Here is a 72,089-nt window from a genome sequence, read left to right as displayed (position 1 = left end):
ACAAGCATATATTCCTGGGCTCCATCCAATCTGGCGCTTCCTAATTCTCCAGTAAACGTTTTTGTTAGATTCCACTTTTCAATACCGATAACGTTATTCTAGATTCTACAACTTTCTTGTAAATACTTATCTACGTCGTATATTATATATATGCAGCATGAAAAGGGATAAAAATAAGGGTTTGGGATAAAAATAAAATTAGAGCCGTTGTGAGGTACTTAACGGTATATAGATGGTTAATATACATATTTGAAAATTAGAAAAAAACTATTATGAAACTAGAATTGGACGAGAGGTAATATTAATGCGTAGATTTGGAAAATTGTGTTTAAGTAAACGAATTTTGCCAATTGTTTGTTGTTACATACACCATGCCTACACAATGGATCCATCTATGATCAACGTCCTCCTGTCATTCGAAGGGGCATTTCCACTTTCCCATAAATTTCTTTCCTCTTTCCACATTAGTACTGTGCCTTTTAGTCGCGAAGAATTTGATTTTCATCGTCTTCTGCAGCTGCAAATTGGCGTTCCAAGTAACTCCAAACAAAAAAAACGATATCTTTAGTTATATCGTCCTATAATACTGAACCTGAATGATTAAATCTTAATGATCAAATTCTTCATGCGTTAGGAAAATTGATATAATTTGTATCCATCTGGAGGAAATTTAGCTGTTCATCTTTCCTTTTTAAAAAAATAGTGGCAATTTAAAATTTAAAATTGGCTGAGACACTGGACATCATTAAAGACGTGCAGGTAAATCTATGTCTTCACAAATTTTCGTGAAAGCTATTTGCTCTCATCTAGGCGTTCATACTGTGGCGATTCCATGGATATCTCCACCGAATGATTACCATACTCTTGGTTCGCTCGTCATTCGGCGCGTCATCTCACGGAGAAAGAATGTCAGCTGCCTTTTGCTTCATCACTTTTCCAGAGAATCGCTGTTATATCAATTGGAACATCCACTACTTTTCGCGATGTCTATCCATTCATCTTGGAAGAGTTCGCAGTTTCACTTTGCGGTGTGCGCACGGATTTCCCCAATGACGGCTTACGTATATATCATTTTCTTTCAGTGTGGAGTGTTGATACAAAATGAAAATATTAACAAAAAAGTACAAAAATATTTTGATTAGGATACAGGTCAGGAGGGAGAAATGGATAAATAAAATAAATATTAGAAAACAGAATAACTGTCGATGGAAACTAGATATAGCAAGCGAGATGACGGAGTCTTAGTATTTTCGGTACCATGCATTCATCATTGTATCGGTACCATGCATCATTAGGATGAGTGACAGGGGGTGAATACACACCAGACCAATTTTGACCCGAATACGACCATACCGCGTTTGGAGGTCATTTTGATCTCTTATTATTTGTGGAAAAAAGTAAATCTTAAATCTATCTGATCTACACTTAATACCTATAATTTTATTGATATGATCTCGCTTAATGATGTACAATAGGGGTAATAATACATTCTCAACATCAATGCTAAAGGGACGTTCTTCCAATATATGTAAGAGATTTAATCTGTAATTTGGAAGTCTTAGGATACCTTTCAAGAATACTACCTTAGATATAAGAAACTATTATTAACTAACAAAAAACACAGGCTTAGAAAAATACCCATAACATGCATACGTTCTCTTAGAATATTTCTATTTCTTGCTAGGTGATGCTAAAACTCGACTTAGTTAATTTAGAAGACATTCCTTGCCTAAAATATTTCATTCTCTCCCATCCGTGCATTCACCTCATTCATCTCTGTCATATTTGTGAATGCAGGGTTTTATGTATCTTTTACTGTACTCTGGTCGATAGTTTATCTATGAATTTTGAACATTTTTTACTTAGTTTTCGGAACAGGTGAATATCACGGAGAAATTAGTTCAACATTTCTGAGTGGCTGATACTTCCGTCGCTAACTGGGAAATGTTTTTTCTCCCTATATGAAAAAATAAGTAATTTCTTCTAATTCCTTTCAATGGTGACTTGACTCAACTTGATGGTTGAATGGGTACATAAATAAACATTCCGTGGAAGTATCTAAAGACAAGGACTTTTCTTCCCTGCCGTGATTATTACAAATATATGGATTCGCGGCGGGCAATATTATCATTCCAAGTGTCATGAAGAATTAAAATCAACAAGATCGGAAAATGCTGTTCGTCGGCAACTTTTTTTTAAAATGGCTGCTAAAAGAGCAATTGCTCGTTTCGTAAACATTTCCCAACACAAACGTTCTCAGGACATAAAGTGAAAGATTTGAAACACAATTGTAAGCAACTGCACCAGATCGGAAATGGGTTCGCATTCTCCTTCGGATGCTGTCGACAGGAATGAAAAAAACTGAACAATTTTTTTTTCATCTAGGGGAAATAATTTCCCTCATCATAGGAATCGATTCGCGCGAGTGAAAAAGTGGTCAGTTCCCTTCGTTTGTAGTTCACTCTTCTCGGTCACATATTTCTGTTTTTCCCGCTCTTTGGTGGGCGGGGGTGGGGGGGTGGACAAAACACGCCCGAGAGAACTACATCACTCAGAGAGAAAACTGACGTCGTACGTGATTCAAGTTCGGAATTCAATGTCCAATTCCTTTCGTTTCGCGTGCTGCAACCTCACATTGGAAATCATCGGGGGTGGGAGATAAGGGAGGGATTGGGGACAGGGGGGGGAATAAAATCTAGAGGAGAGAGGAATTACAGCGGCAGTGTTGAGGGAGAGGAGGGGTGGGGTGGATGAGGTTTATGGGAAGAGGGGGGCGGGTGACGCATAAATCGAGTTAAATCAAACTTGGGTCGATGTACGGGTTAGTTGAAATCCGCCTTTAAAAAAATCTTGAGAATCGGCCAAGGTTTTGATCCAGAATCTGCGAGTATCGAATCTGGTGCGACGTCTACTAAATTTACTACTACTGGGTGATCGTCAACCAAACCCTCTTGACTGATTCACATTCAGCCATTATCCCTCATCGCCTTCCCTTGTCCCTCGACTCGGCTTCGGTCGCCCGTTCCCTTAATAGGTAGGCAATGTATAAAAGTACTCTAAACTTTCGATTATCATTTAGCACTCGATTATCCGTGATATCGAATAATCGATGAAGTACGGATATTAGAGCATCACATGGAACATTGTTGTGGTGTTAAATGATATACTTGTGATTAATTCGAGTTTTTTTAAATATGGAAAGTATGTCATTTTTTTTTCAAATTCCAAGAACGTTGGCGAGATGCCGTGACGGTAACTTTCAACGGAGTGTACCGCTATATATATGTGCATTACAATTCAATAATTTCAGAGTGTAAAAAAATCATTCGCCTTGACTGGGAATCGAACCCGGAGCCCTCGATGTCCGGTCGAGTGCTTTCGCCAGTTTAGTTATCGAGGCGTCGTCTAACGCTCCGACTGCGAATGACTTCGTTAAAAGTTACTCTCGAGGCATCTGCCGCAGTTTCTTGGAATTTGTCAAAGGTTAGACACCCTCAGTGTTCAAAAGTTGGCTTTAACCTCGTGGACTGTGGCGCATCGCGCACGACTAAGAATGCCCGTGACATTGTATGTACGGCATTTTATGACACGAGGACGCTTCGATAGTTTAACTGGCTAAAGCACTTGGCCGGACATCGAGGGATCAAGGTTCGAATCCCGGTTTAGACGAATGATTTTTAAACTCTGAAATGTATTGTATGGTAATTATTTTCCGTTTTTGAGCCATTTTTACTAGGGTATAATTATTTATGCATAAGAACATAGAATCAAGTAAATACCCAAACGTATTTTCCTTGGAAAGCTAGAGCTGTAAACCAATCACCTATCCAGGAAAAACAAATGACTGCCGAAAGACGCATTAACTCCAACCTACATGCACTGCTATTTTCGCTGCCTTATACAAACATTCATTTCTTAAATCTCCTCATATACTCCATTTATACTAACAACAACCTACCTGCTGGCATTCGCACGGATAACAAGTAATCCCTTCAGCTATTCTATTCCCTTTTAGTGTTACTTAGAGTACCATTTCAATCATCTCTCAAATCTGACAGTGTCCTCTACCCATTCAAATGAATAATTGCTATCTACATTTAACATTACACCATACTGCCTTTGTTCAGAATTATTTCTTTCTCACAATCGTTTCGTCCAACTGATGACGTTAAAAAATCAGACCATTAGTACAGACGACTCATTCTCGACTTGTATTTATAATTGAACATTTCGCTACCGCCTACTTCCTCAGGATTATTATTTTCTTAAACCCCAAATTGAGGTTAAGCATTAATATCAATTATAGTAACTTTCCCGCAACCCTTTCAACTGTGTAGTACGTTTGGTTCACTTCCCGAATTTTATTTTACGATACCCCAAAATACTCATTCGCCATTACTGCACTCATACGTACGCGATGTCCCTTTATTTGCGCTCGCTGTATCTTCTTTGGATTATTGCATGGGGCATCATCATCTTCCATTCTCCCGATCACACCTCTTCCTCGCACAATATCAGAACATGTAACGAACATTCCCAAGCATTACTTTCATTTGCGTTTTTGATACTCTTTTCCCATCCCGTCTCACACCCGAGCATTACAAGTTGACCGATTTCCAATCAATCGCCCTTAGGCTATCACCAGACTGCTGATTTTTTTACTTTTACTCACCATATTGCTTAATTAGGTTGCATGATTAGTCCATTCAAGAAATGTGATTATTATGACTCCATTTTTTCCTGTTCTCTCCGTGATACTTCGTATTTTCGACAGAATAAGTACGAGTCTTTTATGCCAGTGAGCACAAGGTATCGATTATATACCCGCAGGGTCACAAGACGATACGTAATTTTAAGGGCATATTTTGGGGTGAATGAAAAGTCATTTTATATTAGTTTCATAGACAAATATGGGATGAGAATCAAAATTAATAAAACAAAAATAGGAGGGCAAAAACTAGAGCAGGTAGAACAGTTTACTTATCCCAGTAGTGTTTTGGACCAACACGGTCAAAGTAGTAAGGACGTAAGGAGAAGGATTGCGCTAGGCAAAGAGACTTTCACAAGGAGGAGGGAGTTGATGACGGGGACGTTGAGTAAGGATGTTAAGAAAAGACTCGTAAAAACTTTGATATGGAGCGTAGCTATGTACGGTGCGGAAACGTGGTCATTGAAGCAGGAGGATAGACGTAGACTGGAGGCTTTTGAAATGTGGGTGTGGAGAAGAATGGAGAAGGTGAAATGGACCGAGAGGAAAACAAATGAAGAAGTAGGAGTCACACAATATTTATTTGATAGTTGTGTCCATCCAAAAAAAACCTACCTTAACCAGGAGATTACCTAATAATAATAATAATTAATTCCATCGCACCATAATATTCCTCTTAAAGTCAACAATGGTATTGAGTAGATCAATTTTACACTATTGCTATCGGGTTTAAAATGAAAAACAATGAGATGCTGGTCGCTTGACACACCTGACATGGATGTGATGAGGTTCCAGGGCTGGGGTGAAGACCCTTCCCAAAGGACCAGCACCACCTCATGAAGGAAAGAGGTTGTTGCCAAGGAGCAGATCCGTTGGGATACAGAATAACCCGATTCCGTTAAAGCATTCGATTTTCTCACCGCATTGCTTCACTTCCATTTTTCTTGCCACCGCTCAAAGAATCGTTTAATAGAAATCAATATTGGAAGCGAAGGAATTATCGTGGAGGTCAATGAGTCAAGATGAGGAAAAAGAAAGACACCATCGAGGCCACAGAATTGGCTACTGGATGTTGTTAGTTATGGGTGCGACGAACACCAAATTTGAAAACATTTGTGATGGGAATACACGATAGATGAAAGTTCTGAAACACTTTTTTTAATGAAATTTAACGCCATGTGAAAGGAGGATATTTTATCAATGTGAATCATTGATGAACGTAGTAATATTATGGAATAATTTGATCCTGAAATTAATGCTGAGTTGAACTTCGGAAACCGCTAAAGATCTAGCGATAAGTAATCAAAGGAAATCCGTTGGCTTAAAACGCAATGTTTAAAATAGTCCAAACAAATTTCGAAGTATAAACGAAAAGAAAATTTTGTATCTATATAATTTTATTGAAGTACCTTTAGACAGAATGAAATTCATGCATGAGAAAGTTTTATGTCGGTAGTAGAGGCAATAGTATAATGAATAAAATCGTTGAATAATTGATTTTTAATTTGAACTTAACTATATTCTTATATATTTAAAAATTTAAACTTACTCTTAATCTAAAATTAATGCATAAATCTAAAGACCAACGTTTCTGCGATAATAATCGTGGAATTTCCCTCGCTGATGAAGAATTAAGCCATTTTATTTACAGCGTTTAAAGTATAAAATCTTTTTTTAAGGCCAGTTTATAGCCTGGGCCAAACCAAATATTTCCCCGAATAACTTAATACAACATATCATCAACTATATAGAGAAATATCAGACAACAGAGAATAAAGTGAAGTGATAACTCTGATTCATTCTGTTTGCAAAATGACGGATGATTCTCTCGGCCGATATGATAAGGTAAAAATATTAGGGAATGTTAAATTTAATGAGAAAAATCAATTGAAAAAAGAGCCAACGCGGCCGAGTACCGATTACCTACCAATTAATCGGTGCATTCCTAGTAACATGGTACGATTATGTTTTATAAACCAAACTCTAATATCTACCCAGAGCAATCAATGTAATAGATGACTTGCTCGTTTTATCTTATTACGCAATGGGTACATCTGAATACTCTCATTTGGAATCAGGCTTTCACCCTTGATATCGCTTCCCACATAGCCAACTCCTGACCATATATCCGAATATTTTTCATTAATTATAGCATCACACCTCTTATGCTTTGCGATAAATATGCACACAAATGACACCAATTCATCGCGCGATTATTTCATCCAACAACTGTGTCTCATTTTCATCATCATGTCTCTCATCACGCCGTGCTCATTGTACCCGAAACATTACCATGTTCATTTTTTTACGGGGACATTCTCAAACGAACTACGCCCAATAGTAATACCTCAGGACTGCTTCTTCTACTCTAAATGAAGTAGTATGCCTTCTGTGGTGTTCCCTTCGATGGCCAGCGAACCATTGCCCACGCCCACCAGTAGGGACCATACGGAGCGTAGGTACTAACACACCAGGTCGAATCTGGCCAAGAGGAAACGTTTCATTATCCTAGGAGATTTACAGAGACCACTCATTAGCGAAGGAACTCAGGCTCGATGGTAGAAAGTATTGGTGAAACAAAACGGAAAACATAATGAGCTATGAGTCACGCGATGTCAGTACAAAGTACACACGAAATATATGTGGATAATTAGTAGACAATCTTGACTTCGTGAAAATGATTTTGAGAAAATATTTGAAAGAAAAATTAAAGGAGAGGTTTTATTTTCCGTTACTTAGAATCTCAATATGAATTGATTCGAGGATATGGGACCTTGAACTGTAGGATATAATCTTCAAATCGGACAAGATACAGATAAAAGATGTTCGTTTCTTCGTGCGAACGGAATAAGTATTATTATATTCATTTGAAATTCCGAAATTAGAACCTCAGGGAGTACTGAGTTTGCAAGGGTCAACACGGACAAATTTGTCTCAAGAAGTCCTTTTTTCCCTCGCGTGGATCGTGATCACGGTATCGGAAAACAGCATGGACGACCACCATCCGAAGCACTCGGGAACACAATACTGCCTAATATACCTGTATGACAAATCACTGATTACGCTGGCGGCTTAAAACTCATGCTCTAGATTTTGAACGACTCCTCTGGCTCACAATATTTGACACCGTCTATACATCTCCGAACGATTCCTATTTTTCCCTTTCTTCTTTTTTATATATATTCATTATATATTCTCATTTAATGGACACATCTGTGCAGCACTTAAAAATCTTCTCCCCCCCCCCCCCGGTAAGACTTATCGGGCCATACTAAAACACCACCTCACAGATGAATCCGCTTTCCTCCCGTCTTCTTTTTATTAAGACTGCATGCCATTTCTGCTCTCGTCTCGTTTTTTATGCTACATTTATTCAGAATTATTTTAATTGTTCGATGTATTCAAACGGACCATGTTGCGACTTTGTTGCGATAATTAATTCGTAGATTAATTTTTATCGGAGACTACGAGGGGGCTCATGCGAAGAGGGAGTTAACCATTTAATGCTTACTGATGCTGATCCATTAACGAATTCGTGCTTGAAATACTAGCATGCTTCATCCTTTTAACGAGTCTTACTAATGGTTATTGTGAGAAGGGCACCCGACCACTCAAAAAAGAAAAAAAAGTTTGAATCGCTAAAAAGGGTCAGGCGGAGAAGGAAGAGTGGAGGAGTTAGAGTCGCCCTTAGCGTAATCACTCCTCGACAGAGGGGGGTGTGAGTTGGTGTCCAGTTGAAGCGTCTTATCCGACAGGGGTTGTTAGGACGTTACTTTCCTTAGCACCGCACTATAGCTATAGGAAGGGAAAAAATTGCAACCTCGGATTTCGGCCCCAGGCCCTCGACCTAGGAAAGCAATACTTAACGCACGGGACTGATTCTATCGCCATGATGTATTTATGGTAATGAGCGATCGCAGTGCACTGCGCTATCGTCGCTTTGCCCTCGGCCGTCGGCGTGCCATTGGTTTATTGCCCTATCGGTTGAAGTTATTTCCACAATCTTTAGAACTGAGCCTTTGCTATCCCGTTCCGTACTATCTTTCAGCGCAGATACTCTTACTGCTTGATTGTCGGTCTCGCTGGCACGCAGGGTGCACTTTTATCGTAATTGTCCGCGGAGAGTGAAATTATCGCGGCTATTTCCATTGCCTTATTCAGGCTTAAGTTCCGCGATAAGAGTTATCGACGAGCATGCAACAGCATCACTGCGCTCTGCCTTCATTAATCCAGCGGTTAGTGGCTTTCTGTCCATTAAAGTTCCGTTCCGCTAAGCTAAATTATACTGTGAGGGATAGGTCATGCAAAAAACTGAGCCCCACGATCAATCGAAATTTTTATTTCAACCATTCGAGTTTTATTTTTGCCCGTGTATTCAACCGTCGTTAAGTTTAGTCGAATACCTCATTCCTGTAATCCGATGAAAATGATGGAGGAATTAGGAAAGGGGCAAAATTGATTCGACTCCAAGTGAAAGTATGTTTAATAAAGATGTTTTAAGGAGTAAACTAATCTCGTTGGCGATTATACGCATCATTAGTCGTAATTCGTTACTCATTACTCATGGTACAATGAAACTTTGTAAAGCACGTGGATATTTATTTATTTTTAGATCGTGAGAGGTAAATTTTTTTCTCGTAGTTCTACGATAAAATGGAGACGGGGTTAAAAATGTTTTTCTTGCAAAACTTTTTGGATCGCGCAAGTTGTCGGTTGATAAGCAACACTACCTGTGATTAAAGGTTTAATATATTTGATTTCTAATATCTTCTAATGTATATACGTGATAAAAAAGATCAGCAATACGTTGACAATTTCTTTAATTCTATGGTAAGACCTCAATTCGAATCAACGATATATTCACAGTGAAGGATCGCAATTAATTACTCTAAAAAGCAGATCTCCCGCATGCATACGGGTAAATTCGGAAATGAAAATATTCTTTCGGAGGGATTTCATAAAGAACACTGGGATGTCCCAATTCGCAACTCATCTCTCGAAGGAAGGCCACCGAGCGCATTTCACCCCCGAATTACTGCACAGAGTGAAGAAAGGGACGCAGCTGGATATCCGAGAGCTGTTAGAAATTCTAAAAATGGTTAAGAAGAAGGAAAAGATAACTAATGACCACCTCTTCCCTTTCCACTCACCCCTCCTGGACATTCCTATTCTACACCCCAAAAAATCCCCATGACGCAGACCCACACTCTCTTCCCAACCTTTCCCCCTTCCCCCCCCTTCTTACACCTCTCCTTTCCTTAATTACACTCCCCCATCTCCCATCCGCTACCTCTACCCGACCGAGTATATAACTCAGAAAAATGTATATTGTACCACTAGTCCTGATGATGTTACAGTGTAACGAAACTAGTCGACGAATAAAGTTTATTTTGTAGAAAGCAAAGATATTATTTTTCCTAAGTTGAAAATATTCTACTGCATGACCTTAGAAATATGAACGCGAAGAAATGTAAATATATATTAAAAATTAAATTTTAACTTCAAATATTACTCCAAATCTCTAATCCTTTGCGCAGTCGATTGAATCAAGTCCCAATATGGGTATTGATGAACCAGAAGGAATAATGGTGAAACGCATCAATTAAGGGTTCTATTGTGTTAAAAATTCTTTCTCAGATTCAAATTGATGAATGTTGACGAAAAATATAGACGAAATAAATCAGTGGATTATGAAATTGGCAGTTGAAAAACATCAACATTCAAAAATAAATTACGTGGAAGGAATTTTCGACATAAGAACAGAGTTGGGTTGATATAACAATGAAATCATCAGTTAATATTATGAGTAGGTTCTCTTTCTAATATTTTTTATTACGAGTTACTTTGGGAAACCCTAGAAAACATGATTTTTTTCACATCGTTTAATTTAAAAAAAGACATTGACGCTATTTTCAGGAACCAATTGTGTGGCGATTTATCGCCAATGTTTTTTCACTCGGTACATTATCTGACGACGATTCAGTATCTTCAAAATTTTTTTTCGATGCATGGCCAAAGAAAAAATAAATTCGCAGAACATAAATTGACGTAATAATAGCGGTTCTCTGCAATTAGTACAATTAGTACAATGTGCAAGCTTTTCAACACCATTTAAAATCTTGGTACTATTATTCTCAGAATTCTGCGATGTTTAATTGTATCGTGCATATTTTTAGATTCGTAATGTTGAAAGCAAAAATAAATCATTTTTATCCCATTTACTTACCATAGATAATGAGGCAAATAATCATTGACGGTGCCATCAGTCTAATTTGAAATAACTGAATGTTGTCGTAGTATTGAATAAATAAATAGCACATGATTTCATTAAAACATTTATTGGGGTTTTAAGGTCCCTTTACAAAAATTGCGTAACAAAATATTGAAAACAAAATATTTTTCCATTTGTGAGCCAGCAGTGATGCAATGCACACCTGCGTTTGCTTGGCATTCATCATAATTTGTTTGATGTAATACAAACCTTCTTGAATATACTTTCGTATTTCTTTTTTTGTTTAAAAACGATGAAAGGGAATTATTTATTTACACATATTTACACATGGGCACGAAATGTGGTGGTGACGCGAACACGGAAGGAAAAGGGACGGATTCGATAGGCTCGCTATACTCATGTAAAGTCATGCCGATGCAAGGGGTTAATGAAGTCGGTAGTTGTCGATTGCGATGCGTTCTGTAGGACTTTAATTTTTAAGATATTACGAATTCACATAAAGCTGTGTAACTTCCTGCATTTCATGCCAAAGGGCACTTCTTTTTTTTTAAAGTTATTTCACCTGAGGCAAGAGTTTCATTTGTTTTCGCGCTTCTTAGAAATGTTGCGGAAGTATACATATTTTCTTAGAGGTGCATTAGTTGATAACTTCAATCCCTCGTGCCGGGAACCATGGTGACTATTTCTTCCTAAGAACGACAGTCTACGCAGTATCAATGGTGACTCATTTTCTGGTAACTCATTAAGAAAGAAGGCACTTGAATTTTCACTCAAATTAGTTTATTTGAAGACCTAGGTTTCGTTATAGCGTAACGTCTTCAGGTAACAGCGTTATCGCGTAACATCTTCAGGACCTGAAGGTATTACACTGTAACGAAATCTAGGTCGTCAATTTAACTACTGTATGTGAAAAAGCAAAGTGCCCTCTTTCATCATGATGGATTTCCACCATGTTGCACAGGAAACTGTGCTTTTTTATTTGGTAACTCATTAACTGGTAACTCATTTAATGGTAACTAACTGTCTAATGTTTTTGCAAAGGGAATGGAATTTTTTGTTGGCTGTATTTATGCCGAGTATGAAGCAAGGTGGAATATTCTTAATCATTTTACTCCGCTCCTACGCGATCTGGCTTGATAGAAAGCCTATCCATTTCTAGTAGCGTTTTAATATCATATTGATATTTGGCAGTAATATTTTTTCAAACGCATTATGGTTCATTTGATGATTTTGGTCTAATTGAGCGTTGATTGTAATTTAAAAATTTAAAGTGCTGGTTTGACGTGAATTGCATGTAAAAAATCCATTCGCGTAAAAAATGTGTTCGTCTTAGCATTCATTTGCTTCATCGACAGCCCCTGGCCTTCGGATCTATTTCAACGCACTTCATTTCTAGTGAAGAAGATTCGTAGTGCGATTTTCTGATAGCTTGCGGCAGAGGTGTTGGGAAAAAAACGTGTATGAAAATGAATGTTACACCTCCTGGGAAACAAGAAGGGTTTTGCTCGAAAAGGGGTTACTTAGTCGTGGTACAGCTAGAAGACGGAAATCGTTGATTAACACGACGCTAAACAGCAACTTCCCTTTCTGATCTCGAAGGTCTTGTATTTAGCTAGAGTACTTGAGCCTCTCTTAAACTACCCTTGCAATACTTCTACCTTACGTTCTGCGATAAAAGATCCTGCTCTCCGTGAGTGTTTCGAAGATGGGCCGGAGGAAGGTGGACAAGTCGTCGTGCTCAGGCTGGGTTGCCAGATCATCAGGGTTTAATTAAGACAGCCTACCTATCACCATGGTACTAATGATGGCATTCGGCTACTTTTCCCGGCGATCGGAGTAGCCATCCGATCGATTTTCGGTCCCATCCTGACCATTCTAACTGGTCCCACTCTGTCCATCCAACTAACCGAATCCTATTTTTTAATTTTTTTTCCAAACGGCAAGTGATTTTCCTTCTGTTTCTCGGCTACAACGCGTCCTCAAGAGTAATTCTTTCGAAGGGGAGAGACGAAAGAGAAACGTTTCGGGTCCATGCGCTTGATTCTTCTCCGAAGGACGTTCGTTCTGCGGGGAGGGAAGAGGGTTGGGGGAGGGCGTGGCGCGCATGCTTTCGTTTTTAGAAGAAGCGTGTTATCGAGGGAGGGGATGTGCGGGGAGGGGGCGAGCGTGAAGAGATGAGTGGATGACTGATATATGTATGCGTATATATATATATATATATATATATATATATATATATATATATATATATATATATATATATATATATATATATATATATATATATTTTTTTTTTTTTTTACTCGACTCGAGGCGAGTGAGTATTGTGATGGGCTCTCCGCGTCTCCCCTCAGTGGGGGATGTTCCTCTTGGCCAAGAGGGCGACCTTGGGCTGCGCCGCCACCACTGGCACCGCGTGGGCGGCGACCTTGTGCACCGTTGGTCCGCTCTTGCTCACGGTGGCGTGGAATCCGGTCGCCCAGTCGGCAGTGTAGTCGACGGTGCGGACACTGCCGTCCGGTTCGACGAGGCTGTACTGTCCGGTCACCACGTCTCCGTCGCGCTGCTCGTGCTGGTGCTTGATGTCGCCGGTGTGTGGGTCGTTGACGCTGTACTCGAAGGCGTATCTGGGGTGGTCGTTCTGCAGGCGTCGGTAGAGGAGCATCGAGGGAGAGAGGAAAGAATGATCGTTAGGGCATTCAGACTAGAGGAGATTTCAGCGATATTAAGGTTCCTCCTTGATAGCGACTTTGGGAAGATCAAGCGATTTGGCGCGGGACACTGTGTCAGTCGACCTGAATGTACACGTCTATTGTTTAACCGTGCACCACTGCATCGCCCCAAAAAAATGATCACTCCAGCATTCTATGCAGTGATCGTCATCCTTTTTTCACCTGCCAAGTTGAGTAATTTGACAGATCTAATGTTTATAATAATACTGTAGCAATCAAAAAGAGTGACTGCAAAGCTACTGCCGTGGGCAACGGTGTTATTATTATTAAAATTTACATGAGCAGATAGACAGTGTCACGTGGCAAACAAGTCCCAAATAATCACAAAATATGATAGGTAAAATCAGTCACTGAACAAAAGTACATTTAAAGGGAATTCACATATTAAATAAGATCTTTATCTTTAAGTGAAACATGGGCATATGTGGCGAAGTAAAGGGATTTGCATTGAGTCAGGCTCGCGCTTCGTAGAAGTGAAGAGAGCGAGACCATGGATCTGCTGCAATGTACTGTGCAAACGTCAATGGGAAGAAATAAGTCGACGCGAAAAATTTTGCAGATCTAATGGGATAAAACTTGAGGGATGATGTGCGTCAAACCATTCAATGTCCGCGGACGTAAATGATGGCATCATGACGATAGAAATGGTTTATACATTGATATTAGCTGTAAACCACTTTACAAATGATTATGGAAAATTCCTGAAAATCATTACGCATCATCCTGAACTTCTGCAACAATTGCGCACAACTTAAATCCAATTTGCTTTTCACGATATCTCTCTCTCTCTCTCTCTCCAGATCTCGTTATATCCTTCATATCTTCATTCTCCCACCCATTGCAGCTTTAATACCCCTTATTATCCAATTCCCTTTAATTTCAACCAGTCCTCGTCCGTGGCTTTTGAGTTACTTCCAATTCATTTCTTTCCTTCTCAACGATATCCAACTTGACCCCTTTTCCTGCATTTTTCAAGCAACAGGTCCGGAAATGTAGCGTTTGAAAAGTTTAGTATGACCAACGTGTATATTAAGTAATAATAAAGGTTTCGAGTGAATGATGATGGTAAGGATACGCAGTAATTTTGAAAGGTGATGGCTATCTGTGTAATCTTGTCATTGGATTCATTACAACTCTAATTACTGGACGGTATTGACTATTCTTTGTCTTTAAAAAGAATGCATAGTAAGTGACTCATTTTTTATAATAATATCATATTGGGGAACTAATTCATCCCAGAATGCATAAAAAATGCATTTGAGAATGCAAAATATTAGGCATGTGATGTGTTCAATTCATCTCATTTCCATAGTATCTAAATTATGCAATGGAAATTAGATGTGCTTTATGATAGATATAAGCATTTTAGAGCATTTTCTACAATTGTCCAAATAAATTTTCAACTTAGAGTCGTCAGAATATGGTAAATTTTTAAATAATCGACAGGTACATTAAGAGTGCTTCGAAGCATTATTTTCATTCGAGAATCGAATGCGTAGCCAAGCCATTTCTGTCTATTTTGCTCTGAATTCCCGCGATGAATAAAAAAGCCACAAAAGTATTCGAATAATTGATAAGGTAGACATTTTTATGAAGCCTTCAACAAATATATTTTATACGAATCAACCGGAGAGTTTTTTGCGACACCGAGGCAATATCCCAAGCCTCGCACCGAAATGTCAGGTTAGAACATGCATATAAAATTAGATAGTTTTACTTTCGAAGAAAAATATAAAATAAATCTTGTCTTAAACATTCTTGTGGGCACTGCACAATGGAAAGAGACATCGCCGACTTAACCTCTACTTCTCATCAACGATGCCTTAAACCTGCCCACTACTCTACCGGGTTGGATTGCAGCATATGAAATGGCAGTTGAGTACGCTTCTTCTCGTTCAATAAATCGGAACGCGAGCGTTGAAGTCGTTGCCAGGACGAGATCGGTGACCCGTAAGACCGGAAAGACACGTCCTCTGGTTTCCCCAGCGACCGAGTCTCTGACCTTACGCAGCATCCACACTCAAGACGAAATTCAGGGTGTCTACCTTCGGTCATAAGGAGAGCGTGCAATTCACCCTTTCTAATCACCTTTTTGGAATATCCTTTCGACACTGACGTCGGTCGTTTAATGAATTGATGGAGCGAGGGAAAATTTTCCACGCTAAAGAAAAACAAATTATAAAAGAACTATACCAAGTGACAACATCAAAATTAACTTTCGAAAAATTACCTTTTTTTTGTAGTTTATAGTTTTTAGTGCCGTTGAACTTTACAGGACTTAGAATTGAGGGCCTGGAATCTCAGCTCAGTACAGAAAAAAGTAAAAACAAGCAATTTGAAAGATTAAAATATTGCATTTAATAATTTTATTGCTTGGTATATGAGGGTTATTTGAAAAGATTGACTATTGCTAGAAATATAAAGATCCACGGAAGTTGGGAGAATTCGGATGCACGTATACCTGGATTCACCGGCCATGTCACGTGCAAGGTTACTACTCCCGTCTGAGGAATTATTATGACCCCATCATTACATAGGTTGGCGAGATGACAGTAAGGGTTTAAAAGAAATAAAATCTCTGAACCAACCGAAAAAATAATTGCTTTTTACTTTGCACTGCTCGATTACAACATTAGAAAGGATTGCAAATGGCTCTAGAAACGAATATTATTGGTGCTCAGAACTCTATAATAGAAACGCATTCTCACCCTCAATTGTGGATGTCCTAACCTCTTTCAAACTAATCTTTAGACGTTTGTGTCCTGACTTTCATTCTATGATTTTCAAACAGAATTTAAATTGCCAGCATAGCTAGTTACTTTCGAGAGTGAAGTATTGCAGTGAAAAGACACTGGTGTCTGTTCGCATTGCTGCGATGTGTGCAAGCTTACTGTGGCGGTTATAATAATGCCACTTGAAGAAGAAGTTACACCTTAAAAGAGAAAAAACGGTACTTTCGTTCTAAACTTCGGCCGCAGAGGATACGATAGGAACCAATTTTCATCTTTAATTTAGTGCTTGACTTTGAAGCCATTGCGGAGGACTACTTGTTGAAGTGGAGTGAATGGGGAATTTTATCGCTGATCGCTTCTTCCTTAAGCAAACACTAATGAAATAAGAGGTAATATATCAAAGCAAAGGAAAGGCAGTAGATCATCGGAGATAAATTGCGGCGGAGAGATCATGGGGGCACGTGAAGTTTTTGGCGGTGAGTTAAGATTCTGACCCCGAACGACTAAACTGTAAAAATCTTGGACTCGATTTGTTTGCGCTGGGCATTGTGGGAATGACATTTCAGCCGCATTAATTTCATTTTGGAATGATGTTATTCTAGGGATGCGGACAAAAATAAAAGAAGTCTTTCACTTGATTCTGGGATTCCCAATGCTTTATGCCCTGGATAGAATGACCGATTACCTAATTAAGTGATTAATAAGCAGGGAATGAAGAAATGACTGAACGGGGAACTTCAAGCATGCCGTTAGAAGAACTACCCTTGCTATGTCTGCGTTATATCTTTGGGAATATTTATGGATCAGTGAATATCACAATGATACACTGAGAAACTCTGTGCTAAGTGGTAGAAGATATATAACGAAGATTGGCGTTTCTCCTTAATTCTGTTTCCCTGGATTTTAGGAAGGAAGTTATACTTATAGCATACTAATAGCTATATACATACATGTATATACGCGTATGTAATATATATATATATATTGTCTGCGTATATTATGTATATGTGTTATCTAATCCAGGGACAAGTTTACACTACTTAAAAGGAAATACAACCAAATGAAACAAGAGCTTAACTTAAGCACTATAAACACGCTTGGGGTAAAAAGTATAACGTACAACCCTGTAGGAAAGTGATAGGGTGCCTGAAGAGCAAGGGATCAAACGTCTAAAATGAGCTAGAAAATATACACAGAGAGGATTAAAAAAAATCAAAATAAGAGAATAATTTCCCGAGCGTGTCATTCGGTTCGCTTACATAGTGTTCGACATGCTTGGCGACCAATTCTCCTTTGACGGCGACAGCACCTCCGTAGCCGGCGACAGCACCTCCGTAGCCGGCGACAGCACCTCCGTAGCCGGCGACAGCACCTCCGTAGCCGGCGACGGCAGGGGCGGCATAGGACACAACAGGGGCGGCGGCAACCTTGACGGCAGCAGGTGCGGCGGCGTAGGAGACGACGGGTGCGGCTGCCACTTTGATGGCGGGAGCGGCCGCGACGCTGTAGGATGCGCCGTGGAGGGGAGCGGCTGCGGCCACTTTGACGGCGCCCAGGCCCAGCTGTCCGGCTCCATAGCCTCCGTAGCTACCGTAGCCTCCGTAGCTCCCGTAGCTTCCGTAGCCTCCGTATCCTCCGTGGGCTCCGTAGGCGGGTGCGGCCACGCTGTATGACGCCACTGCTGGAACGGCGGCCTTCACGGCGACGGCGGGCAGGGCTGCTTTGACGGCCACGGCGGGTGCGGCAGACAAGTAGGAGTGGCCGGAACTGAAGGAAGAGTAGGCGGCTGGGGCAGCGGCGACTTTGAGGGCTCCCACGCCATGTCCGGCTCCGTAAGCTCCGTAGCCTCCGTAGCTTCCGTAGCCTCCGTAGCTCCCGTAGCTTCCGTAGCCTCCGTATCCTCCTTGGGCTCCGTAGGCGGGTGAGGCCACGCTATATGACGCCACGGCGGGAACGGCGGCCTTCACGGCGACGGCGGGCAGGGCTGCTTTGACGGCCACGGCGGGTGCGGCAGACAAGTAGGAGTGGCCGGAGCTGAAGGAAGAGTATGCGGCGGGGGCAGCAACTTTGAGGGCGGGAGCGGCGAGCACGGGAGCGGCGGCGGCCACCTTGAGTGCGGGTGCGGCGTAGGAAGTGTAGGCGACGGGTGCGGCGACCTTGAGGGCGGGCGCCGATATGTATGAGGCTTGTTCGGCACCGTAGGAGGAGAGGCCGGAGGAGGAGAAGGAGGCGTAGGCCGGCGCGGTTGAGGCCACCTTGAGGGCGGGTGCGGCGGCGTACGAGGCGAATGCGGGTGCAGCGGCCACCTTGATGGCAGGAGCAGCGGAGTAGGCGGCGAAGGCGGGTGCGGAGGCCGCGAAAGAGTTGAATTGATGTGCTTGGGCGACGCCACCGTAGCCGCCGAACCCTGATCCTAGGGCGCACTTGACGCCGTGCCCAAGTCCCTGGTCGAAGCCATGGTTTAGGTAGGCGCTGGCGGTGGCCACGAGGGCCAACAGGACTGCGACCTGCAATCACAAGGATGCACGCTTTGAGGGAAAATGGTTGAGAGAAAGTTGGCGAGTATTCCTTTGCTCGTCCTAATTTTGACATGAGTGGTCCTTTTCGGGAATGCGAAACGAACACATTCCCCGGAAAGCAAAAAAGTATTTTTAAGCCGTTAATGTCTGGCGGGAATTACGAGATGGTATCGATATTTTTACGCATCTAAAAAGTTATCATTAAATTTTACGTAACAATAGCTTAGCTTAGAGTGATATTTTTCTATATCATTCTATTATCGTAATGAATGTTGCCCTGTGGGATTATTTCATTAAAGCTGTTGTTAATCATGAATTTTAATGCCTAAATAGTTAAGTCGAATAAAATAAATTTAACTTGTAATATTTTCATGAATTAATCGTTACAGTTTATATCACGAGGAAAGTGTTATGATGGAAGCACACGTACGCTTCACGCCATATTTGGCTTTGGATTACTATTTTGATAAAGGTCAAAAGGCATTAATGAAAATATTAATTAATCGTAAATTATTTAATCAATAGATATTATTTATATTTTACAATGGACTTGTGACAGTAGGATTAATTTTTTCTTTTCGAGTTCGGAAGGTGAACTTTCATTCAACAATATTCTTTTTCTGAGTAAAATAATTAATATACACCATAGCGCTTCAGTTCACTCAAGACCGAGAAAAACAGGGACAATATTCCTGCAGTAGGAGAAGAGGTTTATTAGTGGCACAAGAAATAAAATATCTTATTTGATTATATTTCAGAGTTGACTGTGTCCTCATGTAATAATAAAGTTTATTTTAATGAATTCCTTTAATAATTTTTAGGCTCCTCGTGATAAATAGTAAATAATCAAGATATTTATACGGGATATTCTTAAGGTATTCTTTGTATTGCCACTTCAGCTGAAATTCTTAACACTGGAGCCGATTGGGGCCGAGTTTCATGTCACTGTTGTAGTTTTGACAAAAGTGTTATTGATGCGTTGATACGATGCTAGTTGAGGTTATAGTTCTGTTCGTTGTCATCGGCTCTCTCATTGACACTTTGCTCACGGGTTATAAGTTTGAAATGTAAATTAGAGGGGAGATATTTTTCAAAATCATAGAAATGAATACCGGTTATGAAAATGAAAAGTGATACAGCGCAGTCATCCATAAGAGTGTAAAATGCAAGAGGAATTCTGAAACCAGCATCTTAGTACTCTCAACCCCACAATACGGAAAGGTGTTGCAATATTTTATTTACTTTCCTTAGAGAAGTCGACAACTTGTCCGCGAAGTGGTTTCCAGGCTGTACATACGATGTAGCCTGGCTCTCAGTGGGAATCGAACTGTTAACTTCCGGCATGACCTGTCTGTACACCAACTACTAGGCACCCGGAAGTTGAAACCTCTCGTTAATTCCTCCAAAAGAAAACAGTTAAAGGAAAAGGCATTTCTTCCGACTGCAAGACCCAATAAAGTGTCGCGAGTCGTATAAATATGCATGCGCTATTCTATCATCGGACTTCCATAATTTTACTTCGTACTGCGCATTTCAAATTGAGATATTTCCTTAGCGCTCTTCAGGGAGCAATCCGCTCGGGGCGCCAATACCGTAGCGGGTGCCAACGGTATGCGTGGCACTGACTCCTCCCCTCTCGCTGGCGGATGGGGGGGGGAGGGAGAGAGGGGGTCACTACCCAGGCCTTTGGCCTGCTCCCAGATCCCATCTGCTGCCGGGTGCCCGTCGACGGGGGCCGGGCGTGATTATCACGGTCGCCGGGGGGAAATGGCAGAGCGATCACTTTCACTCCTCCCCCCCCCCAACCCGTCGATCGCGGAAAAGGCGATGTTGAAAACTGCGCGAGCCTCTCTCTCCCTCTCTTTTGGGTTTTTTTTTCGGACTCGGAAGTGTTGTCGGGGTCGTCGACGCCCTGCGTGGTGGCGATTAGGCTGGGGGGGGGGGCATTCTTCCTTTTCCCTTCCCTCCAACTGACTCGACTTCGACGCACCTGGACTGTAATGGCAGCCTCCCTCGGTATCTCCGCTAAATTCGGCGTCGAGGGTAAATCACCAGTGTGAATTGATGCTGCGTGAAATGAGGGATCAGTTTACGAAATTTATTTTCCCTCGATGGAAAGGAAAATCACACCCTTGATCATTGCTGCAATATTTCTTCATCTGGGGGTTAGATAATCCAAGACCACTAGCGCCGCTATGGTCCGGCAAGGGGAGTTATTGTTTCGTGGGCATAAATCTCTTGATAAGGCTCGATTGGGAGCAATTTCTGTGACTGGACCTTTTTTTCCTGGGACTCTGCTTAATAATTTCTTGGGCATTGATTGGCTGGGAAGAGAAATCTTGGAAGCATTAATCATGATGTATTCAAACGAGGTGAATACATTTTAGACCTGGTTCCAAAATTTCAAACGAGGTGCAGTTTACTTGGGATGTAGGCGAGTGCAGATTGATTCTCTCGCACTCTTTCAATCCGGCGAAAAGAATTAAACGCACGACATTTTCATCTACAATTAGCAAACTCATCAACGTTTAGGATCAAGAATGTAATCATTCCTGTACGTAGGAGAAGCACGAGAATCAATCCACGGTCATATTCCTTATGTTTTTTATTATTGCGTAGAATCTTGAGTGGATAAGATTTTGTAAATATTTGGGAAGAATAAAAAAAATCAGCTAAAAAAATGAGAACCCAGCAATGACTTTGATTTTCTTTCAAGTCGAAATTTCACTAGCCCGCAGATGACATTTTAACAACATTGAGCTCAGTTGCGAAAGTTGACGGATCTTTTTCTTGAGTTCTTTATTCACATTGTCTACAAAAAAGCTTATTAACTTATCCAAAATGGGGCTGATCTACTCGATGGAGTTTTGGGTAATGGGATTCATTCCTTATCGATTCTGATTCGACTTTGACTAGTAATAGTATATCTTATTGCCCATCGACATTTCAGAACAGTTATTGCTCACCAATTGTATAGAAAGTAAGAGTGATACAGAAATAGGGTCATTGCAGTATTTATTCCAGAGATGACCGAGGGTTAGGACTAGACTCAGACTAGTTTTAGCAAGGCGGAATAATCATTCCGGAAGAAGGACTCTCCCTATCCCAATCTCTTACCTTTCTCTTCCTACTTACGAGTGTACAATGGACAATTTGGGGTGAAAAGGACGCCGGCCGTAAAATATACATGGCGATAAAGTTCGGGACCAGTTTTTTAGATGATAAGAATGCAGTAATGAAAAAAGTTCCAATTAATAGAGAGTTGTTGGAAATAGAGAAAATACTAATAGAAAAATAATTACGGCTTTCATTAAGAGTCCATACAATGGTTTATGCCTAAGATGTAACCCACCTGTTTTCTAAGATCTCAAGTCATTGTAATTATTTTTCATGAATAATTACTTTCATCGTTGAATGATTCGTGTTAGACGTTTTGTCTCGAATGGATAGATATTTTTTTTTGCAAATGAATGATGACAATTTGAAAAGTCTTTTCTGTTTTCTTTCACTATGTAAATTTCACCGCTATGCAAATGGAATGATTGACCTGTAGCCTAGGAATCATTTTATGATGATAAAGTACACGAACACCCATCACTTTTAATTACCACGTCGTTCTTTCTCCACGAACAAAAGTGCTAGGCCTTTCTGACCCACTAAAATAACTCAATTTATTTTTCAATCAGAGAATAGCGAACGGGATCTATCCGAAGGGGAAAGGAATCTCCAAAACTCTCGGCCGGTTTGATTTAGTTGCACAGCACGCTACCTTTCCACTTTCTTCCGGACGACGAATTTCGATTCTTTTTCCTTTTTGGTCTCCAGAACGGCCTCTTAATGTACTAAGAAACACTAAATTTAGTGTCGCGGTGGGGGGGTCGTAAATATAACCCCCACGTGTTCGAAATCACTTGGTCAGATTGGAAGAGGAAGTGTCGTCCGAGATAGAACGTGTCGGTCGAGGCCTCCATAAAAAAACTCCTCTGCTATTTGCGTCTCGGCCGTCGGGCCATCTCCGGGAAGAGGCCACTCGTCATGAAAAGAAGATAGCCTTTTGTTTTTTTCCTCCTCCTCGGAGGAGGGGTTCAAACCACATGCAAGATGACCTCCCGGCTGAAGACCTTTCCCATTCCATCGCCCCCCCGTTGGACCGCGCCCACACCCTCCTTTGTTGTTCCAATTCCCATCACTGCCGTCCCACAAGAACCCCTCCCCACCGTCTCAATTCGCGTTTCATCCGCGTCGTCCTTGAATGACTTAACATTACGAGAGCCGCCAAGCTGGCGTGGCGGCTCTTCGGGCATAATGCCGTTCATTTGTGGGAAGGCCGTCACAATTCAGAATCATAGATAGCTTTCATCGTCAACGACAACCAATGCCGTATCGAGATTTGATTTCAAATAACTCCAGAGAACTCTGTTTTAATTGGTGAATGTGGTTTGGATTGAAATCACTCCAAAGCCATTCGATAATACTCCAGCGAACGGACCTTCACTTTGATAGCAGATACTTTAATTTCGATCGAAATTTCAGCATTGAGATTTACATTTCCTTAATTAAACCTCTTTAATATTGGGATATTTTTTGAGTTGTGGCGTTATTCTTCCGGGTAAACCATTAGTAAACCATTATCGACCTTAGTCATTTACATCCACTTCAATCCGTCAATAGTTAAAATCACTTGTGGTGGTTAGCGATGGAGGCTTGAGTTCGTTTCGACCAATTGTGATAGAAGTGCACTGATGGATAGACAAGATGTTGGAAATAGGAGGAATAGTAGAGATGAACACGATATCGGCATCACCCTACTCGTAAACAAATGCCTCCAGTGGTAGAGGGTTTAACGTTCCATCTGACGGACGGAGTATTTCGTTTTGGGTGTTACCCAGGCGACTCAAGTAAAGACTGATCTCATTGAGCTGAAAAGACCACTCCTGCCGGGACATTAGTGAGTCAGAATGAAAGCCAGTTGGATCGCAATTTTGTGAAATCAGAATACGAGAAAGGAACCTACCACAATATTCTGAATTTATTGGCGACTATCAACTTCTCTTCGTATACCTCAAATACACTAGAAAAAAATAACTCATCTGTGCTCCTGATCTCAAAATATAAATATTTGTATATTTCCTGCACGTCTTCCTGAGAAATTAAGCTCAAAATATGCATTTCTTTAAGTTGCCCCTCTTCAAATTTTCTAACTAAATCTCTACGCTAAATGTAAGGATCAGTAATGAACAAATGTTTACTTTTCTCGAAGGAAGTATTGAAATTTCAAGCCGAGGAAGACCTATGAATAAGCGGCTATTGCCATCTTCGAAAGATGTGGAGCAAGGTGAAAGTATATCACCCACCTTGCTCATAGAAGAGTGAAAATTTGCATTTAGAGTATGCTTGCTCGATTCGTTTCCTGAAGTGTTCCTGATACTTGTTATTCATAAATAAATCACGTGGAATTCACCTGGCGGTTGTTGTCTGGAGAATCCAATCCAAGTTGAGTGGGGTGGCAGGAGACTAGCAATAGATATCTGTAGTATTCCCCAGTAGTCACCATGGTCCTTCTACTCACCTCAATGGCAGCACTGACGAGAGTTTTTTACTGCTGTTATTGTTTTTTGCGTAGTGTTAGCTATCGGCCGGCCCACTGAAAACTATTGCATGTTCGTGTGGGCTTCTGGTATGCTTATTCAAAATATGGTAACTCTTTCTTATAAAATTGTCTTTTTGAGCTCCTCGTGGTTTCTAAGCTACGGGAAATCCATCTAAAATATTCAGTCCTTCCTACCTCTTCCCGTGCTTATTTAATATTCTTCCTTCTACTTTGGGCCTTAAAATTCCCGCTATCTCACGTTTTCTCCTCTGTCCACTTTTCTTTCCTATTCTGAAGTTCAAAGCCAACATCAACCCTTCACCTACTCTGTGTAAACACTTCCCCATTTGGCTTCCTATCGACTTTCCTAATTATTATTCTTTATCTAATCCAGGTGGAGAACTATTCAGAATTATCCAATCGGATAATTCTGAATAGTTTTGGCTGTCAAATTTGACCGGCCAACGAGCTCAAGAAGATTTGAATTACAGAGGACTTCATTAGATATTCCGGGTGAGCATTCCAATCCTAAAGAAAAAGACCCCGAGTGGTCAATCCCAATTATCTTGTTTCGCTTTGATGGTCCCATCAAGATAGTTGTGTTGTTCCCTTGAGTATTCGAACCATTTGCATTATACTTGAACTTTTATTTAAATTGAATCACTCGACGAATATCAAAAATGGAAAACTACCATTAATAAACCATCAATGAAATTTAATTCTAAAGTCATGAGTAAAACATGTTTTGGTTCGTAATTTTCCGGGGGGAAGGGCTATTGACTGGCTAGACGTGCATGAAGAAAATTGGTTATGTCTCTCGAAGTCTATCGGTGCGTTGGCGTGTGTCAAGTGTCTCCATTTGGGGGAAATGATTGCGTTTTGCGTGAAACGTATTTCGAGTGTGAGGAAAATAAGCTTAAACGGAAATGTTATTTTAGAAAGAGATTAAAGGCCAAAATCAACTCTCTCCAGCAAAAATATTAAATTATTAGACGAAAATTTACTCTAACGAACATAATCAGAGATAAATTGATTCTGTGTTTCAGATTTCAGCAATCGTCAAATTAAACGCGAAGTAATCACAAAATATCTATCAGTAAGAAAGATCTTTAGACTGTCTTGAAGGTTAATTCAACCATAAAAAATACTTGTATATAACTGTTTTGAAGATTTGAATCAAAAGTTTGAAAATATTAATTACTGTCTCATGCCGCTTGAGAAAAATTATTGAGTATGTTTTGTTTTCGGAGGACTAACGATATAGTTTTAGTATTCTTTTGCGTGTTTAGGAAAATTACTCTTTTTTTGATATTGCAAAAATTAGCCTGAAGAAATAGCCTTCTAAAGTATTCCAGGTCGCGGGAAAATATTTCCGGACCGTTTCCTAATCATCTCCGCGATGTAATCAAGCATCCCTCCCAAAGCCGAGTCGTCGAGAAGGCGAAATCGTTAGGGAGCTGAAAAGAAACGGCCGAGAGGGGTGTCAAAAGATTAATGAAGAAGATATGATACACGGGAGGGTTAATGGACCGACCATTCATTCGTTGCGGCGGGGCCGGCAGATGACTAATGAACGGCAGGCGCGAGTCGTCCTCCGCTTGCCCTCCCTCCCTGCCCCCCCGCTCCATCATCCCCGGGAGACGGCGGGGCAACAGCGGGGGCGGGCGGCCCCCGTTGTCACGCGCCTCTGCCATCGTTCATCACGCATGCGGAGAGCGCCGTTATTAAGCACTGCCCGCCCGCTCGCCTCACGCTGCGTGACGGTGGCGGCGGAAGGGTAAGGCAAACTCCCGGAGCGATCCACCGAAACGTCCCAAGTGGGGTTTATCTTGACTGCATTTTTTCCTTTTATATGGAGACTTATCCAAGCGTGAGATCTTTCTTCCCTCTCTTACTTCGATTTGAACTGATTTTTTTATATCCTAGATATAATTGAGTCGTTAAACTGAAGTTCTAAGATCGATTGTTTTGTAAATGTTTTTTGCAGCAGCATCTTGAATAGGACAATGGCCGTATCCTTTGAAATCGGTAAGTATTTGTGGATGGCTCAATTTAGACGACGAAGTTGATTTATAAATAATTGAAATGCCTCGCGAACTATTTCCCTGCTGATATTTTTTTAAAGGTAGATACTGATTTAAGCACTTTTGAGTGAATTCTTCAGCACCTTTATTTCTGTTTGAACTTAATATATTTACTTTTCCCTATGTAAGGTTCCAACAGAATAATAATTATATAATCACCAAAAGAAATTATGCAGGACAAATGCTCATCGATTGATAACTATGTGCAAATTGGTATATTTTTCACGCGAAGAACTACGAATTTAATTAATATAATTTAAGATACTGGTTTGTCTTTAATAACAATACTCTAAGTTAAGTTGATAATAATTATTCACCATCGTAGAGAAAAATGTCTAACATGGCATCAATAAACAAATTCAAATTTTGCTTCTTTATCGAATAGCATCATTTTGAATTCCATCTTTAATCTAATATCAACTCTGTGTCAACTTTAAATAAATCTTATTGATGAGAATCGTGAATGCACTGTTGTCTTATGTTAAATGTAGTGAACACGAAATTTCAAAATATTCTGTGAATTTTCACGCGGAAGTATTTTCGGGCGGATTTTGACCGGAAGGTTACAAAGAATTATTCGGTGCTAATTCAACACGGTTCTGTTGCCTTTTTGCAAAAAATAACTGCGATTTCTCTGCCTATCATGTGACTTCGCTCGTCAAAACTCTCCCCAGATGATAAGAAGGAACAGATTCCTCGGAATTGATTGACTGGCGAAACTTTTCTCTAATTTTAATCATTTGCCCATATTATTTCACGCCGAAAGTGATCGGAACGAGTTTAGCTGAGCCTATGACCTCCAGGTCGGTCGCGCAAGGTGGTCCTTGAATTGATGTGTGTGTGTGGAAATCGCTCTCGTTTTTTAGAAATGAGTCCGGATCGAAATGCCAGGTCTTCTTCAAACGCGTATTGGGTCGAAAGTTTGCTCCCTGTTGCTTCAGATCGTTTAGCATTTAAGTCTTGATCCTCTTCGTCGTGCGCACCCGTTTTGTTGCTCCATAAAGCAAAGCCGTTGCTGAAATCAAGAGGGACGCGCCCTTCCCCCTCCCCCTGTCTTCCCCCCGGATTATCTTTCCCTCCCCCCCACTCCATCATCCCTAGCGTCCAGCGGCGGCCGCGGAAGCCACGCACTGGCGGGGCGGTGAGATCGGCGCCTTTAACGACCACATAAATTACAAAGCGGAGGGGCGAGCGATTTTGCTTCCGCACTTTTTCTGAGGACCCATTACTTGGCGGAGGGAGTTGGGGTACCTTTTCAAATTGTTTTATCTCCACTGAAAACGTTACTATATCGTCGTTCGGCAAGGAAAGGACTATTTTGGTCGAATCTTGTTCCATTGTTAAAGCTCACCGTATCTTTTTCTTCCACAGCTCCTACAAATTCTGCAAACTTTGCTCTGATATATTCTTTTCCAATTTCAAGTTCGTCATAATGAGTGTTACGACAAAGGTACTAAAGACACTTTAAGATATGTTTCGTTACTCCTAATACAGTTGCTTAGTTTGATTATTGCTCTGAGATAATGACTGTGTTTCCTTTCGACGTAGAATATGAACGTGTCCTATTTTGTCAAATAGTTTTCTGGAGACGCTGGGCGGTTCAAAGGGGTCCCCAGTTTTCACTAGTACATCTGATAGCCCATGCGAGATTTTTTGCATTTGAAGTATTCTATTCTCTGCGCATATATGGATATACTCGTCTGGTCCATTGTTAGCCACGATCTAAAATCCCCACCAAAATAGTCCCTGCTCTTGCCTGGAAGTTCTAGGGGAACAACCGCAAATAGGGAATTCTTCAGCACGCAGTCTTGCCTGCATATAGGTTCTCAAGTATCCCCCGGGTGAACAATTTTCGGCGGCTGTTATCAAGAAGTATGCTGTAGCTGTAGAAGCTGTATTTTGATGAAATGTCATTCATTAAGTGAAAAATATACTATGTAGGTGTCTTGGGTTAAACATGCGTAAGATTCGTGAGGCAATCCCCGGAAATACTTAGTTAAGCTCAGCGGAACAAGTCTCAAGCCGGCCAATTCGTCGGAAGAAAAAAACATGGTAAAACTTTCTCCTTATCCCGCCAGGAAATATCTGCGTATGAATGTACATGGAGAATATGGGTAGGTAAATATAATGGCTTGTTCGTGGATAACTTGGTGCGAAATTCCAAAAGGATATATTGGGGCGGTAAAACTGTCATTTATCGCGTGACCTGAAACTTATGTAGATTCACACGCTCTGCTCTCCAAATTTGCTATAAAAACAAATCGGAACAAGTACGTTTGATGGCTTGGCAGGCGTGGTAGGATCCACTCAAACTCTCTCCAGAGGGCAATTTGTAAATATCATGAAGAGATAACCATATATGCCTCTCTGGCCAAGTGGTCGCACCCAGATTTTGGGCTCAGTTTATGCAGGTTTTAGATTACTCCACGTTATTGTCATCACATTTTTTAATTGTGCCAAAATCTTGAAATTTGGCGCAGCTCTCTTAAATATCAAATATCGTCCTTTCGTTCCTCTTGGAGTATGCTCATAAAATACTGTCCTGGAATGTCAGCGAATGCGAGATTCATCTATTATGAGCTAAAATATTTACAGCAGGCCATAGAAATAAATATCCACCGCGGAAATGCCTTTTGATGGGAATACACCCATATTTTTGTGATGCATCTTCGACGTTTTCTCTGGAAGATAGGAAATTCAGGGCAACATCTACTCACACACATCTTTCCAGAAGCTTTTTGATACGTGTTTCGTATTTGATCAGTCTTTCTACAATTGAAACTTTCTGTATTTAACTGATTTTATCTGTGCTCTGTTGCTATTGATCATTTAAGTCCACATTAACGTTAAATTTAACTATTTAGATTCTGTGGGATTTGGACAAAAGCCTCAAGGACCAGTTATTAACTATACATAAGTGTATTAAGGAAATTTTTATCATAATGAAAATGTGGAAGTTATTCGGAAGTAAATATTTGCTCTTAGGACCTCATCTTGTGTTATAGATTTCGAATTGTGAACCTATTCTCATTTAGAATCAGGCCCCGCCTCAATGTGATGGAAGAAGTATTTGGTTCAAAAAAATTAAGCAAAAAGAAAATGTTTATAGTTAATTAAACTATACGCTAATTGTTATTAGCCCTCTTGATTACAAGTGTTAATTAAAATAAATTCCGGAGGTGGCAGATTTTTGCATTGTTATCCGTACTTGAGGTGCTTTGTGAAGAAAAACTAAGGTGATGGGACGTTAAAATTGACGTGGACCCCTTGTCACCTTTCGTTAAGAGTAGGCTAATGTTAATTCTGGGTTACTCTCTACCCCTCCAAAATTCCCATCTGCTCCCAATGGCACAAATGATCTCATCTGTCAGTCGTCTTCCCTAATAACTACTAAAATAATTAAAATAAATTATTTCATACAGGTACATCGACTTGAGCCGAAGTGCTGAGTGATGTAATGCGTTCGATTCCTTTCCAAGACAATTTCTTCGACACATGTATTTTTTACCCGCAACATATTGAGAGTAGTTTTTTTTTTAAAGCTCCCAAAGCGTTTGGGTATTTCGAAAAATTCTATTTTCGTCCGACGCTTTCGGAGGCAAATTGAAAGGCGCAGACTAGATGGACATTCGAATTCCTTCATCCCGTTGAAGTATATGTGTGTGTGTGAGGCGGAATGATAGCTCGGAATAATTCGGTGGCGAAGGCATAGCCACCAGGCGGGGCGGTCAATGAATGACGACTCCAGTCGACCATATGTGCACGGGGGCGCCACTGATACACATGTGGTCTCACTCCGCGCACGAACTTTCCAACAAGAATTCGCTCTCCTTTTCTCCTCTCCGATCCAAATTCTCATTCCCCCTCCCCACCCCCGCCTTACCCCTCTTCCACTCCCTCCTTCGGCCCCCGCATCACACCTCTTCCCCCCTTGTCCCCTCCTGCCCACCCCTAACCCCCGTCACCTCCCCTGTTCGCTGTCTGACTGACGAAATTTGTCGCTTCGATCCTTCCGGCATCCGCGTGGAGGCCGTTTTGCGTGGGGTACTTTTTGGTGTTGGCGGTGTTGGTGTCGGTAAAAGGTGGAACTGGGCGGAGTTGCGTGTGCGTGCTGTTCTGTGCACGCGCGCGTGCGTGCGTGTGTGTGTGTGTGCATGTGGAACGGCGAGGAGGGGGACTTGTGGAGCGCGGGCCAAGTAGGGAAGAAACCAGAATGTCGGGGCTTCACGTCAGAAAGTTTGTTGAATCTACAAGACACCGGATCAAGAGCGGAGAGAGAAAGAAAAGGGGAGGGGGGAGAGAGAGAGGGAAGGGGGAGAAACCAGCAGGAGAGAGAGGGGAGGAGGAGGAAAGGAAGAGGAAAGTGCCCTTAGCTTCCACTCCGGGGCCCCTCCCGAGCACATTTATTACGGAAGGGGCGGGAGGAGGTTGAGACGGCGGGGCGTGGGGGGGGGGAGAGGAGGTGATCTCTCGGGAGGATGAGGGAGGGTTTTCGGAGGAGTGTCTGTGGAGAACGAGTCCATCTCACTTCATGCCTCCGCGTTACTATTATTATTATTATCAAACATTGACGCATTAATTACGCGCGAGAGTTTTCATTTCCTGCTCCGATGGTTGTCCCGAAGTTGTCGAAGACGGCGCTGGTGCGCCGCTGTTCTTGTTGATTTACAATTTTCGTTGTGAAATTTCGGATGGACTTGCAAAAGGACGATTAGAGAGCGAGATTTTGACGTCATCCGCATGCCGATGGATGCGATCTTATTTCACAAGGCTTACGTGATTCTGGGGTGTAAAATTTCGACCGATCGGATGACCGCAGGGCTACTTTCCGTTCATCGTGGAGACCAGTTGATGAATAGGATGAACAAATGAAGCAAAACAAATTAGTTTGGGTTAAAATGAATTTCAAGCTGTCAGGTTGATGCGCTCAAGGAATAAATTAGTGTGACATCACGGTCATTTACAGGCAGAGCTGAGCGTAAAGTGGAAAGGACTGATGCAAATTGCTTTTGAAGAAATTTCTCTTAAATTCCGTTGCTTCAAGCCTTTTTTTCATTTTTTTGGCATTTTATTCTATAATACAGGCTATAAATTTGGATATCGAAAAACTCGGAAGTTAAATTTGCGAAAAATAGTCCTTAATTATATTTCCCATTAAGTTTTTCTTGTCATTCTCTCCAAGTTGATTATTTCATAAATTAATTGCAAAGGCTTTTCTTTCTTTTAAGTTGTAAAATGAGTGTTTAGCAACGACATTAGTACCAAGCCATTTAAATTAAAATGAATTTAGAATTGAATATGTTACGAATTTGCTTCAAATTATTATTTGAAACAAACGTAAGAACATTTGTTCCGCAGACCACTCCTCTCTTCCGTCGAGTCAGTAGTGATTATCCGAAGTCTTATCCCCTGATACCTCATAACTTGTTTTATTGCATATATAGGCTTGATGTATCTTCTGGGAAAAAAGTAAAAAAAATAATGAACGTTTTTTTCAGATTTGAATTGTACATTCGGTTGATTCTTGAAACAAAATTGCACTTGGAAACTATTTCATCACTGTGCACGCTCCGAATTTCAGAGGAGATAGTAAGAGTGATAATTTTATTAGGTTGACCATATGTAACCACGAGATTTAAATGCAGCAATTTTCTAACCTCGTATCAAAATTATATTTTTGCATTAATGATGAATCAACGGAAGGTCATTACAGCCCTACATTAACTATTTTTTACAGGATTTGGTTTAGATGGATTTGGCCATGAGTGGATAAAAATTGGAGGAATGTGCTCACCAACAGTCATATTCAATCGGCCGATCTTCACATTCTCTAGCGGAGTTCTATGTATAAAGCAGCGAAAGTATCGCGCATTGAAGTCTCCATATATGTATGTATATATATTTTTTAAGTGGGAAATTTCAATGCTAGAAATAGGTGGCCCTGGGAAGGCAATGCAGATTTATCATGTGCATTATCATTGTGTAAATGAACACGATGGATATCAGAAAAACATTCATTATTCTTCAAGTTTTTCTCTGATGGAAATGAACATTACCACGAGCCATTGGAGCTGGGTCGCAAGGATCAGTAATCGTAAATTGCGGCAGAGGAAATCCTCGTTCTGGGCAGTGAAAACGTTAGAGTTATTTGATAAATTAACTAGTCATTTGGTAAAAATTATTTTAGTAACTGAATTAATCTCACGTGTTCTTTAGGTCATCATATCGGTTGAGATTTTTTCCCACAACCAGGGCTCGAGTGATGTTTTTTTGTCATTTTAGAAAGAGCTGGGATATTTTGTCATTTGAAAACTAAATTCATTGGTTTACTACATTTTCTCTCATAGACGAATTTTTTAGAGGAGTTTACTTAAATCTTGAAACAAAATTGACATGAATATGATTTCAAATAGATTTTATAACTGACGATGACTCTTCATAATACTATTGGGAACAATCCATCACCTTGAGAATACCTGTAGGTTGCTGGGCAAAAGCCTGGAAGAGAGTTCATGAAAGTGCCCCTTTTACGTTCAAAGCCAAATAAGTAAGTAGATAGCCTTGCTCGAATTCTTGGAGGTGGTAGCCATAATAACGTGCTTATCAATGATTGAGTGTCGTTGCTTCAGAGGAATTTATGTACAATCACCAAATTTATTTTATTTGAAATTCACGTAGTTTAATAAAGTGTTCGCCAAGTGGTCGCTGAGTATTATGGTTAAAAGAATTAGATAAATGAGCTTACAACAAACTCTCATTGGACAAAATCTTAAACTGTGTAAATGATTTTAAAAAGGAAAAGCTTAAAATGATATCTTGGCATTCAATGCAATTGAAAGCTAGCATTAGTATTCTTAGCACTTACACCAATCACTTTTGAAGTTATTGTAATTACTCGCTCGGTATGGATTAAGGGGGTTTATAAGATATATAAAACACTTTCTAAGGCCTTGTGGCCACTTTTAAACAGCTATAGTGTTTTATTTTTCCAATCAACCTCTAGAATTTCTATATCCCCACTCTCTTAACACCAATGCGGAAGATAGGATGCTTTAACATACCCTGTGATAAGATCTGGAATACTAGAGCGTGAAGAAGTCGCTGCGTGTTGTATAAATATGTCTGTGATCAGTGGATTGATGAGATTTCTATGGCAATAAATGGATACCTTTGGGAATTCTAACTTATAGCACTGAGATTATTCAACAAAATCAACGATTTGTGAGAATATATGCTATAATAATCTCGTCCAGCCTGGATGATGTACCACTTCCCTTTAAAGGCAATATATTCAGCGCGTAGACTGATAGGATCTTTTAGCATCGCAGTCACGATTTGAATTGCGTGTTCTGGTCACATTCAGGTCGCCAAAGAGTGCTGCTTGATATGAACTCCCGACTAATGAGAAAGGTACTGGGGCAATTCCATTGGATCGTGCATTTGTTCACGTAATATCAAATTCTAATTCCTACCCAGCATTGGATCCAGTCGGGTCTGTCAAATGGAAGTTGCTCTAGGAATTGGAGAATAGAACTGGATTCAGGGATAGATGAATGCAGGAAAAAGTCTGGACAAGTAATTGAAAGAGTTAACCTAAGCGAAAGTGGATAATCCAGCCTATATTAGCTCTATCAGAGTTGGCACCAATGAGTTATTCAATATATCTAGGAGAATTATAGTATTGGTCTGTAGTCACGTAAAATAATTGTATTATTCAATTTTTAGCTCCTTAATGACGTAGCTAAATTTAATTTGATTCACGGTGGTGACTGTCTAGAACTTCAGATAGTCTGGGAAAGATATATTCAATAGCTGTTGAGAGCGCAGTCATAAAAAAACCCCTTCTAGGCGAACATACTCGAAGAATAAATGTCATCTATTCTTTTTTCTACTCTACCGAACAGGGTGATCATTTTTTCCCCTCTCACCTCTCCTCCCCTCCCCCTCTCCCTGTAGTTTTTTGCATTTTAAAACAGCATACTTTAACAAATACACGCAGGGTGAGTTGAATGTAATTGCCTAATGGTGTGGATGGCCACTGCTATGTCTGTATACATTAACCAAGAGGGTAAGGGTAAAGGTATTCCGGCGATTTGCTATAGTTGTTGACAATACGTGAATTGGTTAGACTCACGAAAGTAACAATTCTATGGACTAAAAGTAAAGAAATAATTTCAATGCATAATTATAAATGAAAGCAGCTACTAGGGATTTTTAAGCTGTAACAGTAATGATAATGGCTCTCCATGTCGATACTAGTACTGTGATGGATTCATTAAATTTAAATACAAATTTTGAACGATGTAAAATTAGCAAGTGGGCAATGAATAATGGTGAACCAGAGTATATTGTAGTCATTGATGGGCTCATGCTCGTACGATAAGCCTGTAATACCTATTTATTATCGAAGGGTACCAACCTTATCACAACTCATTCTTAAATGGTAACTCCTCTACTCCTTATTTTAATTTAGTCCACATTGAACTATTAACTCTTTCATTCTAAGACCCCTAAATGGGAAAAACTTATTCATGTCTACCTACATCTGCATCGACGCTATCCTCGGCATCATATTTTTGTCCAGGAATCATCGAAATTATCATGTCCCAGCGAGAAATTATTATGATGTACCGGTTGTGACGGGAATTGACCCGTCGCGGTTTAGAACGAGACTCGAACGCCACACGCCAATCCGTGACTACTTTCTGTGCGCTTTTCTGTTTTCTTCGGACCCTAATATTTCACTGAACTTAGTTCGCTACAGACAGCCGCCATGAAACGCCTAATCTTCAGGGACCGCCCGGGAACCCTCGGTCATGTGCAGTGGAGGGTGGATAGCTGACCTTCGAAAGTCCTTAAATCTGTATCACGTTATTTCTCGCTGCAGCGACTTACCTTCAACATTGTTACGCTGATTCCTCTATCTCGGCTCGTCTTCTTTATTGAATTGCCTCGTCCTCCTCGAAACTTGTTCTGCTCTCCAGAGATCCCCTGTTGCTCCTTGGGAGAGGAGTGAATCGGATGCTCGGGTAGACGAATAAATAAGCTCCAATTCCCTTCCAACGACGCCCTCACTCTTTGCGGCGTGACACCCAAGTGGATCTGAGTCGTAGAGAATCGGGCGCCCTTTCTCGATCGGCAGGTGGAAGGAAACGAGCGCAGGGGAACTGTCTCGGCGGGTGGCGAAACGTTTTAAGGGAGCACAGCACTGTGGAGAGTAGTCAGATCCCTCTGACTGGTCGCGTGCGTGTGATGGAAGGTGCTCACTTCTGGCCCCTCTTATATATATGCATGTCCACATATAGGCATATGTGAGGGGCCTTGTATATGTATAAACACAAAACACACACGTGTTCGCCTGTCCGCGTGCACAGATTATCGGGGACAAGGGTATGGGGGAGGGTGTAGGGGTAGGGGGCGGGGGAGCGGGGCGGGAGGGCGTAGGGTGTGGTGGGAGAGGGTGGAGTTGGGGCGCGGGGGGAAGGGTTGCCGCACACTGCTCCCCGGCGGAAAGGAGTAAGGGGTGTGCCGGAACGGGAAAGGGGGTGGTGTCTGCGGAGTGGAGCGAGGGGTGGGGGGCTAACAGCGCACTCACCGTCGGGAAAGAGAGCGAAAGGGTTGCTGTGTCCGAGGGGGTCTCGAGGTGGACGGGGGTGCCCCCCCCTACTAAACCCCCATTCCCCTTGGACAGAAGGCGAAACTCTGCGCGCCGTGAGGCTTTTGCTGGTCTCGCTAGTTTTTCTTAACCCGCCTCACCCCCTACCGCGCGCACCCCCCTCTGGCGTGCACCTCTCGGAGAGGGGCGTTGGTTGGTTCGCTCCGAACGGAGAGCCTATGAGTGTCGCGGGAGAGGGGTTCGCGGGACTCGACGGAGGAAGGAGAGGGGTGGGCGGCCCTCTTCCCCGCCTCCTCCGCTAATGCCGATCCACCCTCCGCCATACCGTATCCAAACCTCCCCTCGGGATACACGAGAGGGGGTTTACCGGCAAAAATAAGTTCTCCTTTCTTGTCTCATGCGCAAGTGTGCGCTCCGTTTTTTTTCCCTCAAAAGGTTCCTCCTCCTTCCCCGTTATTTCCTCCTCCCTGGCGTGCCTCCCCTCCCGACCCCGCCCCCGTCTTCCTCCTCCCCTCCATCGCTTTCCCTTTCCGATGGTCCGTTTCGGAAACCTCCATCCCTCCTCTCTCTTTCTCTTCTGGCTCGCGCTCTCTTGACACCCATTGGCGCTATCCCTCTCGATTGCCGGCCGCTCTGTTTCGCTTAGCCGGCCGCTGACGAAGCCCCGCCGGGCGGTATCGGCGCTAAGACAAGCGTCTCCTCCGACGCTAGTCGCCCGCCACTTCACCGCCCTAAGCTTGTGCTCCTAGTGATGCTTACGGGATATCGATATCCGTGATTTATCGATGCATTTGCAATACGCACCGATAAGTACCTGCCGACATTTCCCCATTTGATCGATCGGATGGGCATCGGGATAAATCTTTATGTAAAGACTATAGGGTAGGCGTTAGTCATGCAAAATTCGAATTTCGGGCTTATAATGAGGGGATAAGTGGTTTCCGTTTAAATGTTCTCCTTTAAATCTTATTGTATAATTGAAGAACAACATCTTATACTAATAAAACGTTTTCTCGAATTCCATAATGTATAAACGTATAATTCAAGGGCCGTCCAGAAAGTCACCTCCGTTATGCTGTAAAAAATACACCGGAATTGACCCAGAAAACTTATTATTTTCATCTCAAAACCACATGTCTATACTATTTTATACATATTCGCCAAACATATTTAAACATTTGCCATGTCTCTGAACTAGTTTTATAAATTCCTTCAACATAAAATTATGCCGCCTGTAACCGCAGCCAACCAATGACTGTATCTTGAAGTTCCTCGTCAAGATGAGCACAAAGCATAGAGTAGCTTAACTTTTCAGTGGTTTTTACATGCAAGAGAGTGTTAAAAATCTGTAGGAAGCTCTCTCGTAAATATAGATGTACCCAATTGCTGAGATTACCGAAAATATTTATTCCCGTTGCCACTTCTATCTCCTTAAATTTCTTTTGCCTGTTTTTTTGTAACAATTCGTTTTTTAGATCGTCTAATGATACATTTTCAGAACCTAATAATAATGATACAATTGAGCAAAAATTATCTTTTAGAAGATGCTTTTATAAAATTATCGGTTTCCTATTCCCAACTCATCACTTCATTTGGTGCATTGCTATTTATATTATTATTTGATACAAAATAAAATTATCATTTTGAAATCCCTATTTGTTTCCACCACCGACGGCTGCTATGCCTGAATGAAACCGTGCCAGTTCTCTTCACATTGATTGCGTTTCGCCTAGTCGATGGCAATAGTGAATTCGCATATTGAAGACCTACTTCATTCATCACGCAAATTTTTCTCAGAATGAAAGTATGCTGATTAATACTTTTTGAATATTTGTTTAATTTTGAGATTGTTAGATGAAATTCACAATTTGGGCACGCCACCGATATGGCAACGATATTTAATCGATTTAAAAAATATATATAATTTCTTGGAAGAAGTAAGGACGAAGTGTATCGTTTTTACATGAAAACGCACGTACGCATCATAATCAGTATTAAAATCCAAAGGTTTCCAACACTTCTGATGATAACTTGCTCGTAGTTGTAGGAGTTCTTATGGGAGGCGACCGACAGCAGAGGTCATTTCCATCAGAAGGGAAATGTGGGCAATTTGGTAGGGATAGGATATTCAGGGAATGGAGAAAGGGTGGAGAGAAACCCGGCGTCAGTATTAGACTGCCCTTAACGAAAGACGCCAAGGGGTACACAAATTAACGTCCCATCCGACGGACGGCGAGCACACTTAGAGTGCCCTCCACATATAAGAACTTGTGGGACCCTAATGAGGGAACGGAATATCACCGAAAAATCCGGCCACAACCGAGATTTGAACCATAGCTGGGTAACCAATACCTAAGACACCGACCGCATCATCCCAATCCCCAGCTTCCTCATGCGCCTGATAGCTCTTCCGGCCCTCGTTACTTGACCTGCGAACTTTTCTCTGCGAACCTGTCCTCGTGACGACAGCTCATCTATTAATTTCATAATTAAGTTATTCTTCCAAAGTGAGCCCAATCTATCTAGATTTTCCTCTATTCTTCTGTATATTTCATTTTCTGCTAAATCGCTCCATTTTATCTTTAGGCTCCGCTTCCAGATTCAGGTTGGTGGGATCTTAATCTTTCATTGCCTGCTAAGAATGGTCAATGTCTCTAATCCATATAGTACCATGCTAAAAAAAAGCCCTTCTTCTTGTATTGCTACCTGGTCTCTACACCTATCTTTTGACACAGTGTCCATTCTGATCAATCATACCTGGATTATTCTGTTTTTTGTTACTTTGTATAACGTCAATACCATTTGTGAAACGGATCATTTCTTCCCCATTTATGTTAATTTATTTCATGTTGATTTCTTCTAGCTTCTTTTATTGTCTTTTATAAGTGGCAATGTTGGATAGTGAAGGTGATAGATTGCGTTTGTGTTTAATATCTTTATTATTTACGCTTCTCGGTTTCTTCTGCCTATCATTCCCATGTTGGCGATTGTTTCTCGTGTAGTTGGGAGGTTTTTTTCCGCCGTGGAAATCCATTCCGAGTGTTTCCGCCAACTAAAACTTTTTCTTTCATTCGAAATCGTCAAAGGTCTTCTCCGAGTCCACGAATACCATGCGCTAATACTATGCGCTTGTTAACACGTCAATGGTTTCTGGCAGTATCCTGACATGGGTTCTGGCTTCTCTCGTTTTTATGTTCTTTTAAATCAACAATTGTTTTCCGACAGGCTTTTATCAATTTTACCTTTAGCCTTGGACTGATTATTTGCGTGAATAATCGTAAATAACTGGCTGTTCTACACGAAGATACCACTTTTGCCCTTCAGCTATAAGCGAACCCAGGGTTACTTTTTCCCGAAGCCCCGTAAAACCTTCAGCCGGCACTGGTCACCGGCTATAGGAAAAACGTTTGTTCGGAGCCACTGCCTTATGAATGGACGCGTCTGCGATTTTGTGGTCAGCCATCTATACATTAGAAATGCATTCGCTTTCATGCTATGCCGCATTCTTCTTATTTTTTTGGGGAAATATCTCAAATTCACTGTCCGTCATTTGGAAAGTTTCACCGTATTTCCATTCCGCGGTTTACGTTTAGACCTGGCTTCTCTTTTTCGAACTTTTAATTGCTTTTTGAGGCTTCTTTTTATCGTCAGAAAGCGCTCATTTGATCTGGTTATTCCTATCCTTTCGCGTATAGTCATTTTTCTTTTTATTGGCCACTATAGTTATTGTTGCTTGCGAATTATGGGCGTGCAAACTATTTCCATAAGCTATTTCTTTAAGTATTTTATTTTTGATAATGCATTGGGTATGGGAAGAGGACGAATCGCTCATTTCTTTTCATTAGTATTTTAAAATGCTATTCTTATTGAATTTTCCCCATCTCTTTGCAAAATGGTTCTTCATATAAATATTCCATTGATATAATTTCGCTGTTTGTGTTGGAAAAAACTATGAAAAATGGTCAAGATGCACTAAATGAGTTGAGGTCATTTTTACCGATGGTTAAACATATATTGAAACTGTGTTTACTGTTCACCAATTCATACAAAATGACCTGAATATCAAATCGTGAAGTGAAGAAACGAATGTAATGATAAATGGTGAAGTATTCCAATGCAACAATTCATTAGCGGATGACTCCGTTAAAAGTTACTGTTGCGGCATCTCCCGCAGTTTTCTTTGGAATTTGTGAAGTATTCCATTTCTTACGGAAAATATGTTCTAATGTTTAATTTAAATTCATTCCATATTTTGTCTACCACTTAGTTTTTTTTCTTTGTTTGGAATATTACATTTTTATAAGCAGTAGCCAGACATACACACGCCTATTTTGTCACTGAATAATGTACTTTAGATGGGAAAATATGTTATTGGCATTGCTAAATCTTTAATGGAGGCAAAACATGATCCATCCGCCGCACCTTTCTAAGCCGGCAATGATTGAATGACCTATCACCATCGAAATTTCGATGACCGACTTCTTCCGACTCTTTTCAAGATGGCCTCCTTCCTACCAAAGGAAAATCCACACAACTAATTGGAGAGTATGGTCACGTTTTAAGCCATCAAAGAAAAATCAAACCAGGATGATGTTACTCCTTGATGACCATGCGAAGTCACTGAAACCGGTTGGTGTTTATTGGTTTATAAATGTTGGATTCCAACAAGTTTGTTTTATCATTTAATAATTTCAGGATCCCATAAAGTGACTACGTCACGTGCCATTAATTCCATTTGGCTCAAGTTGCCTTAAGACTCATTTGAATATGGAGTTGGTGACTAGGTCAAGATAACTGGGTGTTGGCATCAGTTCCAAGGGCAATAATCCTAGGAACCAGTACTTGATTGATAATGCTTTACTAAAGACAAAAGTGCAAGCCAGAACGAAAGGTTACTAAATGTGATTTTCATGATGCTGCCACTTCTGAATATATGATCAGTACCCACTCGAACCTGGTAATTGAAACTAAAATGTATTGAAGCCATTTTTGAAATAATGAGATTTGAATGAATGAACTCTTGCTGCCGCTGTATCAATATCTGAATTCGAGTTGCTGGCCCATAGGGAATGTTTTATTAGTATTCCTAGACACCTAAATATCGATGTCAACACTTTTTTGTATCAACTTAAAAGTATTCATACTTTTCCATGTCTCTCTTAATAAAAAACTCGTTATTTTGTCAGTGGCTGCTATTCTTGGACTTCGTCTCAATGATATTGTGTATATCTCTATTGTGTATACTCTCGTATAACATTGTGTGTATCGAAGTGCACAGCAGTGAAGGATCTTTTGACATTTTAGAGATGGATTTCTCTTCCTTTATTATGGAAATATTCTCTTTTGCTCAAAGGAGTACAATAGACCCCAATTCTCTGCAAGAATGGATACGTTTTTTCTCAAGGTTCATAAAAAATACAATGAAAAATTTGAATTAGAAAGTATATTAGAATGGAAATATGAACAAAGTGAATGTTATCATATTTTATGAGTTTTAGTGAAATGCCTACACAATGTTTATGATAAAAATTGATCTATTTAATATTCAGTAATTATTCCCTTTTTTTTTTTAAAGAAACCTCTGGGTTAGTTGAATTTAAAATTTAGCTATATTTCTCATGAAAGAAGGGGAGTATTTTGTGTTCATTGTTTTGTGTAACCATTCGGTGTCCGGGGTTGTATCCGGTTTCTCGTTCTTCGACGTTCATCAACTTATAATTGGCATTTTTCAAAGAGTTACCGCGATTGAAGATAGATTTCATATTTTATTGCCTAAACTGAATGTTGAAAAAGCAATTACTTAGACTAATACAAGGTCTGTTCAAAAAAAGATGCGACTGGTCTTTTTCTATGCGCGAACTGCTTGATGGATCATAATAAAAAGGATGTCCTATTAGCAGTGTCTGTGGCAATTAAAACGCCGCCTTTCCTGTGGTTTTATCTTGACTTGCCTTTTCACAACAGCTATTCTTGTCTGAGCTTGCACACACGCTTGCCGTACAAATTCTTGTGCCGGCGGGAATGAAGATGTTGCATATTTGCGTTGAATTTTGTTTTACTCTCGGGGAAATTACATCTGAAACTTATGCAGTGATTCAAGAGGCATTTGGCAATGAATCCATTAGTCGGGCATAGTGTTGGGGGGAAGAAGGTGGTGGGGTTGGAAGGGGTCATCTTCCCCATGACCCAAGAAGCTCGGAGGTAGCAAACGAACGCGAAGGTGATGTTGATAGTTTTATTCGGCTGGAAAGATATTATTCATCACGAAATATTTCATCAGATGACAAACAGTACACGATCAGCACTATGTAGAGGTCATGAGAAGGTTAAGACTCGCCATTTTGCGGAAGAGACCGCAACTGTGGCAAAACAAGTCTTGGTGCTTTCATGACATCATTGATTGTTACTGAGTTTTTGGCCAAAAACAGCACACCGGTGATCCCCCAACCACTCTACTCTCCAGTTCTTGCTCCAGTGGACTTTTTCCTATTTCCTAAGTTGATATCCACCTTGAAAGGACGCCGATTTGAAACTATGGAAGACATCCAAGAAACTTATACCGCACACTTAAAGGCTATCTCTAACGAAGCGTTTGAAACCTGGAAAAAACGTTGGCAGTGCTGTATTGGCAGCCGAAGGATGTATTTTGAAGCCGATAAGCATGATTGATGGGTAACTAATAAAATCAAGTATTTATTTTGATGAGTCATCTTTTTTTGAACGAACCTCGTTTGCATAACACTATTCTTTATTCTTTATCTATTATAACACTTCCTACTCTAATCAAGATAAAACACTGAAGTTTTTCTGTTTAACATTCGAATTTGACAAGAAAATTCCTACAGATTGCTGAGGTATAACATTTTTCATTCTAATTAACGGCTTTATTATCATACATGAATCTGGTGGCATAATTAAATCGATTTAATGATATGAGCACGAGAATCTTCAAAGTGTTAAAGAAATAAAAAATAATAATATTTTTATGGCGAAATTCTGGATTGACTTAAGCACATACTTGTAGTTGAATTAAATTTCGATTGGTTACTTATCTCGTTTCTTTGAAATATTTAATATTGAGTGACGAAATTATGATTCAAAAATATGGAAACAAAATATGAATGAATTGCGCTAATTTATTTGAACGTGCATGAATTAGACTGTGGAAAAATATTTCTGCAATCCGTTGGCCGAGAGCTGCTATTTTGTCCTTATACTGAAAACATTGGTCACCTCGGCCTAAGGTGTCTCACACACCCCGAACTTAAGGGCTTGTCCGCATGGATCTTTCTCGTTCACCCTCTGTAATGTCATCTACTGATTTGATGCACTTGATGCGCCTTCTCCGAGTGCGATAAGGCTTTAAAGGTCGGATATAAGGCTTAAGGATTTGGATCGTAAAAATGAATTATTTTTACGAGTAAAAATCAGCAGAGGCTTTGAAGATAACGCGAATATTTGCGCCTCTGCACGCGTGAATTACCCAAATATCTATGTAACTGTTATATGAGGTGTTGGGGTGGCTATCGATAAAAAACCAAATGTGAAACCAGCAAATGTAAAGCGAAGCGAGATGAGGTGAGTGGAAAGGGGCCCCTTTCGAGTGAGCCCCTTTCACCATTAAGATTAAATAATATCAAGATTAGTGTGCTAAAGCCCTCCACTCCATTTTACGATTTTTCTTACAGTTCATCTACACAATACACCGCAAGTCACCGTAATGGCGTGTGGCGGGGGGTGTTAGGTCACCAACCACGCGTGCACAGTTCCAAACATGTCCCCTCTACACGAATATTTGTTTGATCATGCACTCGGAAAATATAAATCACACGAAAGAAAGTACTTAAATGCATAATATTCAATAACAGGAAACGTATATTGGAATCATGCTGTACAACTGTTAAAAAGATGGAGCTATTAAATAATAAAAATAACACGCAGGAAAGAACATGCAGGATATCGACAAAATATATGCACTACCGATTCTAATTATCTCCTCTGCAATTGCCGTCATGTCTATTATGATTTATAATTGTACGAGGAAGAAACGACATTTTGAATCCGTCCGTTATACTATAAATCTCCCTGATTTTATATGCGTGATCTGATCTACCATTGTAAGTGGGGGTCTGTAATGTCTTTAGCATCCTCAGAAAAATCAGCCGCCTCAAATTTACAGAGTAAATTAAACCTGCATTTAAACCAAAGATCAAGTAGTGGCTCCCATTCTAATTCTTCCAATAGTGTCGTACGTCGCACTCAATCTAGTTTCAAAACTAGACTTACTTCATGAGGATCCCATGCACCCGCAGATTACTCAAGGTTGGACCTAACTAACGTGAAATAACAAAGCTCCTTGACCCTCTCATTACAATTCTCGAGTATGATTTTCATGAATTTTAACTTTTTATTTGCACTGTACGAGCTAACCTCTTCATCCTGTTCGAACCGTCATGTTCAATTCGTGATTTCCATCATTATTCCCAACCCGTAGTTCACTCCACTAATTTTTATTCACGAAGTTGTGACTTATGAATGTTCAACTCCTTCGATCCTCCGTTTTGAAAGGATTTTTAATAAAAGTCAGCTTTTATCTAATTTCCGCGGCTGTAACTTACAAAACCAATACAATGAATCACTATTGTAGTTTAAGCCAATGTCCAACTTTTCATTTCAGTCAATAAGAAATTATATCAACGTTACATGCAATGATGTTCGGGGTTAGATCGGCCGCAAATTCGGGTCTTAAGATCTTATTTTCGAGTTACGGTTAGATAAATCGAGTTTCTCGATGCGACAAGACTTCACAGACAGACATAATTACTCCTATGCGTATGACTTCGTAAAAGAGAGGTAACCGTTCGCAAGATGGGGGCGTACTTAAGAGAGAGGGAGAGAAAAGACGCGAGGGGAAGCTAAGGTGAGGAAGAAAGAAAAAGTATGACGCCATATGAAAAGTGAGAGTTTGACCGTAGGAGAAGAATTACTATGGAACATTTACAATGGGTTTGATACCTAGGTAGAACTTTGTTTCCAAGGTCAGAGAAAAAGGGACCAATTTCCCCACACTGACTTACAATATCTTTTGTTGACATTTTCCTCATTTTTTTGGCTTATTATTATTGATAATTCGGGTTTATCCGGGCGAGTTTGAGACTTTGGCAGTCACTTCTTCCATTTAAACCATCGTAAAATCTTCATTCAATGGAAATATAATAACATTTGAGTGCTAAATAAAATAAAAATGAACTAAAAATGTCAATTAGCTTACAATGAATAAGCATGAGTACAAAGAGCAGAGAAAGATATGAAAAATTTTGGGAATAACGTATGGAATAAGACTTTATCCGAGACAAAAAAAACCCACTGCAGGAAAACACCCACACATGAAAGGGGAGTGTGAAAAAGCTGCGAAAACGTACAGATAGATAATGCTAATGTTATTATTAATTAAATTTAAAAAATAAATAAAATTAAAAAAAGCAATAAATGAAAAATTAGAGAAGAAGCAAAAGGAGAACCGATATATATATGTATATACATATACATATATATATATATATATATATATATATATATATGTATATACATATACATATATATATATATATATATATATATATATATATATATATATATATATATATATATATATATATATATATATATATGCTAAAACACAGTAATCAACCCGAAGGTCGGTTTAGTAGGTGATGGTAGAGTTCACCCAGTACTAAGCCCTATTCGGCGTGTGGAAAGTCACACATCAGGGTAGGGGGGCCAGTTCCTTTCCCTGTGCCGGTTATGGTTTCCCAGGACCCGGGACCCTCCGGTCAGCAGTCCAACGCTCTACCCACTGGACTACCGCGACCCGCATATATATATATACATACACATATAATATATATATATATATATATATAAACATATATATGTATATATATATGTATATATATTTGTATATATATATATGTATATATATATATATATATATATATATATATATATATATATATATATATATATATATATATATATATATATATCTTCGAAATGGAACGCTCTACGGCGACGCACAAATATATAAAAACACAGATGTAGATTTTTAGAATATAGAGACACAAAGAAAGGACACAATTTGTTATTTGACGTTTCGACAGCTCGGCTGTCGCTCAGAATCTACATCTGTGTTTATATATATATATATATTATATATATATATAATATACACTATATATATAATATACATTATATATATATATATATATATATATATATATATATATATATATAATATACATTATATATATAATATATATATGCATGTAAATGGGGAGAAAAATTAATTAGAGGTAAATTAATATGCTAACTGTACGAAACTGCGGATAAAACTGTGATACTATTATAATCTACTTTTTGATTTTTCCTTATAATGGTATAAAAATCAGGACAGGTGTCGGAACAGCAAAAAAATGTATCGAAATTATGGAGGTACCTAGGTGCTTTCATATTCTTAAACTTGATTAAATAATTAAGCGTGAAATCCTCCAAAAATTCAAAAGACAAGGAAGTCAAAGAACATGCTCATGAGTCGTGTGTTAAGTTGGCTGAAGGTGTCAGCGCGTAAGCCAGTCACGGGGTGTCTTCTTCCACTTTTTGTTGCCTGCCTGTCGATGGTCGAGGACATCTCAAAAAGCAGCAGTCTGGTCACACCATCGACATTGACGAGTGACTTCCGACACAAACTGGAACGGTGGATACTGGTCTATGGGACGAGGAAGGATTTTTACTACGCAACACGCTCTATGAAAGTAACCTTACGGTTTTTTAAAAGTTTATTTTACTCTAAATTAATATATTTTTCCCTATGCATTGTAGCTTTGCCAAAATTAATGCACAAGAGGTGAAAGGCGAAGCTTTTCTGAAAGGTTTGTAAGAGAGGAAAAAAAGCCATCTCCATTCCTCGTACTTGTCCTCCCCCTCCCTCCCCATCTCTCCCTGCCCCCAAACCGCTACCAACACGCGATTCCTCCCTTTTAATCAGATCATCTCCACTTCAACTTGGCGCACCACACCTATCCCCTCCCCCGCCACTTCCCTTCCCACCAAACCCCCCCGTCCACCTTCTAGCTTCAGTCGTACCCTCCACGCCCCCCCGCTCTCTCCTCTCCTTCCCCCCCCCCTACTGTGCCGTGGGGTGGCAGGAGGTCCTCCCTCCCAACACCGGCGGCACGTCTCGGACTGAACGAAGAGAGCCCTCCTACCTTCAAGGATGCGATAATATACGACTTACAGCATCTCGAGAACTCATACGCATTAATACAGCGCACGTTTCCCCGTTGAAAAAGATCGCGCGGAGGGCAGCCCATCTCGGCAATCACTCGTGTGAAAGGGGGAGGGGAGGGAGGAGGGACGTCTTAAATGAAACATCTCGACGCGCAGGTTGACGCCTCCATAAGGTATTCGCGGTGATGTAAAGAGGATGCCCTTAGGAACTCCTCTTCCTCATTTTCTTTCGCCGATTCCTTCAGATTTGCGTGAATGGCCGTTTTTTTGAGCTCTCGTATTTACATAGGAGAATTATAAAAGACGGCTGTGCGCAACCGGTCGGAGGTCTGCATCCTGCTGCGGTGTGATAGCCTGCAACCAATGGTTTGATTATCCCCTTGGGAAAGCGATGACTGCGATTTGATATTTGGAATAACATGTTCTGTGCTGCATGCGGACGAACGGATACCTGAAGCTTATGCTATAATGCAACTGAAAGATATAAAACTCCCTTATCAAGATGTTGGTGAATGAGAGACTCTCATGGAAGGAACATTTATGGCCGCATTGGAGAGAATTGGATACTTTGTCTGGGTAGATGGATATCGAACCAACTTTTCTGTGCGTCTTGACCACGAGGAGCTAAAGAAATGTGCGAACAAAGATGTGATGATGCAATGAAACACTCAAATCGCAAAATTGCTGAAGGAAATTCTTGTTTTTGAGTCTCCGCTCCAGTTTTTACTGCATTCAGCTTTAATGACGAACATTATTAAAAAAAAGCTTTTTTTTAATAACACTCGTCGGCCAGGTCGCATCGTTGTTATAATACTTTTCCAGCTGTTAAACCTTTGAAGAATATTCAGCATACATTATTATAACAGGCCTTCATGGGTGATTTTTGGTTCACTCTAAGTGGGAAAGGTCACTTTAACAAATTCCATCAGATCGTTTCTTATACTTATGAAGGAGTTACTCAAAGTAGCCAGAAAATTATGATAACTGCCGTGTCGTTGCAGTAATCAAATAGGAGTAAGCATAAGGCCTGGTTTCATCTTCCTTCAGGTCATCCTGAAATCAGTAATATTTCACTGATGAAATTTAATCAGTCACTATGTTCACCCAACTTCATCGTTTGTTGGATTGACTGGTATTTTATAGCCCTTAGCTTAATAATTCCGTCGATGGGCTTCTTGCAACTGTCATTGATACATATAGTGTATAGTTAAACTATATGAGAATGTACCTAATTATATAGGTGTGAAGGAAGAATGGGTGTAATATGTATGGGGTGTGCCTCATATGTGGTAGATGGATGTCATATGTTGCTTAATGTCTAAATTATTTTGTGTAATTAGCATTTGTGGAAATCGTGCCTTAAGAAGTTTCACCAAGGGTGGTATGGACGTAAAGATGCACGTTGGATTTTTATATGAGTTTTCGTCATCAGTTCATTCATACTTTTCTAACCTTCCGAAAAAGTTACATATTTTTTTAATTCAAGGGTTATACTAATGATTTTGATCAATATATTTTCTTAAAACCTATTTCGGGAATGCTATTTCTGTAAGATAGCTCCGATGTGTATGTGAATGACGTTATTACAAATAATGCTTCAACAACTTTTTGTGAATAATAAGTATCAATTAGCTATGCTAGGTAGAAGCAATAATCAGGCTTGCATCAAATGCAGGAGGAAATTAGGGTACTCTTTGAGAGAGTGTGAGGAGCACTGAATCAAATCATTCCAGCGGTTATCGGCTTTAATTCCAATCATACCACTCACTTCCTCGCACATTATCCCATCAAATGGTGCCTTCATAATTTTCCATACTCTTCCTCCTATCGGAAAGTTCACTAACCATGAAAAATGGAACTTTTCCATTGTTCATTCCCTGAAAAATGGAACTTTTCTCGTTGAACTGGGTCTGACTGTGAACTTTACTGCTTATAAAAACATTTCCAAACAGCACAATAATAAGTGCAAGTATTCTAAGACACTAGTGAATGAATATGAGACAAATCGAGATTCAACATCGAACATAAGACTATCTATCTATCAATTATCAGCATGATTTTGTTTAAATTAAAGTTAAAATGTTTACAACCAAAATAAATTGTAATAAATTAATAATGGAAACCCTTGGGAACTTAAAATATCAAACTGAACCATTCCTTTTTGTGTGATTAATTGTAAATTTTACTAAACTTCAAAGCGCGATATCGAACGATAGTTTTGATTTATTTATTTAACCAAATAGAACATTCTGATTTTCTTAGTGGTTTTAAAATCCTCAATTATGGCATTTTGCAAAGTAAGAAAATATTTACGTAAAATTTTTGGGTAAGAAAAACGGGATATCGACCCTAAATCATTAAAACCCTTAGGAAAAAGTATGAACATGACCTCACCTTTACAATCATTAATGTTTCTAGCTTTTACTGTAGTTATCGGGGCATTAAACAAACAGAGATATCCCTTCTTTTGTTACACAACAAAAGTGAATCTTAATAACTCATTTTAGTTTCTAAGACCTTCTATTTAGTAAGTTTATCCAAAGTTGTGTGACAGATAAACCATTTCTCGCGTCTGTAAACTGTTGAATTACCTCATTTCATGAAAATTCTTAGAATTTAACAAGGTTAAATGCATTAAATTTACTCCCCCTTTAGGTACGAATAATTTGCTTGCAATACATTTTAATGTTGCTTTATCTATGTCAAAAATGCTTTGTAATTCGAATTGAACCAAATATTACAGCTTTAAGACGTTTTAGAGAAACAGCTTGCATACGTGCAAATATTACTCGTATTAGAGTTCAAAATACCATATGGGTATTAATTTGTGAAATTTTGAACTCAATTTCATAAAAACGCGGAAATTTTTTCTCGAAGATTATTAAATACATAGTTGATAATTTAATTTTTTCAAGAGGCAAGGGAAGGGAAGAAAACTTATTAAATAAAATACCTCGAAAATTAAACATATGACATACCGGAAGTGATATAAATGACATGAATTAAGCGAAGGGAAATTAGGTGCCAAGTTCGCCTAGAAGGTTGGTTTGGCAGGTCCGTGGAAAAATGAAAGCGGATTCATTTTTCGCTGCACACATTTTTTTAAAATTTAAAATATAGTCTCCTTTTGGACATTGGACATTTCGTCCGATGGATTTACAGTATTTTGACCCCTTCCAAATAATGAGATTGCTCCTACTTTGCAAAAGAGTCATTCGTTTCCGTAATCACCTTTTCGTTTGAATCGATTCTACCCACAAGCCATTTCATCAACTTGGAGAACAGGTAGGAGTCCATGGGAGCCAAATCTTGAGAGTAGGGTTTGAGGGTTGGGGGGAATGAGTTGAAATCGTAGCTACAGAGGAGTGACCTGGTGCGTTGTCGTGATGGAAAAAGAGTTTTTTTGTGGGCCAATTTTGGGGCATTTTTCTTGCATCTCCAGTTTCAGACAGTGTAAAACAATGCATAGTAACCTGTAAGAGTTTGTCTCTTTTGTAAATAGCCAGTGAAGTTGAATTTCTTGGAAATTCCAAAAAACAGTCGCCATAATTATCCCAGCTGAAGGTACGTTCTTCATCCTACAAGTTTCAGCCTCTCCGCTGGCAAATCCATTGTTTTGATTTCGCTTTGCTTTCAGGTGTGCAGTTGTGCATCCATATTTTGTTCAACGGGGCTAGACGATGCCTTAAGTCCTGCAAATTCCGGTGAATCTACTGTAAATCGACCTTGGAGCACGTCATGCTATTTCGTTTTTGGTCAACTGTGAGGTAGACTTTTGGACACACGTAGCCTTCACATACACAAATTTTGGTGCAACATATTATGTACCCAATCTTCCGAGGTGCCTGCAGCATTAAAAAAATAACACCCCGTTCTTTCTCCTCTCATCCACCACCATTCCATGGATTTTATCGATGATTTCTGGAGATTGACCTTCCCTGAACGTTTTCGGTTATATGACCAATCCGAACATTTTGAAACCAATAATTCAACCATTAAAGTTGAATTCGCAGACTAGCAATAATATTGATCAAGTTTATACTTACTACTCTGTGCAATAAATACGCGAACTGAGGCCATGAAAACTTTATTTTGCAAAATTTAGTCTACATCGAATTTGTACCCTCCAAAGTACATTCCATTCGTTTCTATGCACTTATTCCATATTCTTTTCCACTGTTTAAAGCACCCTTGGATGTCCTTGACAGTTCGGATTTTTGGTTTTCTCGTCGTTTCTTGCTTTATTGTGCCCACATCTTCCCAGTGATGTCCCCTCATCACATTTTTACATTTTGGGAATAGGAAAAAGTCGCAGGGGGCGAGATCTGGCGAATGAGGTGGATGATCAAAGATGGTGATAGAATTTTTAGCCAGAAACTGGCGAACAATCAATGCTGAATGTGCAGGTGCATTGTCATGGTGAAGGATTCATCCATCACGTTCGGTTAAAATAGTGTGCACTGTTGATTTTCCTACATTCAATTAATTAATTCGGACAGTTTTTCTACGATCTGTAAGGTCAAGGGACCGCTCACGATCAATGTTGTCGTCAACACAGGTGGGTGAAGGTCGTCCCGGTCTTGCATCACCCGTGATGTCTTGTCGGTCATCTTTAAAATTCTTAATCCACTTGAAAATGGATGTTTTCTTCAGATCAATATCACTGTAAACAGCTGTCAACATTTCAGTAATTTTGTTGATAACCTTAACCGCACTTCACCAAAAACTTGATGTTGATTCGTTGCTCTGTGATTTCGTCAATATCCATTTTCGACCAACAGTAAATACAAGGATAACAGACTAACATAACTGGCACCATACGCACAGCTCGACGATCCGCCAAGCACAGACGGCTCATTGAGTCTTAGGCAACTAGCGCCGCTAGTGGGCGGGGATATAGTCCGCGCATTGGCCGCCAGATTGGTCCAGTTCGCGTATTTCTTGTCCAGACCAGACAGTGTTTCGACACGATAAAATAATGTGCGATCAACACATGATATTATCTCTAATCCACTCTTTCGAATTACTCAACCTGATTGAATTAAACGAAAGCTAAACACTAAGGACCCATCTGGCTGAAACTTGATAAATATTCCTTCAAAATATGCTAATAACGGCTAATTATCTAATTTTGCACAAGTGGAGCCATTTTCCTGCTCTGGTTGGACCTTGCAAAATACTCTCGCACACTTTGTATATCCGACGGATTTGGCTCACAGGTGAAAATTCCCAAAGAGGAGAGGTCTATACATTTCTCATAAAACTCTCTGAGTCTCTCTTGAAGAAGGCCTCTGGGAGGGCCGAAAGCTCGAATATTTACCGTGTGAGTGTCCTTTTAAATGTTGCTATTCTATTCTATTTGTGTTATATTGTGTCAGCCCATTTTATATATATATATATATATATTTTCGTTCGTTTATTTTACAGAAGTTTTTTAAATCGTCTCCAACGGAAATCAAAGGAAAAACTTATTTTTTTCCCGGGAATGTTTGCTTTTCAGCCCGGGACACTTAGGAATAATATCGCAATTTATTTGTGTTTTCCATAATTACTAAATATTTCAGGAAAACCATCACGTTAGTTTGTGCTGGGAAATAGTATTCTATGTTGCCATCATTATCATCGTCGTCTTCAGATCTTATGCTCCGCAACCGTTTTATGTTAACGTAGATAGGTGCTTGTAAGTTACTAGCAAGTTTCAATGAAACGAAATAGAGTATCAGAAAGAGATGAGTATATGCATTGAAATATCCTGAAGAGCTTAATGAAACAATATCCACTGATTACAATATGTGTATTGTTTTCCACAAATTGCATCAACAGTTCCAGAATTCCAGTTCAAGAGAGTAGTCCAGAAGTTCCAAAAAGTGCACAGATTTCGCACGAATAAGAAAGGAAGGATGTTAGAAATTGTTTCATGAGTGCATGAAAACTAAATCGAATAATTAAAAAAATTAATAAGTTACAAGAAATAATTTTCCGTGGAATGACGAATGCCTTCGCAAAGTGGCCAGAGATGTGGTTGATCTGGTGGTCGCCATTTAAATTCGCAAAATTCCAATGCAAATAATATTTTTATAGGGGGCGGAAACTTGCTCGTCGGAGTTGGATATAGGCGTAAATGTTTTGGAGGTTTTTGAAAAGTGGGTGTGGAGCAGGATGGAGAAGGTGAAATGGGCCAAAAGGAAAACAAATGAGGGAGAGCTAAGCACGAATGGTGGGAGGGGAGAGGGAATGGTTGGGAGAAATCAAAAGGAGGCGGGGAAAATTGACACAAAGCATATTGATCGGCAGTGGGATGTTGAAGACCGCGATAGAGGGGAGAATGTTAGGCAAACGAGGAAGGAACAGAAATGGAATAGATAGTCAGGTAAACGCCTTATTCGGGCGAAATTGAGACCATAAGGTCCCTTCTTCCGTTTATCCCTTCGTCAAGTACATAATAACAACATGACGAAACACAAAGCGATATAAAAAAGAAAAAAAGGTAAAGTTAATGAATAGAGATGTTAAACGGAATGAATGGAGAGGAAGGAAGTACACAAAGATGAAGGGGGACTTTTCTGTAGAGTAGGATATTGAGTTGTGTTTTGCTAGGAGAGACATGATATTTATTTGGTAGTTGTGTCCAAAACCTACCCAAGCCGGTAGATTACCTATAATACTAATATTTAATGTATCCCTCATCAACTGGGTATGGATGTTAGATAGATAGATAGTTGTCTTTATTTTGGGACGAAATTGAAACTATGGAGTCCCTCCTACCACCCTCATCACGCATTTACAAGATTAAACTTAAACATTAATACTTTATAAATATATATATATATATATATATATATATATATATATATATATATATTTATTTATATAAATATCTTAGGACTAATATACAGCGAGCAATGACGTTGGAAGGAATGAAGGGAGGAAGGAAATAGAGAAGATGAAAGGCTCTGCTGTAACGTTGGATTTCAGGGGCAATTGGCTTTTAATTCCAATCAAGTATTTGGCAATCTAATTCTTGTAATAGTCTTTATATTCAATAAAATATCAAAGTAAAACGATTCCAAATTCTTCTCCAAATCCTTGAGTGGTACATACATTTATAATGGCTTGTGTTTGCCATTTTTTCAGCCTATTCCCCCAAGCGGTTTTTCCCGAACCCACTTATTGGTTTTCCATAAGTCGTTCTCCTATCTTTCCTTTTCGTAATCTTCGGTTAATTATCCGGGTAAGTGTTTTTGTTGCGTGAGCTATAGCACACATTGTTTTGTGCTCTTCCCGTTTACGAGGGGACTTGGAAAAGTGTCCGACCTATTAAGCACGCGTGACATTTTCTCGTAAAGTTTATTTTTCAAGACACGTAGTCTCCTTTTAGGCCGATACACTTTTCCCAACGATGCTCTCAACTTTTTTTTTTAACCCTTTCAAATAGATGTTGACATCTTTCTCTGCAAAAAGGCGTTTACGAATGCGATAACCTCATCGTCCGATAAAAATCTCTGTCCACCAGGCGAAACTTTAAGGTTAGGAAACAAGCGAGGTTAGGGGGGCTGGGGTGTGGGGGGGAGGGAGGGATAGGCATGCTGGACGGAGTGAGGAGAGGTAGAAAGTATGCGGAATTGATGGACAGTTTAATGTAGTTTTGGGGTGTTAGGTTTCCCTTGTTAGGCGAGTCAAAGAAATGTAACCATGTCCAGACTGTGTCCATCCAAAACCAACCTTAAATGATTGACTGCCATTCCTATCCATAACAGCAATCGGAGCCTATTGAATCAAAGCAATTAGCTGTGGGGTCATTAACATTTACTTGTAACGTACAAAATTCTTTTGATTCCTTGCATTGCACCTTTGCCAATGATCTATTAAGGCGTTTGCATATACGAAGCAGGTAGTGTCCAGTGTATAGAAATGTAAATATGGGCGTTGAATGGCAATTTTGAGAGAAAGTAGGGAGCCTTGCGTCACTCCAATCCTGGGGTGATTGGGTTTCAAATCCAATCAAGTATTGGCAATCTCAATCAGGCAATAGTCATTATATTTTATGAAATTCCGAAGAAATATTCCGTCCTTAGGGACACTATCCTTAGCAGTGGAACACGCGAACTTAGAAACTGTTGAATTTTAATCATGTTTTCGAATTTGGACATGTCTTTTGTAATAACGTGCGTGTTTAAAGAAAAAAATATTTTACTCAATTATCACTTTAAATCTTTTGATTGCCACTCTTGCTTGCTCTTTGTGCTCGGATTGAAGACTGCCGAAAATCAGATATCTTATGAACTAAAATTCCCTAGATTCAAAATTAGTGGTGCCTCTATACTGAAGGCGATATTTTTTAGCAAGAGGATTAAGCATGTGCAAACCAGTTTAACGATCTTGAGTCGTAAAAATTATGACGCCACTTCTCTAGTCGTTTGTGTCATCATTCATGCTGGATATTTTTTTCTCTGCAACGTTTTGTATATTTATAAACAAAAAATGCTCAACAATCATATTCAAAACTACAGAATTGGCGAAGAAATCTCCGAATTTAGTAAGTTTGGAGAGGTCTATTATAATCCATTGGATATTAGATTAATTTTTAGTGAGTTCTTCCAATAAGGTTGTGGTGATATAACGCAGCGAATCTCTTCTTCACGAAGAAAATGAAAACGATTATTTAGTTGAGTGCACATTGGGAACTGGAACTTATGAAAATCAAGCAATATTCCCGCTATTTTCTAATTTTGGTAGACATTTAATTTCAAGAAAGCTTGTAATAATAGTTATTCTTAACCAGCGGTCGTTTTTCATTTTTTTTCCAAGTTGGTCTTCATTATAAAAATCTAAAAATCTTTCCTCTCGAAATTTGTATCTTTTTCCTACCTGCCTGTCCCAGTGGACTTGATTGAAATTTACTTTGACTGTTTAGGCAGGTTTTCCACATAACGAGTCCTTTCCCCGTCCTCCTTCAAGCCTAAATTAAAGATTTAACCCATTTTTTTCTTCGAAAAATTGGTTTCGTGATTGATTTATGATTTGAAGCGTGAGTTTTTTGCGAATATTCCGAAACAAAAGAAAAAAAGATGAGTTTAAAAAAATTTCAAAAACGGTTACTCGACACTTCCGATATATCGTTGGTCAGTTAACTTGTCGATCTAATCTCTTCGAAATTCCGTCAAAAATCAAAAGCGTGAGCAAAATGTTTCCTGAAACAGGAATTACTAGTACTCCCTCGCATTCGCAGTGGCAACTTGTCACTTTGTCGCCGAAGCACACTCTTCTCGAAAAAGGGGCCTCGGATCTCCCTCACCTCTGCCTCCGCTCGGCTTCTAGTGACTCCGGAGCGAACGTGCTGGCTGGGGAGGACGACGGCGGTCCCCCCCAAAGCTCTCGCAACGTTGAGTACCTTCCTCCCCACCAGTCTTCCTGACAACGCCTCTGCAAACTTGATCTTCTGTCTCGCCGAATTCCGGTAAACTCGATGAAAAAACCGACGGTTGCTTCATTCAGGCACCTAGTAACGCCGCGGCAACTATGTGCATTTCCAAATGCAGACGCAAGCCTACCTGAACACCGTAAGAAGGACCCGGCATCCATTATCCATTCGATCGCGTGTTCTTTTGGAGTTAGCGGTGTGCACTGCCCCATTGGTCAATCTCGGCCCTTATCAGAAGGGCGATGGAGTAAGGAAACTTAATATCTTCTTACTTGACTCCTTACTTTCGTTACTTTTTTGAATTCGAAAAATGTATACTCTTTTCTAGCGATTTGGGCGAGCCGTGCATCTCATTAGGGTAGCCGGTCATACGCAAGGCGATGGTTTAGAATCCTACCTCAGGCATGCTAGATACTATTGCGTTCACCTATTTTAAATTGCCCAAAGATTAGTTAATTGGACGATATGATCTCTGCAATTGATGCTCCATGAAATCAAAATTACTTTGGTGAATCACCCAAGGCCCACGAATTGTCGCTTTCCATCCTTCAAGCCGTGAAAAATTTATTCCACTGTTCCAAACGCTGAATTCCTGCATAACCAACGATGAAAACTCATGAATTAAATAGATTTATGAGGGGAATTCTTGGAACCGATTTCATTCGGCGATCGGGTAAATTTCTCAGAATACACTTCTTATGCTCTTGAATACAATGCGGGAAATCGCTTCACCGTGCCAAATGCCGAGGTAGGTAGGTACCCACATGCCATTCGCTACACTTAGAGGGAAGTTAGATCGCACCGAAAACCACAGTTCGCTGCTTCGAGGCTGGCCAGAGGCGCAGATGCTGTGATTGCAGCTTGATGCGCATAGAGAGCTCCAAATCACCCCGCCCCTCCCCACCGCACCCCCCACGCACCAGCGATGTGCAGCAAGAAATAAAGTACTAAGCACGCAAGGATGGGGAAGTTGCTGAATCATAGCAAAGGAAGAAGGAGAGCACGATGGAAGGATTGGACGCCGGGAACTGGTCGTCTCAGTGTTAGGCCACATGACGAGTTTTTTCGCTTCAAATGGAGTCAGCTCTGAACTAGGTCTTGTGCGTCTTCGTTCGGGTAACTCCCTATGAATGCTTTACACTAGAGTTGCAATAAAACTTACGTGCTTCCCTCGAATGTTGAGAAAGAGTTTAATAACGGAAATGAGACTTTTCGCCTCACATTGTCTATAGGAGACGTGAAATTGTAATAATTGTGAGCAATTTTCGCCTTTTGGAAGAGTATGAACTTAAGTTCATCGATTAACATAGTTTTTCGATGGACAATAAAATGCCGACTCACTGGTGCACTTATAGGCACTCTTAACGTGACACACCGTTTCCCTTTACTCCGTCGAACATACCTGATCTTTTCCGTACTTAATCAGTATTTGAATTACTGTCTAAGGAATTTGTGAATAAATCTATCTTCCTCGCAGGGTCTTCCCTTCAATTGACCCTTCTTTTATGTTTCTAACTAATTCAATGTGTTTTAATACGTTTAAATTGCATCTAGTTTTTATTTCCCAAACGTTATCCACAATCGTCTTTTAATTCTATCCTCATCTATATCCTTCCTCACTTAGTATGTTCATTAAATCTTCAGCATTCACCTCCAGCATCGTGTTTCGAAGGATCCTTCTATTCTTCGCTGGTTCATTTTTCCATTCCTCCATGGATCCGATCCATAGGGGGCCTTAATGCAATCTAATGATTTAATGGTCTGTTAGCTTGTTAGCATGATGCTTGATGCTCATTACATTCCCGAACTACTTAGTCTAAAACATTTCGTGTTTATTGCAGCTCCTCTCTTTTTACTGCCACTACTGCGATGCCATTTGCGAACTGGAGCATGCGAATTTCTTCGCCATTTACCTTGGCTTATTTTATGATCAATTCTTGTTGTTTCATTTATTGCTTCTTTTGGACATAGGTTGAATTGTGCTGGTGAAATTTTTCTGTTCATTTTGGCTTTTATTTGCCTTCCGTTTTCCATTTGAAACAGTTGATACCTGGTTCTTTTAGAGGTGATTGATTGTTGTTCTGTCTCTGTGGTCCATACCCAGAGTTCCACTCTTCTCAAGGTCTTCTGGAGGTTTCCCACTGTCGTAGCTATTTTTAATTATTCCACAGAGGACATTTTCTTCTTTGCCTCGGGGTGTTTTGATTATATCTTTGTTTATTTTCTCAACCCCTGTTGCCTTTTTGTTCTCTGCTGGTCTTTTTGGTAATATTTTGGTGCCTCAGAGTATTAAACCTGTGACCTTCAGCCTCTAAGTTGGACTTGCTACCCCTGGGCTACCTTTGTCCCCTGAAAATATGATTGGCCAATGTAGCTCATTTCCTTCTTCAGGAGAATTCTGCCTTAAAATGCAATGTTCGTACTCTTTATGGCATTGTGCGTATGACTGCCTTCCCCACTATCCTTTTCGCCTGTGCATTCATCGATTTCTCTGTTGGTCGGTGAAACATCTCTTCATGGGTGTCATCTATACACGAGATAATCGGAACACTCAGTTGCATGGAACTCTACAGATTTCAGTGGCAAGTACGCGAAATGGACAGTTGATAATTAATTGGGAGCGCATCAGCCTAGCAAGTCGAAGTTCCCGGTTAACCAAAAAGAGTTAATCGTTCAACCGTTCAACAAAACTATTCTGCTGGGATTCCGCACCATTTCACCTTGCCCACTAGCCTTCCCTTTGTACTTACTGTGCATTCCTATCCCTTTTCCCTGTATCAATAAAAAAACCCTAAACACAGTAATCAACCCGAAGGTCGGTTTGGTAGATGGTAGAATTCATCCAGTGCTGAGTCCGACTGGGGTGTGAGATTCACACCTCAGGGTAGGGGGGCCTGATCCTTTAGCTGACCTTATACCTCCTGAGGTTTCCAAGGAAGTGTCTCTGGCGCCCGCATAATCACACAGCACGCGTGAAGCTGAGAGTGCCCAGCAAGGTATGACCGGGATCCGAACCCGGGCCCTCCATTCAGGAATCCAACGCCCTACCCCTGGACAAACACGTCCACGACACCTGTTGAGTTTGCGGGTAAGTGGCCTACCACTCCAATCTTAACTTCTGCAATGCATTGATTAATTCTGCCCAATGAGTTTCTTTCTTATAATCTGCGACATAAAACAAAAACATAATGAATGCCCTAGATGTTTATATTTGTGGCCTCATAACTTCTATGCCGTCACACGTATCTCTCTCCTTCCTAAACCCAAGGTGATTATCCCATAACTATCCATTTGCCCCATTTTTCATCCTCTTAATGATGATTCTGAGAACTAATTTAGCTGTCCGCAAAATCAAGCTTATTGTTCCTCTGTATTCCTCACATATCGCTGTCTTTACTTTTTTGGATTAGGGTATAATTCAATCTTACGAAGTCTTCCTGCCAAATTCCTCCCTCATAATTGCAACAAATTAGTCCATATAAACTCTTCATTCAACCTTTTCTTAAATTTGTATGTAGCACTGCGGGAATGTTGTCTACCCCCACGGCCTTATTTGATTTAATACTCCCTTAATGTCCTTTCTATCACGCCATCGAGCCTGGATCTAAGCTAACCTGATCTAAATCATTTTCACTTTCTATGTCTAATCTTGTCTACCTTTATGCGTGGTAATGCTCATTTTGCGGACGACTCCGTCAAAAGTTACTGCCGCGGCATCTTCCGCAGTTTATTGGCCTAATATCTTTAGAGTTCCTCCATTAATTCCTTCCATCTCACTTGGATCTCTTCTGGTTCCGCTAATATTTTTCCTGACTTAGCTCTGATTTTTTGCAACGATTTTCCTTTCTTACTTTCTGACATGGTTTTAGCCTTTCTTTACAGCACATCGATTTCACCCTCCCTTTGTAAACTTTCCAGATTCTCGCACCGCTCCTTACAATATGCTTCTTTCGTCCTCTTTGTTTCACGCTTCAGTTTTTTATTTAACTCTTTATGCCTCCTTCTATCTAAATCTATGTTTATGGCCTTCTATTTCCTTCTCTCGTCCATCTTTCTAATCATGTCATCCATAATCCATGGTTTTCTTGTTATTTTCGTATTTGCTATACACAAGAATTGGGTATCAAAGGAGTCAAGGTAAATGGAGAAGAAATCAACATGCACCGGTTTGCAGGTGAACTCGCAGTAGTGGCGGAAACGCGTCGAGGACCTGCAACTCCAAGTGCTATGGACCAAGTACTGGGGGAATATAATATGAACATCAACAAGAAGAAAACTAAAATCCTTGTGTGCGGAAGAGAGAATCTGAATGCAGATATCACAATTCGAGGGGTGAGACTAGAGCAAGTGGAATCCTTCATCTAATTGGGCGGCAGCATAACATGGGAAGTCCGACCGACATCGAGCGAAGAATAGCCCAAGCTAAGAACGCATTTATGAAGAAGAGGCAGTTACTATGTTCAAAGAACCTATGGCTGAAAACAAGGTAGCAATTCGTCAAAACTTTCGTGTGGAGCATGGCACTCTACGGATCGGAGACATGGTATATATTGGACAAGTGGACGAGCGAAGAATAGAAGCATTTGAAACATGGTGCTGGAGGAGAATGGTAAGTATTAAATGGACCGACAAAGTAAGGAACGAGGAAGTATACCGAAGAACAGAAGAGGAACAGACCATATTGAGAACTCTACGGCAAAGAAGAAATAGATGGATTGGACATACCTTGAGGCACAATGGATTAGTTAGAAACATAATACCGAGAAGGAAAAATTGAAGGAAAGATCCCGCGAGGAAGGCCAAGAGACAAGTACATAGGGAAAATGAAGGACGTAAACCAGGGAACCTATCAGAGGGTGAGGGCATCAACACTAAATAGAGGAGAACGGAGGGCCACGATGAAACCAATCTTAAGATTAAAAACTGGGGATGATGATGATTGTAACAGCTGTGATTATGTGGTTGTTGCGAGCATCGATTCTTTGGATCCATGAAATAGAGGCTATGTTAAAACCGCTTCACTCCAAAAAGTAATTAGTCGGAATAATGGAGTAAAGAAGGAGGTATTAAGAAGGATTTTGAGAGGAGAGACGACTGGTAAAGATAATCAAGGAGAGGAAGGCTAATTGGCTAGGACTAATTGGTATGAGGAGGGAGTATCTGTCGAAGACTCAGTTAGAGGAAATAATGATCGAGGGGAAGAGAGGTTTAGGGAAGAAGGGACATATGATAATGGACGTCATTATCATCAGTATTTTAATCCTAGGATTGGTTTATTGCAGCCCTCCATTCTTCTCTATTTATTGTAAATTCTCTCAATCCTTGATACCTTCTCTGTTTTACGTCCTTCTTAATTTGTCCTGTGTATATGTCTCTTGGTCTTCCTCATGGAATCTTCCCTTCTATTTTTCCTTCTATTATGTTTCTAACTAATCCATTGTGCCTTAAGGTATGTCCAATCTATCTATTTCTTTATTGCCGTAGATGGTCCTATCCTCTTCTGCTCTTCTATATACTTCCTCGTTCGTGGCTTTGTCTGTCCATTTAATCTTCAGCATTCTCCTCCTGCACCATGATGGACATGAATGATTAAAGTAAAAGGGGAAAACATGAAGAAACAAATGGGTGAATCAAGACAGGAAGACATGAAGGTCAACCATGAGAGAGCCTGCCAAAAGACTGAACAGCCGATGATGATGACTCCAAGAATTCTAAAGGATATTTTCCGAGTATTTTCAAAGTTTGAGTCCCAAACTCTAACCAAACCTTTGTATGCACATTCAAGAGGTCCGGAGATGTGCATATTGGCTGTGATTCGAATCATCAATTATAAGGGCTGAAATAACCTAGGGAAATGGATATTCAATCAAAAACTTTTAAAGCCCCTTAACCGGTTAACGTGTGCATTTATGAAAAAATGACGACTTGCTAGCAGGTGTGCGAAAGTCTTCTTGTCAAGGCGAAAGCACAACTTTCGATACTCAGCTCCGAGTGAGGCGGATGTGACGCGCGGTGCTTCCGATTGCCTCTGAAACTCGTCTCTTCCGTCGCCGTGCTGATGAAGAGAGCGCTCGCGAGAACAGCGAAACTCCTTTTTCGCTCACCCCGACATTTTATCCTTGAGCAACGTTTAAAACTTATTTCCGTGACTTCCGGTAATCTTCTCCTCTCTACTTCCGTTATATCCTACCTCGAGGCGCCAAAAGGCACGGATTTCATCGTCGCTTGGTTTATTATTTAATCAGACTTTTTATACCGGGGCGCTTAATTAACGCTGATTAAAAGAAGCTTTTTATTGTAATCAAATGAAAAAAAATGAGTCCCATTTGGTTTGAGAGTCGATTATGCCATAAAAATAATGTCCTCGGATCACAAAATCGTCGTGCAGTAATATAACTGCGTCATAAATTAGATATCTGCCATGTCACATCCTTTTCTGGAGTCGAGGCAACCTACGGGAGCCATTAAAAGATCGTAATGATTTCTTAGATGATCATTAAGAGATTTAGGGTGATAATTTCCGGAATCACAAGGTTAAAAAATTCTATATTACATATAATACGAACCAATGGTGCTGAAGGTAGTTTTTCATGTAATCTCTCATGGATATGTCGCAGTATTTGTAGGCGCCAAAATACTCATACATTAGCCATGGAAGTGTGTGTCTAATTTAAATTGTAAATTTCATATATTTATTGTGAATAAATTGCACCTCGTGATCAAACTCGGGCTTTTTTTCACGAAGTTTTCTCGGGTCTTCCACCGGGTCAGTGGTTCCATATTGGGCGACGTTTCGATGCCCGACTCGTGCATCGTTCTCAGGGTAGATGCCGTGAGAACGATGCACGAGTCGGGCATCGAAACGTAAGGCCAACATGGAACCCCTTCCACCCGGTGGTAAACCCGAGAAAACTTCATGGAGCAAATACGCCGGGAAAGCACCAGATCTTACTTCAAACTCGTGCTTTTTTGTAATTCAACTTTTTCCTTCTTTTATTGCCTACAAATTGAATGTTTATTGTTAGAGTTCAATTACAAAACATGCATAAAATACTTTGCAGCGTGATCATAACTAATCACCTTAAAAAATAAACTTAACAATCCGTGTAAATTTATGCATTTGCTTGGATTATATTCTTCGATCAATACCGTTTTTTTACTCATCGATCTGCATGAAAATTTGAAAGTAAATCAAAATAAAATGGAGGCATTCCAGAGCGTGGCTCCACGTAAACCTATGCTCACCTTTTTCTTTGAAAAGCAGATGCGAAGATATTTTCTAAGATTTCATAGCTAATGATTTGGCCGCAGTCATTGTCAATTGAATACATCATAGGCAAATCATAAATGAATCTGTTGATAATGGAGGATTATTTTCAAATTAATATTTATCAAGTACTTAATCCAACGCCATTAAGGACGCAATAACCTCCATAAGTTGTATGCCATAAATACCATGTAATACCATGCTTTACGCAAATTAAATGCAAGCGATAACAAAAACAACCTATTCAGGCGTAGCATCAGAGTAATTATTAAGAGGGTTGTTAGACTGAGACTAAAAACAACGGTTATGATACACTTCAATGTTTTAAATATGATTTCAGTGACATGGTTTCTCGTATGAAAACGTCTTGGACCAAAACAGATGATTTTACAATGTATAATAATTATCACAGGTAACCGACCTCTCTCTCTGAGTTTTCCGATTTCATTCCTTGCTCTAGTTCCTCTTTCTTTCGGCACGATTCACTTTGCCTTTTATTCCATTTCAACCTTTGAGTCTCTGTATTATTTCCTTCCCCTAGGTATTTGATGGGCATGTTAGGCTTCATCACACTCTTTTTATGCTCTAAAATGCTTCTTTTATGTTAAACCTGTCGTAAACTATAGACATGAATTATAATCCCTGCCAGGTATTATTATTTTACTTTTTATATTAACAAGTCATCTAGAATATTTTAAAATTAAGTCTATTCTCCACTTATCGGACTACTGCCAGAGCGTTACATCAAACATGGAGTTCAATTAGGCCCCGTTAAGGTTTTGGATGGACACACACAATACAAGGGTCATTAAATACATTTATTTACCTCTCCTGGCAAAACACAACCTGACATCTGACTTTACAGTAAGCCCATCTTCAACATCGAATACTTCCTTCCTCCCTTCATTCAAAAAACATCCCCTTCCAATTCCTACCCCTTCTTCGTTCGCACAACATTCTCCCCTCCATCACAGACTTCAACATCCCACTGCCGATCAATACGCCCAGAATCCATCATTTCTGCCTCATTTGGATTTCTCCCACCAAACCCCTTTCCTCCCCCACCATACCTAGTATTTCCTAGTTTGTTTTCCTCTCTGTCCATTTCATCTTTTCCATCCTTTTCCACATCAAAATTTCAAAGCCTATCATCTTCCTTCAATGATTTTGTTTACGCGCCGTACAAATCGCGGTCCATATCAAAGTTTTGACGAGCAATTTCTTAGATCCTAACTTAGGTTTCCTCTTTCACGAAAACTGCATAAACCTTATTTTGTTTGCATTACATCATATCCCATACCTATCGCGCTGACTTATCAAATCTCTCAGCACTGCTTGCAGCCCCTTGGCTGACTGAAAAACTAAATCTTGAACTAGGTTTCACAAGCTAATATCTAACCGATTTTTTGAATTGTTCACCACTTTTCACTCCTATATCGAGTTCTTCCCATGCCCCTTTAACCCTTTCCCCCACATATGCGTTAAACAGCACATGGGGTAATGGACACCCTTGTTCTGTTACTCCTTCCTCTCCCTAACGCTGTCCATCCCGGCTCTCCATCCCACACTCGCTCCTGAACTATCTGAGACATGTACAGGCTCCAGATTAGTGTCCTATCCCTCCAATCTCCTCATATTTTCCGGGGCACATTAATTATTTCTATCCAGGTCACTCTTCTAAACATTTTATGAAAAACTAAGGAACATAAAAAATCTAATAAAGGCATAATAGTGGTTAACACCAAATATTTCGAAGTTCTCCCGTGATTGCTGGGGTAGCTGATTGATAGCTAGAAGAATCCAAATTTGAGGTATGTCTTAATCATTTACTAACCCTGTGGTTTCCGGAGTAGAGTTCTTTCGCGTCACGTAACTGGATTTTCGGGCCCACTTAATCGCTTGTCAATATCTTGAATGAATCGTGCATTTCCGTTTTATATGGGGACCAAGACCAACGTATCAACCCCCGCAGTTCTTTTAATTAGTTTTTTCTCTAAGGTTGAATGACTTTATCATGCGTACAAAGGTACGGATTGCAGAATTAACCATTCGCGAAATTAATTACATTGTGTACATTACATTATTGAATTGATTGTGTACACTCATTATTGAATCACATTATTAAATGACCGATTATACGTGGTTGTAACATTCAATGTTGCCTCAAAAAACCAAGAAGCCCTAAGGTTGGGTGAAGGAAAACTGCTGCTGGACAATATTAATGTAGCCCCAAAAAATTGGATGGATGTACTAAAGGGAGTAAGGTATCGGGAAACTGGGAAATAAGGGAGAAATTTTGAGGTAACGTGAAGGGGGATGGAGAGGATATGCAGAGCATTTAGGATATTTTGCAATAGGTGCGTAGGGAGTAGATGTTGTGAAACGCTTAAGCAGACAATAGCGTAGTTAAATGGTGCTCACGCTCTCTGGAATGCTTAATAGGTCTACAAAAAATAATTAAGCTATCAAGAAATGTCTAAGTCTTCATATGGACAGTAGTTGTGATAACGGCGATAAAAATTATGACGGTAAAGTTGTATTAAATAGGCAAGGGAGTAACGAAGAAAGTCATGACGAAGAGAATGAAGAAACCAATGAGTAGCATGCTATATTATGATGAATTAATTTAGCCAATTAGTAAAGTAGGTATAAAATGTAATCGGGGGAAGCAAAAATTATTTCAGCGGACACTCAAAGGGATACGAGAAGTTTTTCAGCATCGGTGAAACTCTCTATTGCACTTAATGAATGTAGTAAAAAATATTTTTAATGATTTTAAAAATTAATTATGCAATGAAAATTATGTGAAAAACCTAAAAACTCTATTGATGTAACAGAGGTCACAGAAGGCTACATTCGCGGAAAACAAAGGGGTTAAGTCCCTGTTCAAACCCTAGAAAGAGGCAGACCCAGCAGATGTAATTTACTTTTATAGTTGCAGAAAATTATTGTTTTAATGCTTTGAACTTTCATTGAAGTTACATTTTAAATTTGGGATAGTGTGGAAAACACATCTTTGCTCACGGGTGGATGCATCGCTCGTTGGAAATGGTCCAGTATCTGCATCTTGCCAAGTGGTGGAACTCTAAAACGATTCCTGATTTACGTCAACCATTCCTCATTCCACGAATTCCCTAATAGCCTTATTTTACTCTCGAATCTTGAATAAAACACAAATGATAATCGGCTCGCACGTCCCTTATCAACTCCTAAGCATCCCATGAGAAATCCAATGCTCTGTGGAAATGGAATCTCCTCTTATGCCACTAATGCAGACGATCGGGTTTCAATATCTTAATCTCACGCATTCCCTTCGAGACTTAAAGCGAGAACCGTTATAGATTTGTTAAAAGCGTTATAGGGCTGAGTTCCGGACAAGATGAAAGATTTATTCCATTTTCAAATTCCTTCCAGAGTTAAAAGAAAACTCGTTTTCCTGATAGAAGCTTTTCCCAATAACTGGAAATTCTTAAATATAGGTTTTTTTGATGGTCAGCGATGTTAAACTTTGGGGCGTTTGGTGGCATGGTTAATTAAACCGCCACTGCTTGTTATATAAAAGCACACACAAATGAACATGGTCGTATATTACTCTTGCTAGCCAATTACCGATCGTTGTCTACTTCTCTTTGCTTGACCATCTGCAGCGCACTGCATCATTTCCAATCGGATACATTTTGCAGTTCTTCCTCTGTCGGGCGGATTTCTCGCGGCTTGTTTTTTGCTCCGATCCTTCCGAGGCTGATGCGCTCTTACTTCCCACGCCTCTGCACCCCTCCTCCTCCCAACCCCACACCCATCCCCCTACCACCCCTTCACCCGCCCATCCCTCGGCTTCCTGTCCCATTCTACAGTCATAATTCCGTTCAGCATACAGGTAATCATTACGTTTCCTTTTTGAATTTTTCTATTTTACAACGTTAACGACTTTCCGAGTCGAAAGTTGCCTCTCTGGTAAGGCTATTTATTTCTTATTTTAAAGGTTTCTTTTTCTTCGCTCGTGTCTTCCCAGAAGGATGTATTTCGTTTGTTTTTAGCACTTGTCATGGAAAATTCAATTATTTTTACGGTTAGCTTTGGTTCAAGTTTTTCCCTTAAGTGCATAGAATATATTAAGCTCGGGTGGTGGCTTGTATCTTACTGTCTCTATAGGCTAGATACGTTGCGAGAGACGGTGAAACGGACATTGATAAAAAAAATAAGACCAGTCGTACCGAGCAGGGAACACTATAATGAGAACGTCTGCGTATAACTCAGCTGGTTCAATATTATATCATGAGGCCATAAACTTATTCGATCGCTCGTCGAATGCTGTCGTCCGAAAACGTTTGGTGGAGAACTGGATGTTAAAAACCAAACTCCCATTTGGGGAAGAAGATGGCGTTACCCAAGACTTTATAATAGGAAAGAGGAAATAATTATCGTAACGTCTTATTTTTTACCCTTTAGGAATTGAAGAAAGTGACGTATTAACTTAAGCTGTATTGTGGTGATCAAAAAATAAAGGAAGTGTTAGAAAAAAATCTTTTATGTTTGGAGGAAGCATGTAGGTATGTTATAATTTGCACATTACATCGGGTGTAGCAACTGTGTTGGTGAAAATTCACTTATGACGGATTCAAAGGAACTGCAAATGCACTAAATTTTTACGGAGTTAAAAGTTACTGTTATTAGGTTATAGCACGCGGCCAGCAATCGAGGGATTCGGGTTCAAATCCCGGTTAAGGAGATTGATTTTTACCCTTTGAAAATTGTTGAATTGTTAAATTCAACTAGTACTTATTTGCGAATCAAACATGTCATATGCCTAAAACCGATTGTTTGAAAATAACCCAATAATTTTCTAAACTATTTCATGTGTGGTATGCGCAATTGATGGATACCAAATTATTGTTCAATGCCAACTTCTCTGCTTCTTCTCTCAATGATATTGGGATCATGAGGCAGTGCTCCCAAGAACCAGTCACTCGATTCAAGTGCTCTTTGTCGAATGCTTCTATTGAGGACTAGTGAACCGAGTTTAAAGATCTTACACAGGTGACCTCGATACAAAAAAAGCGCTCTTTTCTCACGTCGAAGGGTTTTCCGTACGAGGAGTGCTTGGAATTCGTGACACCGTGACCCAGAGGCTGCTGCGACTAGCAGTTGAAGTGACCAGCAATGCGAGATTTTTTTGTGCCATTCTATTTTTCATTCCATGTTATTGTAATCACACAGACTTGCGTAAAAGGTATTTCAAAAGATCGCACACAATAAGTACGCAACATTGCGCAAATTTACGAGGGTGAGGTTTTTCAGAAACGGTGATGAAATAACAGAAAATAAATTTGATACCTATCACATAACGTGATCGACGATGTGAGAATTTACGAAATGATAGCTATATGATGGATGGACGAGTATCGGTACTACAAGTGACGGTTTGCATAGGTAGATGCAGATGGCGGTAGCATCTCAATTATTGCATATGTTGATTGACGTACACATTTAAAATTGAATTATTTTTGCGACTTCTTTTTTATTCATCGTATTTACAGCGAAAATCATGTCATCTGCCCTATTGTCTTAAGTCTATTAGCAGCTATGACTTGCTTGATTTATCGTTGAACACAACTGAACATTAACTTTGCAATATGATATTATTAAAGGAAATCAGGCGTTGAAATCCATGTGCCTCAAAGAAAGAAGGAGCTTACACATTTGTCTCGTCTCGTGGATTCTGGCTTCTGTGATAGGTTGCCAAGCACCCACAGCTAGGTTTTTTGAAGATGAAGTTTGAAATGAATTAATGGGGGAAAATACTTTACTTTGCAGCTGGAAATTCTCATATCGGACATTTTACATCTTTTTGAATCCCCCTCCTCACCGTCATACGTACAATATCGATGCACGATATTAATTACAACGATAACTTTAAAAATATCGATGCATCTAATGATATCTATATTGTCATTTCGTGGAGCAATATTTGAAATAGAGAGCTTTAAGCACCTGGTATTTAAATTGCAAATCTCAATTAAATGATGGGAAATACTATACCCATGAGTTCTGAAGTCCTACGTATGTTCTGAAGCTACATTTTGGACCAAATTGTGCGTATAGAAAATTCCGTTCCTGAAACTCTCCCTCTGGTTCATTTGGAATTATACTGTTTTTGGAATTGTGGCCATGGATATAACTGTGAGCAATTATAAACAATTTTTAAAAAAATTAAGAAAATAAAGAAGCCCTAATACTATTAATGAAACTAAGAAACCGAATTTTTGTGAATTTTTAATAAGTATAATTGAGCATACCTCGATGATATACATATGTAAATATAGAAAATGCATTTCGTGAAACGCACCATCTTGTTTATCTGGGATTATGTAATAATTTATTTGGAATGAAGATTTGTAAATGATTACATTTTTTAAATACAGACATGCTAAAATCATATGGCCGGACCCAACTTGGGTACATAACAGGTTGATGATTTCGCCTTTCTGCGAAACTATTTTAATATTGGATTTTTCGATCCCCATTATTGAGTGTTGGCATCGTCCAAACGTCTGTAAAGCAGACCTTTCTTTTCAAGACCCTCAACATTTTGTGTTAAAAGCGTAAACTTCATCTTCGATTGGTGATAAATATTTTTCTTATGTGCCCTCCCTCCATCTTGCTGAATCAAGATGAATGTTTTGCAATAAAACTATGAGGAAAAGATTTGCAGTGGAAAGTTTTAAAATGTACATGTCATGAATGTGATGCACGATGGAGACATATTTAGCTTAGTTTAATCCCTGTGCAATAACAGCTTAATTTTTGATTTTTGTTCTTGTTGATTAGGGAAACTGATGTAAATGAGATGGGGATTTTCTTTTTTATTGTGCTAGAGATTGGTGTTTGGAAGTTTTCTTTAAGGGCATTGTTTTTTTCTGACTGATTTTATTTATTATCTTTTGTGATTTGGATTGGATTTGAGCTGTCATGTTAGTCTTCCAAGCTAGTTTGATTGAAATGCTTGCGATTTGTGTGTCACCTGACATTGTCTATCTGCACATGTGAGTTTTAAAAATAATATCTTTTTCCATTTGTTTCTCAATTTATATAAATAAATAAGAATGTAAGCTGCATCTAAGAGGGTCCACGCTTGGATTGCTGAACATACAAAAAACCAGCTTGAAAATTCCAACAAAATTGACCATCAATAAAAACAAAAATGAACATATAAATTTTCCCTTATAGAAGGCTGAAATTATTGTTAAAACAATGCTTTCGTGCCATTTAGTTAACATGGGTCGGATAGTACTGAAAAAAATTTAAGAGGGTTAAACATCTTAATTGAAGATGGCTATAATTGAAGGCAGGGCTTTAAGACTTCCTTGCCCAAAATGGAAACACAGCTGCTTTGTCTTTCCAACAGAAGCCAGCATTTTGAGCTAAATACGGCGAGCAGAAAGATTGTTTGCTTGATACGAAGGACCTATGCCCAAAAAGTTCAGTTATTGCATTACTTTTAAGCTCTTATATCAGCTGTTTCTTTCTGCTGCATGGAATAAGCAAAAAGTAATTTTCGCACAAAATTGAATCCTCCTCCAATCAAATTCCAAAACTGAATCTTCCAATCTATCCTGTTTCCATTTCCTCATACTTCGACATATCCAAATGTTTGCCTCTCTCAGTTCATCCCTGACCTTGCTTCGTATCTATCCGTCTCCTCCACGTTTCCTTCAGTTATGGTTTCCAGTAAAAGTGCCTCATATTTATAATAAATGTGAAACTCCAATAGCCGTAAACAGTTTACCTTTCTAAACAAAGTAAAAATGAAATTAGTTGGCTAGCGCCACAAGTCAAGAAGGGGTAAAAGGTAAAAAAGGGATAATGAGGTAGGTAAAAGGGGTAAAAGGTAAAAAAGGAGAG

The 72,089-nt window shown here is 39.9% G+C and overlaps 1 protein-coding gene across 1 annotated transcript; it reads right to left on the bottom strand.

The window, feature by feature from the left end:
• Positions 1-13,290: 13,290 nt before the first annotated feature.
• LOC139701076 (vitelline membrane-like protein) lies at positions 13,291-24,477 on the bottom strand. Its single transcript, XM_071599651.1, has 3 exons — positions 24,385-24,477; positions 17,664-18,911; positions 13,291-13,581 (listed from the first exon to the last, which is right to left on the bottom strand). Exons 1-3 carry the CDS (start codon positions 24,475-24,477, stop codon positions 13,291-13,293), a joined length of 1,632 nt encoding a protein of 543 aa, XP_071455752.1.
• Between the last annotated feature and the right edge of the window lie 47,612 nt (positions 24,478-72,089).

This window comes from Hetaerina americana, unplaced genomic scaffold, assembly GCF_022747635.1.
Source record: "Hetaerina americana unplaced genomic scaffold, ioHetAmer1.1.p SCAF_11, whole genome shotgun sequence".
NCBI classification, from domain to species: Eukaryota; Metazoa; Arthropoda; class Insecta; order Odonata; family Calopterygidae; genus Hetaerina; species Hetaerina americana.
Note: the sequence above shows the minus strand (reverse complement) of the source record. Positions and strands in the feature narration are given on the sequence as shown.

Excerpts from the sequence above, each read along its gene's own strand:
- LOC139701076 (XM_071599651.1), bottom strand. The coding sequence starts at position 24,477 with ATGGTGACTACTGGGGAATACTACAGATATCTATTGCTAGTCTCCTGC. Across the intron at positions 18,912-24,384 it reads CTCCAGACAACAACCGCCAG|GTCGCAGTCCTGTTGGCCCT; the intron begins GTGAATTCCACG and ends TTGTGATTGCAG. Across the intron at positions 13,582-17,663 it reads CCAAGCATGTCGAACACTAT|AACGACCACCCCAGATACGC; the intron begins GTAAGCGAACCG and ends CGACGCCTGCAG.